The 69,696-nt window shown below is 33.5% G+C and overlaps 1 protein-coding gene and 1 long non-coding RNA gene across 3 annotated transcripts; both read left to right on the top strand.

Moving 5' to 3' along the window:
- Window positions 1-22,390: 22,390 nt before the first annotated feature.
- On the top strand, window positions 22,391-54,990 carry LOC106672069. Its single transcript, XM_024227581.1, has 12 exons — window positions 22,391-22,409; window positions 22,696-22,809; window positions 26,946-27,125; window positions 27,185-27,371; window positions 28,171-28,345; window positions 29,089-29,451; window positions 44,122-44,254; window positions 44,313-44,489; window positions 54,088-54,259; window positions 54,329-54,533; window positions 54,610-54,678; window positions 54,741-54,990. Exons 2-12 carry the CDS (start codon window positions 22,713-22,715, stop codon window positions 54,798-54,800), a joined length of 1,818 nt encoding a protein of 605 aa, XP_024083349.1. The 5' UTR covers window positions 22,391-22,409; window positions 22,696-22,712; the 3' UTR covers window positions 54,801-54,990.
- A 2,356-nt stretch (window positions 54,991-57,346) lies between these two features.
- LOC112127167 lies at window positions 57,347-65,960 on the top strand. Of its 2 annotated transcripts, none has more exons than XR_002910425.1 (3): window positions 57,347-57,386; window positions 65,261-65,376; window positions 65,458-65,960. It is a non-coding gene; the product is annotated as an uncharacterized LOC112127167 (long non-coding RNA). The 2 variants fall into 2 exon arrangements; XR_002910424.1 differs by lacking the exon at window positions 57,347-57,386 and adding an exon at window positions 65,033-65,182.
- Window positions 65,961-69,696: the final 3,736 nt, after the last annotated feature.

Here is a 69,696-nt window from a genome sequence, read left to right as displayed (position 1 = left end):
TTGGAATCTTCGCAAGGAACCAATTAGTCACAATGAAGAGCAAGGTAAACGTGTACTTACCACCAGTCACGAGTCGCCCTCGTCGGAAGAATCGGCCTCCGCGTCGAGCTCGAGCGGGCCTCAGCCAGAAGCAACTTGTTTTGCAAATCGTGATGGTTTTCCAGCCAATCTTCTCGGCCCCCTTTTGTGACCAATATTGGCTACTTGCACGGACTCGTTTAATGAAGAAATAAAATAAAATAAACTTAAAATTAATGGAGACAATCGTAAGAGTCGAGGGAACGAAAGATGTACAGCCTTCTCTCATGCCTTGAGAGCAACAACTGGCTTAACCGAGACCCCCCTCTTTAAGATCAACGGTCACCTTTTAACTGTGATTCAATTAAATTACTTACTGGCGTAAACACAGTTTATTGACTTGTAGTTTAGTGTGGAGGACGATTAAATTTTTTTTCAATTTTTGTTGGATCCACACCCAGCGCAAAACATACAAATAGAATTAGGCCAATTTCTTATTGTTTGCATAAAAATATACGCGTCACCAGGTCTGTGCATTGGTTGAATCAGGTTAGGTTAACGTTAGGGATAGGGACGGGTTAGGTTAGGTAGGGTAAGGAAGGTTAGAGTTAGGTTTTGATTTAGAGGCGGGTTCAGCTTGGTAGGATAAGGCTGAGGCTAGGACTAGGTTAAATTAGCGTAAGTATTGTTAGTAGTAACTTATGTGCTAGATTTGGTTAGGGGCGGGTTACGTAAGCATAGGTAGAGTTGAGTTAGGTTAAGCTAAGAAGGGGAAAGTTGCAATATATCTGTAATTTAATGTTTTTCCGTGAAACGAAGAAAATATATAAGTACGAAACGCAAGTTTGTACTATTATTGTCTATTTAATGTAATGACATATGATTCATATATATTAATTCATTAATTCCAGAAATGTTTATTTTTTAAATTCCTTTTTACGCATTTGTGGTCGTAGATTATTCTTGAAGATTCTATGCAGGGAGTAGAATGGATTTACCTTCACCCGGTTTTTATAAATAGTTCTGAAGGACGTCCTCAATCCTTTAGTGGAGTCGAATATGCTTAGTTTACACGATAAAACCGCGAATGTGCGTTTCTGCCAAAAAACGAAATGCGTAAGACTCAATTAATCATTAATTAACTATAATGGGAAAAATCCTACACTATAGTTTTGGGGAAGATATTGAGTAGATAGGGAATAAAAGCTAAAAAATCGTCGGATTCTTAAAAAAAAGAATTCTGTCGAATTTGATAACTTAAGTTATTTAAAGGTCGTAAACACTTGTATGACTTATATGGTAAGGACCATCGTTGATTCGCTCCTGGCCTGGTCATATTATAGATACCAAGTTAATAAAATAGATTTATTCAAAATACATTTTTAACTTTTTAAAACAATGTACTACAACGAAGTATAACACTTTGCCTCTGAACTTGAGGCTACAAAAAATATAAATGCACTTTTATAATGTAAATTAAATAATTTCGTTAAAATGGTTTATCTACATATTTCAAATAGTGCAAATAAACTTATTATTGTTATTATACGTTCATTAATTTTTCGTGATTAAGCTGTTTGTTGTCCAAGTTGTGTCACGACTCGGCCAAGAACTTATGAAAACTAATGTTCATCACGTCAGTCTGTATTTATAAAAATTCAGCGGCCCATCGGTTTTCATTTAACCACTAATGATATTTTCAGATTAGGTTCAAAAACGTTTTCTTGACAATTAAGCTTGATATGACATAACTATTTGTCTATTTTTTTTTGGTAAAAAAATAACTCCAAGAGGACGTTTTACTTTGTCAATGCAAAATCAGTACACAACATGCCGATTTTTAATTCAGTTATAAAGCTTTTATACGTTTTACGCAATCGTTAAAATCTATTTCATAAAGCCCGCTATTTCTTCCCAACATCTGTACTAATAAAAAACGTAGACCTAGTGTGAGGTGGGATAGGGCAGACAGGCGGATTCTTGTTGAGGAAAAAAGGAGAAGAAACGAGGGTTCGCAACAACAGAGGTCATATAAACCCTCAGGGTGCAGGTGTTTTTTTTTTTGGATGCAGGGCCGATGGATTCGAACCCGGGTCCTTTACCTTACAGTGATGAGCGCGGTGCCAACGCCTAAACCGTTGCGGCCACCGACGCCCCATTTCTCTTATTAAATTTTAAATTATCTATACAAAGAAAGTATTTATGTTAATGTTTTAATTTAAATTTAGTTAATTTAGTTAAAGGTATGTTGTATACGATACAGAAGTAAGTGTTCTGTTGCATAAGAATTGTGAGCAATTGTTATTTTTTTAATTTTTTATTGCAAGCATTAATATTTTTCATAATTTGTTATTAAGAATACATTTAGTTTAGAAGTTAACAATTTCTTTTGGTTCTATTTTGTTCATTGATCTACTAAGGTACGGTCCTCCTATTACAAATTCAATAATCATTGGAATTTACAGGTTCAGTTTTATTAAGAAAAGTAAATGAAAAATTATATCAAGATCAAATTTGCTACCTTTAAGTGATAAGAAAAAATCACATTTTTTAATTGCCTTAAAAGTAATAAGAATGGTTACTAGTGAGGGGTAATTAAGATTGAAAAAATATAAGAATAAGTGTCAATAAAATAAATAAATTACCTTCGGGAATATTTTTTTTGTTGCTGATCAGTTGTTGTTGTTTGATCGGATTCTGTAGAATTATCTTGGTTTAATTTATATCAGCATTTAATTATAAGATCTATTAAAAAATATGTCATAAGACCAATTTGAAAGAAAATAAAAATCTTCGTCAAACTTTGAGGGTCACAATTCCATTTATGAAGTTTAGGAAGCTATAATTAAGTTTTTTTTTTAAATTTAAACGACGAAAAAATTGATCGTATTCTTATGTAAAGCATAAGAAAAGTAAATGAAAAATTATATCAAGATCAAATTTGCTACCTTTAAGTGATAAGAAAAAATCACATTTTTTAATTGCCTTAAAAGTAGTAAGAATGGTTACTAGTGAGGGGTAATTAAGATTGAAAAAATATAAGAATAAGTTTAGGAAGCTATAATGTCAACCTTCGTTTAGTTTATATTATTTCTGTTCGGTGTGAGTTTATAATTTCGTTGAGGGTCCCATTGGGGAATACTTCAATTAAGTTAATTCGGTCTAGTGCTTAGTCTAGTCCATATTGATAGTAAAAAAGTTTTCATGAATAAAAAAAATTGCACGGCTTTTGTATGTAATTATTCCTACATTTCATCATTTTATTCAAACTCTTGCTGCAGTATATTTTTTCATACCGAGCGATAAATTTCAATTTGTTGTTTTAGTGGATTAAAAGAAGGCCGGCGAAAAGTTCAATAATTTTTTTTTTAATTTTCCCAATGAAACCTTTTGAGTAACCTTATCAGTAAACTTTTATACTTATCACGAATTTATTTTGGATGGGATGGACAAAGCAAAAATTGACTTAATAAAAAAAAATTAAATTCTGAAACGTGTTTTCCGATTCCTCCGACGGCCTGCAATGAAACTCCTTTCGAATCGAAATTTTCACTTGATTCGCCTATTGTATAAAAAATTAAACGAAGGTAATACGCCGGATTGCGGAGTGTTGCGAAAGGCCGGAATTGGAGGGGTGATGGAAAAAAAAGTGTACCGTTCCGGGAACGTTTCCGTCGGCCTTAAAAAGCTAAGAATCGTCAAAGGCACTTAAGTCCCTGGGAATTGTCGCATGTGAATGGCCCTTATTTCCCTTTTTCGACGAGCCGATATAGACACTTCTCCTCTGGGTCCGTTTTATTTCGATTCGTCAACGTCCGGTCTTTCCTAGAAGTGAATTGATAAGACGAAAGATTCCGTCCGAATTAATTCATTAGGTCCTATCGCAATATTGTGCAACATTATTATCCATTATTGTAATTATATACCAGTCTTTGTAAATTAAATATTGATATAATCAGCCTATTAGACGTTAAAATAGGCCTCAAACTAAACTGGACTGCCTACTGTATATACCTAATAAAATAATTAAATTCACATATTATATTTTTATTGATATGTCAAGTTATACATGTATTAAGCGAAACATTAATGAAAGCATATCATGCCAGCCCATTCCCATAGCTCTTACTCCGCATTTGTGTAGGGACATGCTCCATCTGTAAAACAAGTTTTTCGTACTCAAAGAAAAGCAGTCAGTGCTATCCCAAAATAAATTAAATTAAAATTTAGATACGACTTCAGACTGATTTTTATTGATTTCAAAATTGTGACTCTCCCCTGTATTTATATTCTTAAGTGCATCACATTTGTGATTAATTCCATTAGAGTTCGTGGTGCGATTGACCAAATAACTTTTTCACGGGCGGGAGGAAGTCAGGATAGTGGTAGAGCAGCGGCGTATTTAGCCGAAGGTCGTGGGTTCGAATCCCGCTCGTGACACTTTTTTATCTCAACCAATACCTTACATAAAAATTTGTTATTAATCTATACAAATACTAGAGAGTGAGAAAGTTGGTTTATACGTGATAGGTAACCTCGAAATCTACTGGTCCGATTTGATGGATTTTTTTTAGACTCGTTCGTTATGATCATAGAAAGGATGTCGACTCAATTTTGTCATGTTAAATTTTCATTCATTTTTCTATCCATCATTTGGAGATCTTGAGATGCGGTCTGGTGTGACGTAGGTTTTAGAAAACGTCTTCTTCATCGTGCCAACGTTTCGATCTTTATTGAGATCATCTTCAGGGCCTGAGATTTATAAACATGTTTAAATTTACAAATACATATAGGATGTGGGAAAAAATGAATTTTAGGCTAGGATTTTTAAACTCAATCAAACTATTTGTACCCATTAAAAGTGTTTGTTTTCTGTGTAGATGTGTCATTCTTATGTGTCGTGTTGAGAGTGCCACGTGCCAGAAAAAAACGGGTAATGGTTCGGCCTGATTATCCTTCCAGGATTATGTAGACGGGGATAATTAGCAACAATCCAAAAATATTACTTACAGAACGAAACAAACATAAACGTAACTTTTTAGAAATGGTTTACATAAACAGGGATAAACATAGTGTCAATTACAGAAAAGACACATGTAAACTCAGTTGCAGCTACGCTAATATCATTAATCAAATTTAATATCGATGACATATATATATCATCACATCACACAAAACATATAATATAACGTATATCATATATTTCTACATACTAGTAATTTGGCTTTCCTTTCCCTAACTATCCCCGTGAATATAATCCTGAAAAGATAGTCAGGCCGAACCATTACCCGTTTCTTCCCATTTTCGGCTCTTTTCACCTCAAAGAAGACGGCTCCTCATATAAGAAATATCTTTCTATCCCGACTTCCTTCCCTACCCCTTCAAAATCCATCGTATATAGACATAAAACATCAATATTTCACTAGCACTCTCAACACGACAGACAAAAATGGCACATCTGCACAGAAAACAAACACTTTGAATGAGTACAAATACTTTGATTGAATTTAAAATTTTTAGCATTGTCCAAATTCATTTTTTCCCACATCCTATATGTATTTGTAAAATTTAAACAATGTTTGTAGATCCCAGGCCCTGAAGATGATCTCAATAAAGGACGAAACGTTGACACGATGAAGAAAACGTTTTTCTTAAACCTACGTCACACCAGACCGCATCTCACGATCTCCAAATAATCGTTTTCTTGAAGTTGTTAAAAAAATTAAGTTAATACTTTTAAGGAGTAAAATATGGATCGACAATAGGTTTTGTTTCTATTTATCTATTCTCTTCATCCTACATCCAAAAATCTTTATCTAATATTTAAAAAAAACCGTTAAAATTTTATATGAAAGGACTTCAGCACGTTGGCAGATTTAAATTGTTTTTATTCTTACGTTTTTTTTACAACTGCATTGATTGTTCTACAAGTAAAACATGTAGTATATAAATATAAACAATAACGTGGATACATGAAGAACCACCATCCAGTGATGGATGCCGTTATTACATCAATATAGTGAGATGGATTCCATCCTAGGCGACCGATGTCAAGTGGTGAGTTTGCCGTGGTATATATAGAATCTAATCAGATCACACGATGTTTGAATGTTGGCAAAAAAGAGGGAAACGTAAACAAGTTGTAAGTTCTGGAGATCAGTCGGTGTCTCGAGGACAGAAGACACGTTGGTAGAAGCACTCGGGTACTGATACGGAGGTCTTGGGTTCCGGCCCGCTCGCCACACTAATTTTTCAACTCAACCAAGCTTTGCATAACAAAAAAAAACAATTAATTTAATAGAACCAACTAAAAATCCTATAATTATATAAAACTATCGGGCACCATCATCTATCAACAAAAAAATTGTTACATATTTACTTTACTGGAGATTCTGGTACACATTAAATTTGATTTTACTGGAGAATTATACGTTTGAACTTTTAATTAGGCAAAAAACGTTTATCGATGCTTTACTAAAACAAATTACCCTGATCAATTGGGTATTATAAAATCTGGGAAATGGCCCATTTGACAGAAATGTGAAAAATGTGGGTTATTCTTTTCTTTCAAATTGGCCTTGTTCCTGGTTTCTAAGTACAAAATTAAAGTATCGGAGGCTGATATCAGTTACAACAAGATAAATCGTCATGTTATACTTCAAAGTAAAAATAATGTTTATCACAGGAATAGAAAAACAAATTAATACAATGAATCTAGCCTAGGATTATGAATATTTTGCAAGTTTTATGGTTATTTATGAGTTTTAATGTATTCCATCGAGGTAATAGGCCAGTTTGGTCATCTTCCTGCACAAAAATGGCAATACTGGTAAGAAATGCGAAACACATTCTAAATATCTGTATTTCCCATTATCATTCTATACAATATCATAAAACTGTGATATGCAGTGTAATCAACCCTGAAATCTATAAAAAAGACGAAATTGACAATATTTTCAACCGTTTAGTTTAAATTAAACTTTTTAATGTAGTGTCAAATTATTATTATTATTATTATTATTATTATTTATAACTAGGATAACACGTAATAACAATGATGAATATTGGTCGGACGTAATTAAAAAAACGTTTTTTAAATTTTTTTTATTGTTGAACCCCATTTCAAACTATATCATTAAGAATAAATGAATCGTAATTATATCTTTTTCTTTTAAACTGTAATGTAAAACCATTCAACCTTTCGGCGCATAAAGATGTTAAAGGCTCTTTTATGCTTTGTAAAAAAGGCTTTCCTTGTGGGGGCATTTTGAAATCCAAGCCGATTATAATGCATCTGCTCTCACGGAAAAGAGCAACTCAACACCGGCAGTCTCATTACTGAATTTAATCCTAGATTTAGCTTCTCATTTCAACTGTTGAAAATTGGGTGAAGTTTTTGAATCATGATTTGCCTTTTATTTCGAAATACCGTGGACTGCCAGGTTTAATAGAAATGATGCCTGGTTTAATGTTTTCTAACTTTATTCAAAGAAATTTATACAGCTATATTGCGACACCCGATTTTCTCTAAAACAAAAGGCTATAGAAAAAGTTTAAAAGGCAATTCCCATGATTTTCCCCAAGGATTCGTCTTTAACAAAATCAAGTATGGAACTTTCAATCATAATCTTTTGTCTAGTTATATTTATAATTTTTTTACGAATTAAATATTTTATACATAGTACTTGGAGTTGTAGTGGAAGCGTTCAATAATTGTAGACATTTCCTTGATGCCAGCTCCTAATGCACTTCAGCTCGTTCCCAGCTGTTTTTATTGCAACTTTAAATTTCAAACATTCCAAATCTGTTGTATTTCAATGACGATAACTCATCAACTGTAAATTTTTGTCATAACTTTGTAATTTTTTTTACCATTCAGCGTAAAAAATCCTTTAAAATGTTGCATCAGAATGTATATGGTTGTATTTGAAATTTTGAAGTAGAACTGGGCCTGAGGTACCTTGTTAATTTTTCTCCAAAAAAGGTAAATGAGAAACTATGCTGAAAAATATTAAACACGTATTTTTTTTTATACCGTCATTGGTTCAAGAGAAATTCAGCCCGGTCATCTAAAAAGAACACCCTGTATTTGGGACACATCGTAATAAGGTGCCGCATGTATCAATTTCTGCACAATGGCCACAAATATTCGTGTGGGCTACATTTTTGGATAAACACTCATTGCAAAAAGCATCAATCGGTTCAATGTGCCTTCCTTGCCTCAAAGAACATGCTAACTCTCCCCAATCAATTCAGCTACCTGAAGAATACTCTTCATCAGCTCCTTTTCAAAACTAATAAATAATTTTAAATGTGTGAACGTGCATTGATTTTTTTTCTAAGTTTAGCATTTTAAAATTTCCGTTACAAATAACATGAAACAATAGTGTCATAGGATGCATATAATCAGTTCTCAGTTTCTGCCGAAGTTAAGGAACTGAATTTTAACCTCATCTACGCATCAGAATGGGTAGTCCTCTAGGAGAATCTTTGGCCCAATCATGTTTTTAATACACTGAAACTATAAATTTCATCTATTCAGCAAATAACTTGGCTGTTGATATGGAATATAAAATATCTTGCTTCTTTTAAAAATGACCTAAACGTCTCGATATAGAGTCTGACCTGAATTAAAATTATAAATAAATAAATTAGTGATTGACGATGTTGGAAAAGATTTCCTTTTTCCGAAAAATAAGTAGGAAATAGACTTTTGCAAATAATGTGAGAAGGGTTCACTTTTTGGAAAAGAGAGTTAAATTTGTATCTTCAAGGGGACGAAGTGCAAGTTCATGGATTGACATGTTCACATATTCAAAATTATGGTATATCGAGGGTTAAAATGAAAAATACGTTATAACGAAAGTTTTAATTTTTAGTGTATTTTACATATATGTACATACATTACATATATGTTTGTAAATTTAGTTTTTTTACATGTACATATACGTTATTTTCATAAAATATAATATGTATTTTTGAAACAATCAATGTTATTTTCAACACTACACACATTTTCAACATGACACATGAATGACACATCTACACGGAAAACAAACACTTTGAGCTCTGAAGATGATTTCAATAAAGATCGAAACGTTGGCACGATAATGAAAATGTTTTTCTAAAACCTACGTCACACCAGACCGCACCTCCCAATTTCCAAATAATCATTTATTTACAATAAACTATTATTTAAACGTGTGATCTTTATTGTTAATTCGTTAGTGCAAATTGTCCCGTGTTTTTATCCGCAAGGAGACGATGTACTCGATTGATCAATTACTTGGCTTCTTTAAGATTGATAAACTGAACTTGTCTTCTGGTTCTTCGTTTTCTTCACCATCCACGTCGTCTGTTCCAATTAAAATCTCATCGACGTTAAGCATTCCAGTTGCCGCCATCGTCAAAATTAACGTAATCATGAAAAGCGACGGGAATTTTTTCACTTTGTGAAAAAATAGGATATCCGAAGGGGGACTGAATTTCATTTTCTGTTTCCATGGCCGATATATCGTCCTTTAGGAAACCACAAGTTCTGAAGCATTTTTATTTTTATTACGGTTTCTGTTTCTTTTTCCATGGTTGGATGGGTAAGTAAGCGTAATGAGTAAGCGATGTGGGTTATTTTAAGTCAGTGGCATCGGATGTCAAAAACAAAATCCTGAAAATCGTACCACTGGACACAATAGACCCTTGGGGTCTTCGTGACATTTTCATAAGAAATCCCCCCACCACCCTGATCATAAGTTTAATCGGTATTTCAATGCTAAAATACGAATTATAAGAAGGTTTGTCTACCTTGAAGGCGGAAAAAATATGTTTCACCGAGGTGACTGAAATACATTGGTTTTACACGATGTCATGAGATTTTTTCAAGGGACCAGCAACTTTCTTACGATATATCTGTATATGGAATGTAGGGATTTAAGTGTAGTTCTACTGACAGACTGTTTTAAGCAGCTATATCGAGTGTACTCGTCAACAGGCTGATGATTCCAAACACATCTCTCGTTTAAAACAGTCTGTGCGTAATAATATTTTTTCCAAAAAGTGAATGGACATGCTCTGCCCTCCTCACAATTTCTATCTGAGAAAGTATGTCCGAACTTCAAAACGGTTTGCACCGTTGAATGAACCGTCAAAAAATGTACATTGATGAGTATTTTTCTATTTAAAATTAAAAAGTTAAGCCTATATATTTAATCACGCTGGAGTGTTAGATCTAAAACGTTGGGTTTATAAAAAATTAACGAAAAATGAAAGTACATTTCTTGGGTTTTTTCAGAAAAACGCCTCCATTAAATGGAGGAAGAGCAGTTAAACTTATCTTGTGTATAAACAAATAATTTACGTCAAAATTCCGTTGTCTATTATATTTGATGCCAAAACGGTTATTTATGGGTATTTACTTGTTACTTTTTTCCCATTATCTGTGTACGCCTTTCGTCTTTGTCCTGAAATGGAAGAATCAGAAACGGATATTGGTCAACACGTGTGAACGCAAATGTTTTTTGGCCTGGCCATTCCCCACATCCCGGACCTACGTCAAACTTTGACGGTTTTACGATCTGCCGGGCGTGACACGACGGACGAGGATCTGAAAACGTTAAGAGGCCGTGTCGAACTCAAAATTCCCCAATGCCAATATTCAAGAGGAAATTAATACAATGAAACTTCTTCGAAAGTAGAAAGCCGTTCAGTCGTAATAGGAATTTTTCTCATTTTGAAATAAACACCCCAGCCCTTTCGGACAGATGTTTCCCCGATGGGATGACAAACCCGCACGTCGGGGATGCCCTTCCCACCCTCAGGCACATCTGTCTTAACATTCCCCCTTCCGCCCTTTCATATCTATCACATTTCTGGTATCGTGACAAACAGTATGTCTAGACCCCAAATGGCCACGTTGAACGCCTGACCGACTTATCACATCCACTGAGTTTGTATATCGCGTTTTGAAAGCCAAAATTAAGTGAAATCTGTTAATGAACCGACACAATTTGCAAGTTAGCGGATATACTTTACAAGGTACCTTTTAAAACCTCATTTCTAGACGTAAAAACAATAGATAAAAAAGAAAAAGTTTTTTCAGGGACATAAAATGCAAATAGTTTTAGTTTTTCTTAAAAACAAATATTCAATATTCAATTCAGTGTGGTACTAGAGCAACTTTTTTGATTTATCCTACATCGAAATCTAATGTATTAATGATGCAATTATTTTGAACATCCAAAAAGTTTAATTAGTTTCCAATTGACGTAAAAAACAGGGTTAAAAATCTAAATCTAGTAATAAACAGTTTTGTAATCCTTTATTATTAAATTTTAAGACAATTTGAATAATTATTATTTCTTCACGGTTGATGCAATTTTCTATTTATTTTTGTAGAAAAAATGTAATGTTCAACTGCTATGTTCATATTTTAATGTTTTTTTCCTCCTGAACACCATAAACAGCTCACATCTTTATCGAGTGAATCATCCCCTGGAGAATAAAAAAAATAAAAATAATAACGACCCAGCTCTGGCCGTTATGTAAGTGCAAATAACGATAAAAAAGACATTTTCTGAAAGTGTTCGCATTTCTTTTTGTTACGGTTTTTGTGTGTTCTCCATCTACGAATATTCAGATTTTATGGCGAATTTTGTATGAACAATTTTATGCAAGTGTTCCTTCCATGGGTATGAATATATGCCTAAATATGAGAGGCTTAAAAGTCCAAAGCACATTTTTATGTTATAAAATCAGCTTTCAGTTTTGTAATTATATCAAAAATCACCAATGAGGCCAATTTTAAGAGAACATACGCATTCTTTCCTTTTCATCTCTATTTCAAATTCGTTTCGTTTTCCTTCTTTTTTTTTCCTTTTTCCAGCTTTCGAGGATTATAACCTTTCAGGACTTTGAAATTCACACTTTCTGTCTTTATATTTATTTATCACTGTCCTCTCTCTCACTCACTCACTCTCTCTCTCTCTCTCTCTCTCTCTCTCTCTCTCTCTTTCACACACACACACACACACACACACACACCAGAGTTTTGTGTATAATCCGTTTTGTTAGATACACATTTATTGACAAAATAAAAAATCCTAAATATCCTTTACTCGACTTTCTTCTGTAAAACAGATATAATGACAATCCTTTAATACAGATTTATGCACCTTTATCCTACAAAGAACGAACAGATTTTTTAAATAAAATAATTATATAATTTATTATCAAATTTAATTTATGATATAATCAAATAATATCAAACATTTCCTTTTTTTTAAATTACAATGATCAAGAACCAGATCGTACTGTTGAAAAAATTGGATGTGACGTGGCAGCAAAGGGTTTATTTTTTTCAACAGATTGTCTACAAAAAAAAAAGAGTTGTATGGTAGTAGAATGTAAATGAAGTAGTCACGAGTCTGGTGTGAAGTTTGCAATACTTCACGCACCGGGAACGCAAAGATCTGCTTGATTTTCTTTCCTCTCCAGGGTTACTCGATACTTTCCATTTTTTGGGGGGGGGGAGAAACATAGGCATTTATTTTAATCCATTTTTTGGAATGAAAAAGGGAATGCAAGGTAAGCTCTTAATAGAAATTTAGTTAGGCAATTGAATCTACAGTATGAATACAGGCGTTTAAATATTTATTGTTTTTTTGTTTTTGTTTTTTCATAAATGTTGTATATACATTTCTATTCTCAATCCGAATCCAATTCCTTCTATGATCGAAACTGTTGCTGATCCTAGCTCAGAATATTTCACAAAAGGTTCATCCTTCCTTTATTGCATTCAATCCGTTTTTTCATTGTTTTTTCATTGCATGCAAAACTGAAAAATATAGTCAAAATTTAAATTGAGATTGTGGCCGCATTTATCGCTTTTCAAAGGTAAATCGAGAACATTTGTTTACCCCTTCGAATATAGATAACAGTTGACTATCGAAGATTTTTCAAACAATTCGAAAAGAAAATCCTTATCTTGAATCCTTATCAATTCGGTCGAAGATAAGCCAAACTGATTCTTATCTCGAAATACGATACATTGACCCGTTGACCTTTTTCCCTCATTGCCGTCAATGGTCAATCATTCGTTTCAATAATCAGATATGGGGGATTTCCAGGAGTGCGATACCGACCCAGGTAGCAGCTGCAGCTGCACAAAAGCTCGCCCGCACGTGCCCCCGTCTTCCGAACGTAGTGGGGTAAATCTGGGACCCTTTGCAGACAAATCTAAGGGCCCTTGAAAGGGTGCTGAACTGCCCTCAGTCTTTCACAGACTTCGTGCCTTTCAAAACCACGGAATTGTACAACAAATCTGCCGCAGCTTCTGCCGCTTTTAGTAGTAAGTCAAATTAAGTATCAAGATTTAAAATTTTACATTTAACAATTGCATCATAAGATCAAGTTATTGAGAATTACTTACAAACCTAATTTGCGTTTTCTCTTTTTAATGATATTTTTTTGGTATATTTCAAAACTTAAAGGTCAAAAGTATGATTTTATATGCTAATCGTTGATTTATCGGAATAATATTAAATGTATACATTTAAAGGGTCATTTCATCTCTTCCCAACAACGATACTCAGGCTGAAATTTTTGAATGTTTTGTTGTTGATTGAACTTAACTTATTCACCTCTTGGATGGGCTGAATCGATCGTTACTCATCACTTTTGGGTCCGCATGGCGTTGATGATATTACCAGTAGCGTGTGATTAGGCTTAACATAATAAGCTTGCGATAAGCGTTTCTAAGGTTCTAGGTATAAATGAAAAATTGATAAGATTTTATAAAATGTTTAACATATATTTACTAACATTAAATTTTATTTATTTGCAGAACTTATTTTAATCAAGAAGTTTGATTCGGTAAAAAAACATCTTCGATAAAATCCGATCGATGGGATGGCATAAATTGTTTTAAAATTGAATTCAATTTACAATTAGGGTTTTGAGCTATAATTCGCCTCACAAAAGAGAATAAAAATTAATATTAAAAAAAATTGATAATAGGGTTTTAATGGTGAGTGAAATGTCACTAAATCTCTTGTTAATGTCTGCTTTCTGAAGGAGGATTCAATAAATTCAAAAATCGGTCGTCCTTTCGTTCAGAAACTCATTAAAACTTTTGTACAGTCGCCCACTCCTTCTGAAAAGGTCAAATGTCGTAGATTGATAAGAAAATTAATTAAATTCAATCCAAACGGCCTTCATAGACCGCAAAACACATGATAAAGAGGTTTTCCCAAAACATTCACATGGTTGAACACAAATCCGTAGTTATATGGAAAAATAGTGAATTATGATTGTGACAAAATCAAAGGGAATCATTTCTAAATAACAAAAACGTGACGTCTTCTCAATTAAATTTTATTATCTCTTATCAGCATAATCGTTTTGATTCTGTAATGTGTATTACTATTCGGTTAATTTGCACTTAATTCGCTTTAATTATCAACCCGTTTTATCCGCATTTTACAGGTCATACAAAAAATAATCAATCAATCAAATCAATTTCAACATTTTATCGTTATAGAACAAAGACATGAAAGCTTTTCATTTTCACTAGAAATTAAATTATTGCCTTATTGAATTCTGAAAATTTTTCTTGTGTATCATTTTTAATTAATGATTATTTGGAGATTTTGGGGTGCGGTTTGGTGTGACGTAGGTTTTAGAAAAACATTTTCTTTATCGTGCCAACGTTTCGAACTTTATTGAGATCATCTTCAGGGCTCAAAGTGTTCTGTGTAGACGTGTCATTCTTGAGTGTGCCTGTGACTGGATGAGAATAAACGCCACACATTTTTAATTAATATAACACCGCATTTTTCTTTAAACTCATGCTTCTTAAAATTGATTTTTAGATTGTTATTTTTTTTAATTTTTTTTTTTTTTTTTAACGAGGGTTCGCAACAGCAGAGGTCGTATAAACCCTCAGGGTGCTGGTGTTTTTGAAAAAAAGCCCATTTATGTAAGTATGCAGGGCCGATGGATTCGAACCCGGGACCTTTACCTTACAGTGATGAACGCCGTGTCAAAGACCGACCTTGCGGCCACCGACGCCCCCTTTATATTGTTGTTATTTAACTTGTTTTTGTTAAATATTATAAATAGATAGAAAATTATTCTTTTGAAACAAAAATTACAACATATCAGATCGTTTTGATTTTTTTAAACTGAGCGAGGAAGTTAATTATAATTTCTGCCATCTTGTTTCTAGACTTATCATTATATGTTTTGATAGCTGAATTTCAAAGCTGTTTCTTGAAAAACGTTGTTTCTCTCGGTTAAGTTGTTTTCTTTTGTGTTCTTGTAAAGATGGAGATTCGCAATTTTTCGGTATATGTTACATTTCCTTTTATTTTCAAAAATGTAAAAATGTATAGCAACGAAGAAAGTTGTGTATGTATGAGGAAGAGGTGCTAACAGAGCGCCAATGCCAAAAATGGTGTTTAATTTCGTTGTGGAAATTCTGAACCTCGTGATACATCGCGTTGTGGATGGCCTATTGAAGCCAATGAAGATAAAATAAAGGACTAGTTGAAGCACACCAGCGTGGAACACACGGGAAATTGCAACGAGATTAAATTTTTCAACATCCGAAACGTTTAGGTTTCATTTTAAAACTGGAATTGGAATGCAGTGGGGCGGACAAAAAATTGGTTTTCAATCAATATCTGCGATTCGCTTCTTAAACGTCAGGAAAATGATCACCATGACTGGATATGAAAAATCGATTGTTAACAACGGTAAAAGCAAGAGATAATTGAGTTTAAAAGATAAGCTCGTTCAAAGCTCATAAAAAGCCTTTATCCGTGTTTGGTAGAATTTTATTTTTAATTTCTGCTTCCAAACTATATTGCCGCCAATGATCGCAGCCAACAAAAACGCTATAAATAATCAATCGAAAAGGAGTTGTGTTTCACCAGAATAAAGTTTGCTCACCTGTCAAAAACTTCTGCAAAATGGATTCGAGGTGTTACCCCCCACCCTGTTTTTCAAAACCAACGGATTGTTACCTTTCCGTTTGGATGAAAAAATATTTAATTCAAATTATATCGTTACAACTCATATGGTTCATTTTCTGCGGGGAAAATTTAGAATTTATGAAATTTTTTTTAAGTGGCTTGGTCAATACGACCTACAGCCATCGGACGTGCATACAGAGCTCGGGGCCCAGCCCACGAAATGCTGTGTTCCCACCGTCACCGTCCCCTAAGAAATACTTTCATGCTTCTACATTTTAGTTTTTGTGTTCTTCCTTTTTTCGGGTCCATTAGGAGAATGTAGAAAAAAATTGCTCTAAACGATCTGGTGCCTCCGTAGACGGCCCCACCAACGGCTCGTTACCACCATTTTTTAAAAGATGAAAATAATAACAAGAAGAATAATGACCCCAATAATAACAGTAATATTAAAATAATAATAATTATAACAGCAATACAAAAGGGTGCGTCGGTAGCCACAACGGTTTAGGCGTTGAGACGGCGCTCATCATTGTAAAGTTAAAGGTCCCGGGTTCGAATCCAGCGGCCCTGCATTCAAACCCGACATACATACTTACAAATGGCCTTTTTTTTCAAAAACACCGTCACCCCGGGGGTTGATATAACCTGCGCTGTTGCAATCCCTCGTAAAAAAAAATTACTGATTGATTTAGTCACCATACTTTCTGTTTGAACATTAAAACTAAAATAAATTAAATTTTAGTTGGTATTTTGTAATAGGATAAATAACACAAATCCAGAATGAGATTCGTGTTCTTCTTCCATTTTTGATATGTTCTGTTGTATTCCAACGTCAATTAGACTGCAGCAATTTGTGATTTGTGAATGGGCAACTTCAGCAATTACTGCTGCACCCGCCAGCCTCCCTCCCACCCCACCTAAAAAAAAAAAACACGTAAAATGTCTTAAATCAATTGAAATACATATTATGATATCAAAAATGTTATCTAACATATGTTTGGAGTCTCGAAAGATCTTAATATACTGCTAAGACCCCTCCAACTATACTAAAATTATTTATAGCCAATACCTTCGGATGCGAGACAGGAAAAATGATTTTCACTTTGACGTCCTTCCTTCATTCACTTTACTAAATCGATTCATACCGAGTAAATAATAACGCGGCCACTATCTTAGTTAACCTAATTGGTTTGACAGGGTACTCGATATTTCAAACTTAACCACTCACGCAAATAAATACCTTCACACAATCGAGTTTTGATATTACGCCAGTGACTACACCACTGTTACATTAAAAAACTTAGAGAAATTCTACTACTTTTGTGTATTTGTGAATACTCGATATTCCATTACAAACACATCTGAATATACTACAATGTTCATTCCTTCAGTGCCTTTATGTGTTCACTGTGTTGACAGGTCCGAACTCGATATTCCACACAGACCCCGTTCATGGACACTTAACCACTCACGCAAATAAATACATTCACACAAGTGGGTAGTCACCAGGGTTTTTGATATTACGCCAATGAATACCACCTTCACAATGCAAATATGCAAAAGTGAAAATAACCTAGGCTATTTTGGTGTTTTTGTTTACGCGTTCACGCTAATAAATACACCCACTCAAATTGAGGAGATTATTTTAACCTACGTATAATCATATTTCATTATTAGTTAAAATAACATCAATAACAACAACAATACTAATAACATTAAGGAAAATCAAAACGAAGAAACAAATTTTTTAAAATTTTTTGTTGATTAACATTTTATCGTTAAATTTCAGTTTTGTCTTATAGTAGGAATTTAAAAATAAACTTATGCGCGCACTCATTTTCAGATGCCAACAATGTTTCAAAGATGAAGCTTCGCGACTTCGCGAAAAGGTCGCTGAAAAAATGGCCCCAAAATTGATTATTGAAAATTATCATTATTTTCCCAACATAAACCGTTTCGAATTACACGACAAAAAACGAATTCCAATATTCGATTGTTCGGAAAATGTCCAATTTTTCCCGAAATATGCACTTTTAAACTAATCATTGCGTTTATTGTTTTACACTTGTTGTGAATTGTTTTTACCATTCTTACCACAAATTCAAATGATTAGTGAGAATGCCAGCTTATAGATAAATGTAGTTTTCCGTTTACAACAACTTATGCTCAACAATTTTCTCTAGCGTCAAACATGGGCACAGAAGCGTAGCGTCGAATGTATGTAATGTAGGGATAAACGCTGTTCTTTATCTGCCGTAATTTAGTTGGCCATTATTCTATTTTATTTTCCTATCAACGGGGATTTATGAAACATTTGTACATAAAATTTCAGTTCAACGTAAATATCATATCTGGTCGATTATAAGACAAAAACGTGTTTTTCAACAATTTTTCCTTGTTTCCAACTTGCTCTCTCTTTCCTCAATACATCTGATCATTGACACATTTAGGCGAAATTAGATTGTTTCATTTTGACAAAAAAAACGAAAAATTCGCTCCAAGAATCGTACTAATGCAAGTTCAATAATTTCATTCTCAAATGTATCTTTGATCTCATATTAGTCTATTTCAAACATTTATGATTTTTCAGTTATTCTGAAAAGCTATTTATGTTTTTTTTTTTAAATAAATTTTTCCCTTTGAAAGACAAACAAAGCTTCAAGGCTCCCTTTTGCCGAGTGGGACGCGTACTATCGTTTGCATACATTGTCCAAATGATAACGCTTGTTCAAGGACTGGTCGTGCATGCCTAATATGATAAAAATCATCGAGGTGATGGTAAGATTTTAATCTATGCTGATACGGTTTTGAAATGGTAAACAAAACCTTTTTGTTTAAATAGAAGGGGAAAAATAACGAGTAAAAACAAAAATGTAAATGTAGTAAGTTTTACGATTTTTGAAGTATAATAATAAAAAATAATAAATAAATAAACAACCTGGAAAATTTACTCTTTACATCTTTTTCGTACATTTCAAATTTATTCAAATACAACTTCAAAAGTAATATAGAACTTAAAGATTGAAAAATGTCTAGATATAATATCAATGCTTGCAAACATACTATTGCTGACAAAGGGGGGACTGGAGAAAAAAACAAAAAGGAAAAAGATAAATAAATATTTTGTTTAAACATATAACAAGATTTACAACATATCACCACGAGAAAACTGATACAAGCCAAAAAATTCTAAAAAACGATTTTTCCCCGTACATTTCCGAAAATGGCACATCAGGAAAAATGGCTGCTCCGGATATTAGAGTTAATTATAATATATTAAGTTATTATAATAATTTACTGTTATATCATCTTTTTAATATAATACTCCTGCGTGTCAAGGGGTCACAACTTTGAAACTTCGAGCGAAGCAATGTACAATATATATATACACAATGTATCAAATCATCATGTATCAATGCATCATCACTATTTATAATAAAATAATTGTAAAAATGACTTTCACATCACGTGAACAAACTGATTCTAAATTCGTTGACAACCAACAAGAAGCAAACTGCCGGCGATAATGGTAATGAAGTCTGTCATCCCTTTGGATTTAGGACAAATTGTCATGGATATTGGATCGTTTCGTTAAACTGATAACAGGCAATGAAAAGAAACCAAATGACCTACAGTGCTGATAGTTCTGGCTCGTTAGATTTTACTAACAAATCTGAGAAGCAGGAATGCTCAGCTTCAAATCTGAAGGTCAAAGATGTTACAGAAAATGGACATATTGTAAATATACTGAATTATCACAATTATACTTGATGCGAAAAAATAAGATTGCATGTCCTTAACTGAATCTAACAGCTTTCGTAGTTCATATGCTGCTTTTTCTCTTAATTGTGAAAGCAAAGTAGTACTAATTTTAGAATTATTTTAGTTTTGAATGTTAGAAGTATCGGCTACTTTTTACTCATGAATACTCTGGATCATGGTTTTGAAGAAAAGAGCAAATTCAATTGTTATTTTCGTTTTCGACCTATTACAGGTCATTATCAGGGCCTATATTAATTTCACATTATGAAAAACAATAGAAAAATTGTTAAATTATTGTACAAATATTTTTTCGTTACGGATATTTATGCTTGTTTTTTACGTTTAACAAGCAAACTAACTTAAATTATCGTGAGCCAATAGATTCAAGAAACGTGTCACAGCCAAAAAGAGGTAGTTTTGTAAGGGTAGTACAGCTGGACTATTAAAGTTTTGTATTCTCGGTTAGGTCTCGACAAAGGAAAGGCAGTATTGATGAATCATGACAGATTTATTGCAAACAACCGTAATGGCGTCTAGTTAATACATAAATAAAAAAGTAAACTTTCATTTGTCTCTCCTGTAAAATTTTCTTTTGTTGAGTCACTTTTCTTGCGCGTGTGCGATATTTATAATTTAAAGTTATGACAAGGCTCTTTGATTAAATTTCATTAAAAAAATACAATATAGGAAAATATCTTCAATTAATTAAAGTTTTTAGTTGAGATAAAAAAGTCAGTGTCAGGAGCAGGATTCGAACCCACGACCTTCGGCTAGATACGCCGCTGCTCTACCATTTGATCTATCGTGACCTCGACCCACTCGGAGTTTAATAGGAAAATATAATCAGTTGATACAAAATCAGGTACAATATGGTAATTATGAAATTAAATTATGCCATTTAAATTTATAAAGTTATAAATAACGCATGGGATATTTTTAATTTGAGCAGATAGAATATAACAAGGGTTTCAATTAAAATTAAAATTTTTAAATAATAGACCAAATCATAAAGAAATAGTGAGAGAGAGAGAGTGAATGCGTGATGGATGGGAAAATAGGGAAAGAGAGAGAGAGTGAGAGAGAGAGAGAGAGAGAGAGAGAGAGAGAGAGAGAGAGAGAGAGAGAGTGTACGGTTTAATGATAATTTTTACATTAACAACTGCTACCAACATCTTGTTTTTAAACAAATCTCTAAAAATACAAATGTGATATTCTTAATTTTAGATCATGTGAGCAATTTAAAAAGTAGCAATTATGAAAATTTAAAAAAAATCTTTCCTTTCAATTGTATACACATAATATTTTTTGTAGTTTGTTCTGACAAAAATTATTTTTTTAAATAAATTCCAACACAAGATTAATTAAAACTAAGGCATTTGTTTTCAATAGCGTGAAAAATAGGAGAAATTTTTGCTTGTTAGACAGGGTTTCTATTTAAAACTACATCCCTTAATTTCAACAAAGTGCCGGCGAAGTTCATACTGTTAGGAGTTTTGAAATTAAAAACACTTCTCTAATCTACTAACGATGTGTTCAATGTCTATTAGTCTGTCGTTTAATTTAACTATTTGGCCAATAAACAATTCAGCAAAGATAAAGATTCTGATCAAACTAAAATTTCTTTTTTCAAACAATAACCGTCCTCTGTGTCAAGAAATTTTGTTATTTGTTACCAACTGTGTTATTTAAAAAGTCTGCCATCTTTCTAATTAAATAATTACAAAAGCTAATTTTTACATGGTATAGTTTGAACCTGAGCATCAGTGCATAAAAATCATATTATGTTTTAAACCTGAAAGCTTACTTTTTACTATTTACAGCAGTATCGCTGATACAATTTATTTTAACGAATTTAGTGATCATTAGTGATAAATAATCTATAATACACTATAATATGCGTCTTTTATTTTCTTTCAAGAATAATAAAGAGCTTATTGAACATGACTCTCGGTCGGGTTCTATCTGTTTTGGGATTAGCCTATGCAGCTACCTCGGGATATCGGTAATCCATCGAATCGCTTATCTCCCAGACGAGACGAAAATAAAAACAAGGACCTGAGCCGAATTTACACAGAAGATAGGCCATCCTTGGGGCCCCGGGTAACGAAAACTGTGGAATTAACGAGATCCCCTCTCCAGGTGACCTGAAATGTAAACCGCCGGACCCAGTCCTGAGGCTAATGACTCTCTAAATGCCCGCCTCCCGTCGATTCCTGATTCAGCAGAGGCTGAATTTTCGATTTCGCCTGAGAACTCGGTAACGCCCAAATTGAATTTATCCAACATTTCGCGACATTCGACCCGGATAATCCGTTAGTAAGTAAAGTTTGAATAATCTAGAACAAGATTTTTTTTGTCTCTGATGATATATTTTACAGATATTATCAAATTGTTGCTAAAATGAATTTGTCTTTTTAAAATATATACATTATCACAGTCGTACATGCTCCTGAGATTTCAAAATGCAAAGAAACCTTAGTTTAAATCTTCGATCCTAAGATCATGTCCAAAATTGTTTATCAGTCTGATGTAAATGAAGCGATGAATAAAGTTGATCTTACTAAGTTGAAACATTACAGATCTTTTCTGAAGATTGTGTGAAGTAGGAATGAAAAGCAAACCATAGAGAATAAACGGACCCACCAAAGGGATCCGTTAAACGTATGTCATGTTATTAAAATTGCCTTTGTTTGACCTAATAAATACTCAATATTACTTATATTTATTATTATATACAATTATATTTAAATTTCATTTATTGTACATTATATATTTTTATTAGATAATTAGAAAGCAAATTTACAAAGGGTTACTGAGTGAAAAACAAAACTAGGTTTCGTGATGGAGGGTTCGACGAATCTCCATCACGGCCGTATATATCAAGATGATAAAAAACCGTTTAGTCGGTTTTTCTCAGATTACACTCACATTCATCCGTTGTGTGCAGGGTTCCGTTGGGAAGGCATGAGGATGAAAAGCCTGAGGGAAATCGGACTCGATTCAATGAAGGAAAGGATCTCCTGGTCGAAACTGCCGGAAGTAATTGACAGCAAAATTACCGGTAAGCACGATATTTTGGTTATTTCAAACATACTACCATACTACATATAGGGCGGTAGTTTAATGTGTAGGTCCTGTCATGAATAGAATTAATAACAACTTCTTAATCCATGGAATTGCAAAACACTAAACTGGAAAGTAATGATTTAATATGGAAAAAGGGAATTGTGCCAGAAAAATATCATTTTGGAAAATACTACATAATTGAGTATATGTTTTGTGTACGCGCTTGTTCATTGCCTATGCTTTGTTTTTGGGTTGTATGTTTATAATTTATGCCCTAAGTACATTAAACGTTTATGGGAACATTTGTTTCTTTGGAAACAGGATTTCTGATTATTTAATAGATAGATAATTTTCCATTATTTGGTTATAAAATTATGTTTGATAAAAATGTGTATTTATTGTAATTCTTTTCTCTATTTTAACATTAATAATTAAGCCAAAAACAACAATATAAGCGTCCGCGATCAGTGAGTGAGAAAAAGAGAAAGAAAAATGGGAGAGAGAGAGAGAGAGAGAGTGAGTGAGATAGATAGGCAGATAAGAAAAGGAAATAAATAGTAAGCTAAATAAACGAGAATTACTGAGAGGGTGAGTAAGAATGTTAAGAACGAAAAAACAGTGAGATGAAGATAAATAGGCAGATAGATAAATATAGATATATAAATGTAAACGTATTTAAAAAATACAACAACTAATAACAAAATACTGGGAGCAAATGAGTAAGAGAGAGAGAGAGAGAGAGAGAGAGAGAGAGAGAGAGAGAGGGAGAGAGAGAGAGAGAGAGAAGAGAGTAGAGTGGAGTGAGTAGTGAGAGAGGGAGAGAGAGAGACAGAGAGAGAGAGAGAGAAACTGGTGAGAGTGAAAAAAGTGAGAACGACAAAAGGAAATAAATAGTACAACAACTTAGATAGAAATACTGAAAGATAGTGATAGTGTAAGTTAAGTAAAAATAATGAAAGAAAGAGAGAGAGAGAGAGCGAGGGAGGGGGAGAGGGAGGAAGAGTGAGAGGGGGAGAGAGAAAGAGACAGAGAAAGAAAGAAAATGAGTTAGAAACGGAAAGAAATGGAGAACTAAGTTCATATATGTCTACCTGTTTATTATTTGTAATAAATAGTTAGAGCAAATAAGAAATACCAACTGAGAAAAATAGTGAGTGGAGGCGTAAAAGTATAAACAGTAGAACAAATAAGAAAAATACTGAGAGAGTATTTCTGTGTGCGCGAAAATAAAAAGTATATTTAGAGCAAATAAGGTGTGCATACTGAGAGAGAGTGAAAAGGTGCGGAAGAGAGAAATATGTAGAACTATAGAATGGAGGATGGGGAAAGAAAGAGGAGAGAGAGTATGTGTAAGGAGAGAGAGAAAGAGAGAGGAATAGAGAGAGTACATAATCTGTTTTTCCATCTGCATAATATTCGTATATCTGTGCTTTTATTTTTAAATTTTTAAATTTTTCTTCCATTTCTTCAACAAATCCATTGAGAATTTTAAAACAAACCTACTTCCTTTATTTTTAGAACATAATCATTAAAAAACCTGCTATAGATAATTCAGGCCGGAGAATAGAAAATCTACCGGCTTTGAAGGGAAGAGTAATTACATATTAATTTACTGCTTACCTTGCAAAATCCCCAGGCTTAGAAAAGAAAAGCACACTTTTTCAGTTTACATACAAAATTGTACAATATGAAAAATATTGTTATATACAGAGAAAACTCTACATTGTATCCAAATTTTAAACGTTGAGAAAATAACTTTATAAATATCTACTGGAAATCATTTTTCGAAATATTGCATTGAAAATCAAAAATGTTTATTAACCGTAGGATATGTCAATCTGAAAGCCTCCGTGAAATATTGTTTTTTAAACGATAATTTATACTATATATACAATTTGTCAGCCTTGTCACCACCAAGATTTGAGGTCACGTAGGAAAATATCACCAATCTAGGCCACTTTATCTTGATAGCTGCATTTGTTCGACATTTTACTTAAATAAATGGGCCAGTTTACAGTGGGTTGGCAGCTCTGGCACGATAATCGTGCCATGAAGATTATGAGTTTCCATTTTTGATCGTTCACTAAAGTCCTGGAGCCTTTAGTACAAATAAGTTCCGAATTTGCTTTTCTTTATAAACTCGTTTTCCAGCTTGTCAATTCTCACTTGAGGTTTATCTTTCTCCTCTAGAAAATCTCCAGAAAGGTTTGCTCCACAGTTTTGTCCTGTCAAATTGTCGTTAACTGATAACTAAAAATTCCCCAGTTTAGATATAAGGCTGTAGATTGCTTGTTTTAAGTGTCTGGAATTTATTAGACCTGGGATAATTTCTTTAATAGCGGATCTGCTAGCTCTCAAAAGAACATTGCTGTTTTTTATTTATTAATGCATTAGTTTTGTTATTTTAAGATTAATATGTTTACAATGCAAAATCTGAAGGCTATCTGATTGTTACTTGCTTTCTCAGCATGTTGGTGTTTTTAAGTACACAGTAACTTTAAGCTTACTGCTGCACTTGCGTATTTCTCTTTGTTGTGATATATATCGTTATCCTAAGCTGTGGTGCTTCAGATTCACTAATCTACAGTTCATTCAGAAATTTGGATCCAATTTTCAACCTAACTCCAAGTAACAAAGTAAGTACTTAAAGGTACCTTGATGATTACGTAATTTCATTAAATGAATGTTATGAAAATCATTTCTGCTAACTATTTCCGCGTTCAAAAATGATTAATAGTTTTTTGTAATAGTTTTTCTCTATGATTGTTCTATTTATAAAATCCACTTCTCTTCTTCTATGAATGGATTTCGACGCTCTGAAAGCAAAAGCAAATAGAAATTCGATCTCTTAATTGATCTATCGATTCGCCGACGTACCCTAGATTCTGTAAAAAGGGAGTGCTTTTCTTCTCTTAATAATAAAACAGGCCTATTCAGTATAAATATAGCTCGCTTTCCTCTTTCTTGTTTGTTGTAATGATTGAAGAAATATAATTATTGTATAATTAGTGAGAAGTATAATTAACTATTTTGGCCTTTTTTTATGAAAATCCAATATTGCATTTATAGTCAATAAAATCGATTTCATAATTTAACTACCTTAACCGTAGTATTATCCTATAATATAATTTATAATTTCTATTAGATGAAATGGATAGAGATATAAATTTCATAGTACAAAAGAAAAACATATACATTTTCATAACTTTAGTAAATCCTGTTTAAGGGCTGCCAGTATTACAATGAGAAAAAATGGGTTGAGATGTAAACTAGTGATAGTAAAAATAGTAATACTAATAGACTAAACAAACCTGAAATCGAAGTATTTTCCTTTTTAAATAGTAGGTACTAATTTTTGTTACTGTTATATATAACAATACAATAATAATACATATACTCAAAGAGTAAATACTTTGTTTAGAAAATATTTGTGGATTTACATCATTTGATGAGGGACTAAATAGAAACCACTTAGAGCCTACATACAAAAAATAATTCTACATAAACGTTAATTTTGGTTGAAGCTCCTTTTTATCGGGCATCTCGTATAATATTTAATTTATTTTATTTGCTCATTTCCACCTCTACCGAAAAACCTCCTTAAGGTTCGGAAAAGGTAAAGGTATGGCACAAGTAAAATTTGGTATTTAAGGTAGTGTTCCAATTTTTCTTTCAAAAACTGTACGAATTATTTTTTTACGGTTTAAATAATTAGAAATAAGTTTCAAAGTCCTGATGATGGGAATATACTCCTCTAAAGCTTGACGAAAAAATTTTCTTTGTTTTAAATTTCTTAGGAACTATAGGAAAACATCAGAACAAAGAAACATAGCCATTCAGTATTTTCACTAAAAAAAAATTTTAAAATGTAAGTTTTTATTAGATATTTGCAGCATTTAAAGGTAAGGTAGTTCGGTGACTGTCAAATAACAGTACTGAGAAGATTACCAAGCGAAAGTAGTTCAGTAGATCTTGAAAAGAGCCTTCGAGTACAAAAGAATTACCTTGAAACTATTCCGTCAATTGAGTTCCTTTTCAGGGACAATTGTAGTGTCCCAGTGCAACTAATCGGTCATAAGAGCATTTAAATCTATTTTTACACTTGTTCAAATTTGATTTGCCTTCTTTTAGATTCAATGAGCATTAAAAACGTGATGCTCTGCGATGTCAAATTCTCCATCATGATACAAGAAGTCGTTTTCAACAAAGAGCTCTGCGAACTGCATTCGATGGCCAGGGAGTCGGTCAATCTTCAATCGGATCCACTCCCTTTGTATAACAGAAGGCATCTGGTCATGATAATAAAAAGACGTAAGGCGATCTCAATAATTATAACTAAATAATACTTTTACTGATTTTTTTGTTAACAGTTCGCAGGTATTCTGACCAATTGCTCTCCGATTTGGAAAGAGGGTGGCAGGGTGCAGGATCCGTTTTTTTCGACCCTGACAAAGTCTTCGATGTCTTGGATGTTAACTTGAACGCGAGCTTTTCTCTCGCCAACATAGCTTACATGGAAATGTTAGACGAATTTAGAAAACTCTTGAAAAGAACAGTGTAAGTAATTTTTTGCCGTCTCTCTCTCTCTCTCTCTCTCTCTCTCTCTCTCTCTCTCTCTCACTCTCTCTCATACACACACACCCTTACCCTTCTCTCTCTTCTTTTTTTCAAGATGGGTCAAAACGGAAGACAGAAGGCTATGACTGTTTTCTCCCTCTTTCGCTTTGTCTATCTATCAGCCTATCTCTTTCTCGCTCTTGCTCTCTTTCCACACACTCTCTTTCTTTCAATCCCTGTTTCTTTCGCTCTCCATCTGCCTCTTTTTCTCTCACTCTCTCACTCTCTTTCTCTTCATCTCCCCCACCCATTGCCAAAGACTTTATATTTAGTTCTAACCTGTTTACCTGTTTTTCTATCCATCTAACAGTCTTTTTTCTCTATCTGTACTTTCTCTCACTCAGTAAAACTACAAAGCGAGAGAAGGAAATATTGATTGAGGACCAGACCAACATCTAGTTGCAAATAGTGGTGTGAACAATGACCATTGTTCGTTCGTAATCAGGCTAAAACACGCTTACATTTGTAGCTATAGTCACAATTTCAAACATTTGATATCAGATATTACTTAACCAAGGTTTTTCTTTATTGATTTGTTTTCGACGTGTTTTTGAAAGAGAACGATAATACATTTTGTGTAACGACTAAATATAGACGTTGTCTGATCATAATCTGTGATTTTCATCGTGCAAAATTATTATTAATTTTCAAATGAAATTTAAAAATTAGTGAATTATTGATTTAAATGTCTTAGTCTGTAGTCAACATTTAGCGATTTCATTGAATTTTTGATTTACAGGTCGATCCACCACGATATCACGCATGTTTACAGCGCTGTGACCAGTTGCGAAAAAGCTCTGGGTCCGCTCCAGAGGCTTGCCAGCCTTAGAAATTCCCTCAGGAGAATCGTGGATGAAGAAGACGACGCGAAGACGGCAGAAAGAGCAAGCCTGACCTTAGACAACGTATCTGGGGTATTGATTTTCCCATAAAATACCAACATTTTTGCAGCTTAGAAAAGCAAAATTTTATCTGTCGTTGGCTATAAAACTATTCTTCGAATTTATTAGAATTCGGTCGTAACGTGAATCAAAAATGTCGATAGATGTAAATAAAAGTAAAAAAAATGAAATTTTTCGATGTAAAAATATGTCTGCGCTATTTGTAATACATTCAATGCATAGTAATGTCGAATAAAGTTTTTCACAAGACGCTTCTTTACATTCTGATTAAAATCAGACAAAGAAAATAAACCGAGCGTAATAATTTTTATCACTTTTAACTACGTACTGGGTTTGAAAAAAAAGGAACTAATTTCACTTTTGTAGTCTGATCTGTTATGAATTTATGCAGCACAGTGATCAAGGGCAAGGGTGAAAATGTATTATATATGTATGGCGAGACGCGGGTTTACATTTACCTGGGCTACCCTTCTTTCACCCTGCTTTATCCGCAACGTATTCATGATGGGTAGGTCTACGTTGCATAGTTTATGTTCGAATCGCATGAAATTGTTCGTGCGTAATGCTAGAAAACTTTTTACGCTTTCGCGACTATCTTCTTAGAATATTTGTTAATGATTTGAATAATGCAGTCATCTCTTGTAAATATCAGTCGTTTCGAATGAAAAACAATAGAGGAACATTTATAAAATACAAATACACCACAAGATATAAATGAAAAACCTTTAATACTGATATGTTTATAAAATTTTCAGATATTGGATAGATGTTATGAAGTTCTGACATCGCTCCATGGACCCAATTATGTCGCCGATCTTGACAATATTCTCGATTTTTCATTAAAACTCACTTCACTGCAGAGGAAGGGCAAATCGGATAAGAACCTTTTCGTGCCGTCTGTGGACGCCCTCAAGGAGTCTCTCATGGGTACATTCTCGTCCACGAAAAGCTCTCTGAACCTGATGGATTTTTCGCCGATGAAAAAAGCAATCGACGCCCTACATGAATATGAACTCGTACCGCTTTATGACTTAACACCTCCGCCATATAGGGATAACAAACTTATCTGCGATTTTTGGGATAAAAGCCGTCTTTACCAGCTCATCTATCCTCGAGAGGTGGGTTGAAAATTTGTTTTACCATATCATGAAATATGTTTTTATAAATGTAATTCAAAGATGAAATTCCACTTCTTAATCTGAACTTTCAAAACGGCAAATTCATTTTTTCCATTTTCATTCTTTCTTCCTCTTCTCTCTGACGCTCTCCCCCATTCACTCCCTCTTTCTCGCCCCTCTCCTTTTTCACTCTTTCCCTCTTTACTCGTTTTTTGTAATTGTTTTCAGTTTTTTGCAAGAGTTATACGATATCGTCCCTCTCTGTCTCTCTCTCGCTCTTTCTTTCTCTCTCTCACTCTCTCTCTTTGTATTTCTTTATCTCTCACACACTCTCTCTTTCTCTATCTATCCATTTCTCTCTCTCTCTCTTTCTCTCTCTCTCTCTCTCTCTCTCTTTTCCTTTTGTCTCTCCTTCTCTTATGTCAATCTCTTTCTCTTCTTGCTCTAGCTCTTTCTCTATCTATCTCTTTATTTATCTATCCATTGACCTATCTATATCCCTCACTTTTATCTCCCTTTCTCCCCTTCTCCCTATCTCAATTTCGCTCTTTCTCTTGTTTTGTGGAAAGGTTTTTAAGGTTTTTTCGTTAATTGTAAGCGAGATCATGTTCGTGATAAAAATTGCAATTCTCTTAATTTTTCTCTCCCAAGCACTATCTATTTCTCTCTCTCAATCTCTCTCTATCTATCTTACTGTCTCTATCTCTATCTATGTGTCTGCTTGTCTATCTATGTTTCTCTTTTGTTCTATATTATTTTGATCCAAATTATTTTAACTTTAAGGTTTAACAGTAATGAATCTTTTTTTATTATTGTTTTTAAATCGTTTAATCGTTATTAATTTTGGTGAGGCTAATTTTCAAGTTTTTCATCGCAAAACTCTTGTAATTCAGCTTTTCTCCATTCGTCGATTAAATAAATTTCCATTGTCAAAAATTGATGGCGCGTTGTCCAAGGAAGATGACGTGCTCAGTATAAAGTACAACTTCATCCTCTCAATCAAATAAAAAGGAGGCAAATGGTTTAGTTTGTATTCATTAATGCAAACCGGTTTCTTTGTAAGATGCAGCTGTAAAGAGTTGATTTAAAAATAGGTTAATAGAATCGTTTTATTCTGGGAAGGCTATTGATTGAGAAAAAAAGTTTATATATTCAACAAAACCTTACATTTAAAACTGGTTAATGATTCCGGCTTTCTGTCAATTCTATTTCGGGGATTATTTCATTTAAAGTTTGAAGTCGAGATTTTCCAGAAAATATTTTTTCACTTACCCTCTCACCCGTTAACTTTTACGTTTACATTTAACTTTTGCACATTTTAATATAGTAAAACTAAAATCGTTTGGGAAAATGTTTTAGCTGACCATAACCAATCTTATTGATCAACGGTCACATTTGATTGGTCTAAATTTGTAAGGAATGTTTTGAACTTAGTAATTGTGACAGCTGTAGTTTGGCGAAAGAAAAGCTTCTTTATCTGCTGAGTAATCAAACCTTTAAAGTCCCTTTCTATACTTCAAAACGCTTTGTATTTTCACGATGCTATTGCCCCTTGAATATTTTCCATTCGTGGAAGTGGAAAGATGCGAACGATTCGGGAATTCATCTAACTTTTTCTTTCTCCACCTGCTGATAGGTTGGGGAACAATTTCAGTTTGAGAGGGAGAAATATGTACGTGAAAATGTATATGAATATGTTATGGTATTAAACTCCGTTTTTTCTTGAAAAATGTTTATTTTCAGTTATACTTTTAAATTAGAAGTATAGAAAAATCTTTTTCTTTCATTATAAAAACCGATTTTGTAAGATATAAATCTGCTTTTAATTATTTGAAATTTGGCTTAATCTTTGAAATGATAAAATTGAATCCACTCTTACATTTGTTTTTATGTAGTGTTTGTTGAACTTTGTTCCAATAAGTTATATTGTGTACTAATTTAAGTAGAATCTAATTAGGCCAATGTATGTATGTACGAATCCTGCAATAATTTTCCCTTCTTTGAGGTTTGTCTGAAGCGAAATAATAGAGAAGAATTACAAATCGACGCAATAAATTCAAAACTGTGAGTAAAGAATCTACATTAGTAAACAATAATCTAACAAATATTGAAACATTACTCGACTATTTTGATAGGACCAAGGACAATAGATCTAGACTCTCTCGGCAAAGAACACTATTTGGTACTATACAAAACATATAGTGAAAGGTAGTTTAATAAAATATACCAGGAATACCTAAATAGAAAGTGATGAAATGAATTGCGAATAAATAATAAAAATGAGCAGTACATATATTTAAATTTATTAGTTATCGTTATAGCAAAATATATTTGTAATGCTTAATGAACTATAATTTATGTTAATTTAGAAAGTAGAAGTTAACAACTTAAACTTAGACTAAATTTCAAAAAAGTGTAAGTGAAATTGTAGTGATTTCCTTGGTATTTGAACGAGCTTTTTCTAGCTTTAATCTGAAACAATATTTTTATGCACATTTTAATATTTAAACACATTCTTAATTAATCCATTCTTTCGCCTGTCAGTTGAGTTGTCTACTTTTGTCAATAATTTTTTTAATTGGTTTTGGTTGAAATGAAGGCCGAAGGGCGTGGGTTCGAATCCATCGACACTAACTTTTTCATTTCAACCAAGACCTTTCATAAAACGAAAAATTAATTGAAAGTTTTTATTATTTATGAATTGTTATATAAATAAATCTGCTGTCTTTATATTGTTTCATAATCTCTCGGATAAGGGATCGTTTAGGAGAAAATTTGTGGAATCTGCTGATTCATGTTCGTACGATAAAATTTGGAAAACGAAGCTCTTTGAAAGAGATATCAATCAATATTTTCGTAGGAAGATTAGACCTTTGAATTTTCATATTGTACAAAAAAAAAATACTCTTATATAATTTTCTTTATAATTTTGTATTAAAAACCAGAGATAAAGCCCATTTGAAAGAAAACACTTCAGCTATCAAAGAATAATTTTACACCCTTGAGAATTTGAAACTATTATTAATTAGTAAATATATTAACAAGTATGAACATCTATTTCCAAAATTGAAGAAGTGGACCACTTCTACTTTGACGTGTCTGTAAGCTTTTGATAGTAGTCTAAAATATAAATAGCTTCCTTTAATGTTTCCATTTTGAAGGCACGATGGACTTCATTTCTGACGTACCAGAGTGCATTGAGCATTCCTCTATTCTGAACTGTTGGTTTGATTTGAAGATTGATCTCGCAGGAGCAACAATTGGATGTCTGAAGTGCACATCGACTTGAAGACCGGTTAATAAAGTGAATGCCTACTTTCATTGCTAAAGTTAAAAGTCTAGGATGTGGGGTTTATGTTTCCTAAGCACTGAAGCCTCCTGAGTTGTTGCACTTTCCTAGTTACTTGGTTCTCTCTGTCGAGTCGATCATTCTTCTAAGGAGTATGAGGTCTCTGACTGTCGTTGCTACAATTTCTTTCACTGGATTTCATCGTCATCGTCTCATGACAAAGGAGTGCTTCAGCCCATTAACTAACACATTTTCGGAATTCGTGGGTGAACTTTTCACTACTTTTTTTGACGTGTGTTTTCCATCGCAAGCTTGCATCTAGTTATATAACAAGGTATTTTGCTTTGTTAGCGTATGGAATTTCAAGGATGGTAAATTGGCATGTATTGACGTTTCCGGTTAGTGAAGTCCAAATGATTTTTCTTTACTCGGCTTTATTCTTTTTTTTTTTATCCAATTATAAGTTCGGGAAATGGAATTGAATGGAATTGACGAGTCGATAAAGCATTGCTTCCTCCAACTAAAATAATTGCCGTACCATCAGCTAACGTTACCGTAACATCTTCTTCATTTACATCGTTTGGTATATTGCTAGTGAAAGGCAGGTATGGGCGGGCTTAATACACTGCCTTGTGAAATTCTAACATTAATCGATCCGAACAGGCCTCTGTTTGCTTACTTCGTAAATACCGGTCAACAGTGTAGGATTCGATGAGTTTTGAGAAGTTGGCTGGAATGTAGTGTCTTTTTCATATACAAGAAATTAATAGTCCTACTTTTTTAAATTAGATACACATAAATAGGTTTGAAACAAAATCAGTTTATCGCTAATAATATTTGAGCTGAGTTGTGTTCGGAGAGAAAATTGATTTGTGACATTGAATCGTTTTTAACTTCATTCGTTTTTGTTTAAATCACGCTTCAGATTTAGATCGGTTGGATAGAGAATCTGGGTTTTGGTCTGTCATTGGAGAAATTTTTATCAAATTCCAATCTTTTGGCCTATGTTAGGCCTTCCTCAGTGCTAAGATAAATGCCATGCCAGTTCATTAAAGTTTATACCGCAGGTCTTTCAATGACGAAACGCTTCTAATAGACCAACAAAGCAAAGTCCGACCAAATTGATCGGTAACAACCAAATTACCGGATAATCACCACACAGACCGCACACAGTAATATCGCAATACTATAACAACTAACAAAGATAAAAATAACGTTTTTTTGTGCCAAAATATAAAAAGGTTAAAACGCTCAACTATAATAATTGTAAATTAAGTTAATAATTATGTATAACAACATTCTTCAGAAAATAAATAACCACGCTTGAGTTTGACGCAAGACATTCCATAAGGTTTTTAGTTGAGATAAAAATGTCAGTGTCGCGAACAGGATTCGAACCACGAACTTCGGCTAGATACGCCGCTACTCTACCACCTGAGCTATCGTAACTTCGATCCACTCGGACTTTAATAGGAAAATATAATCAGTTATAGTACAAGCAAATTACAAATAATTGAGGTTTTTAGTTGAGATAAAAAAGTCAATGGCACGAGCGGGATTCGAACCCACGATCTTCGGCTAGATACGCCGCTGCTCTACCACTTGAGCTATCGTGACTTCGATCCACACGGACACTAACCTCCCATCTCAACCCAACCTTTTGAATTTTCCCTCCTTTTCGACGTTTTTCAAATGTCGTGTAATCAATTTGATTCTCGGCGACAATGAAATGGCCACGGAGAGCTTTAGTGAAGGTATACTTCATTTTAATTTATTAAATTCACTCGCTTTCGTGGTCCGCTTGACCAATTAATATCTTTCAATTAATTTTATCTCAACTAAAAACCTTTGACCACGAAAACTAGTGAACATTCCCTAACTTTGAGAAATTAAAAGTTGTATTTAAAAAAATAATACCCTTACTTTAAAAGAACATAATAAATTTATTAAATCCATTATGTTTTAGTGGTCTAATTGACCAAATTACTTCTTTCAATTAATTTTTCTTTTTATGTAAGGTTTTGGCTAAAATGAAAAAGATAGTGTTACGAGCGGGATTTGAACCCACGACCTTCGGCTCAATATATCGCTGCTTTAACCACTTGACGTATCGTGACATCGATCCACTTCGACACCAACTCCCGATCTCAACGTACAACATTTCGAATTTTCTCTCCTTTCTGCCATTTTTTGAAATGCTCGTTCAGGATTCGATTCTCGGCGACATATGAGCTGTTAGTGAAGTCATACTTCTTTTACTTACGAAATCAGTAATGTTTTAGTGGTCTAATTGACCAAATTACTTCTTTCCATGAATTAATATTTTTATGTAATGTTTTGGCCAACTTCTCAAAACTGATCGAATCCTACGTTGTTGACCGGTATTTACGTATAAAGCAAACAGAGGCCTTTTCGGATCGATTCATAAAAAGATTAATTAATTGAAATATGATTTATGTTGAACTGATCACTGGGTCAGCCTGCTTTTCAAATTTAAACTAAAAACATGCTCTCCAACAACTAACACCGGCCATAAAATTTCGTTTTGACATAACAAGAACAAATAATTTATAAATGAGAGACCTTCAACAACTTGAAAATGATTTTGCTCATGATTAAAAAAATGAAAACGTCACCAAAAATCATTTTTAAATGTTTCATAATATTTATGTTATTTATTTCCTTATTTCCAATAAAAATACAGTTATAATTGAAAAATATACGCATTATCTTTGCCGTTTCACAAAAGGGTCATAAACTCGTAATATTTAACCGAAGGGTCGTTATCTCAGCGGATAAATCACTACAATGGTCATTCATAATTTGGAAATACTCGTTGAATTAGAAACCAGGCCACTGTGACGTGTATAAAAAGGGAAAAACTGTGGTTACAGATTAATTCTACTGCCTCTTATATCGGCCAGTGCAATTAATCATGTATCTTATTCTGACGACTACGCTCGTTTCATGACAAATTTCCTCTCCTAGCCACAGTATCGACAATGCGCCAGACAGAGAAGCCAGACTCCTTTTTCGTCTATCTTGCGAAGGTAATACTATAAATGTAATTTAAATTTAAAATGTATTTTCAAAGAAACCACCCCTTTACAATCATCCACGCCTTGATTTTAACAGTCTTGGTTCAACGTTGAAACAATTTTATTTACCAAAAATCCTACTCTAATAAATAACTCTATCACAATGTTGTTCTGCATTGCTTAATCATTATTAATTATTAACCATTCTTAATGATTTAAATTTAATTGAGCTAATTAATTTTTTATTGGCATTTTAGTTCCCAATCTATAAATAAAACGCCTAATTTTATTAACTACAGACCAATTTCGATTTTCTTTCTTTCCTTTTTTTTTTACTTTTAATACCGGAAGTAAATTTTCTTTTTTAAACAAATAATGGCTTTTTTCTTATTGTTTAAATTGAATAGGTTGATGAAATGTGGTTTATAAATAGGTCAAGCGTATTACAAGAGTTTATGACCCATGTAGCATTTTATTGGCGTCTAAAACTATCGTCACTCCGTTATCAAAAAAATCATTAAAAGTTAATTAGCTCTGCTTAATAGATAATTGTTTTTGTCAGAAAGCTCAGAGAATAGGAGATTCTACGTTATCTCTTTCAAATCATCACTTAAGTACCTCACCCAGTGCCATTTCATTCATTGTGAAATGGCCTGATCCTATAATTAAGTATTTTAATGCTATAAGGAAATTACTGACTTTTGTTTCCATTACTCCTTCTATATTAAATGATTATTTTACATATTATTATGAACATTTTTATAGCTTCAGGGATGAAACGTAAAGTAAGTTACAAAATTATTTAAAACAATAGTTTTCCTAGACTTTTTAATTCCTCACTGTAAGGTTTTATGCGAGTCAACTTGCCATAGTTAATGTGATGATCCTTACATAAAATATATATTTGGCTTATTTAAAAATAAAAAACTTAAACCTTTAAATGTAATAGGCACACGCTATTTGGAAAGTAATTACGACATTACATATACTCATGTTTTTTAAGATTTAGACAAATCAACTAATACAGCACCAAATTTAATGGATAAATATTTTATAACAAGAACATTTTTCTTTTAATAAAAAAAATTCACGCGATAGTCAAGCATAAACTTTAATGAACATAACTTTTGCCTTTCTCTTTCTCTCTCTCTCTCTCTTCCTCTCTCTCTCACTCTCTCTCTCTCTCACTCTCTCTCTCTCTCTCTCTCTCACTATCTATTTATCCCTCTCTTCTGGTGGTCGTTCAATCCAACATTATCAACAAAAATTATCATAAAATATATTTTATGAATACTCAAAAAATAGTATATTTGTTAAAATGTTACGTCAGTTGAATCAAATCCACATTAAGTTGTAGGTAAAATAAAATATATTGTTATTATCATCATCATCATCATCGGGGGAGAGAGAAAGTGAGTGGAAAGGAGAAAGATGTAGATAGATAGACTGATAGATAGAAAGAAATAAAAAGCTAAAAATGAAACAGAGATACAGAGTTGTCTTCCATTTTGATCCAATTGGAAATGAGGGATAGAAAGAGAGAAAGAGAGAGAGAGAGAGAGAGAGAGAGAGAGAGAGAGAGAGAGAGAGGGAGAGATAGAGAGAGTGAGTGAGAGGGAGATAAAGTAATTTTGGAGAGAGGGAAGGAGAGAGAATGAGTGAGTGTGAGGGCGAGAGATATAAACCGGTAGAGTGAGAGATAGAAAGATAGACATAGTGAAAAAGTGGAACAAGGAGAGCTGAGGGTGAGAGAGAGGGAGATATAGAGTGAGAAGGAGAAAGATTTAGGGCAATATGCTGATAGATTGAAAGAAAGAGAGAGAGTGAGAGACCGAGAGATAATACATATATTTAGGACGTTTTGAAGAAAAATATTGCTTTTACACGAAAATATTACCACACAACAGCTTCCACATTTACCAATTGGGGATAATCATTGTCCAGATTTTGCTGTACGCGTTCCCATATAATGAGAAAAGCAACTCAACTGCTAAGTAATTAATTATAATTTTATACTATAAAATTCTCGAATACACTGCTGAAATCATCTCTTATTGTGATTCTTAATGCGAGCGATGTAATTCGCGAAATTGATACCGACTGACTGGAAATCCAACGGAACCACGGTGACGTCGAGACCATTGTTGTGGTAAATAATAGTTTCACGACATATAGACAAAACTGAAATAAAATGAATATCGATTTTAGGAATCTATGCGACCAAAACATTATCGTTTTTATTATTCTATGAAAATAACGTATTTTATGCAACTTTCGTGTTACTCCAAATATCGATCTTTTATTACAAAAATTATTACGTATCTAAAATAAAATTGTGTTCCGAATAACTCGGAATGCAAAAATCCGCCCAGCGGCATCCTGTTCGGGACAGCACCTGTTCAAATACAACAATGTTTATTCTGTGTGATAATAACATGAAAAATGTCCCACTTTACAAAAAACAAAATCATTCTTTTATTTTAAAAAAGTGTATTTAACGACGTTAGTTGTTTTTATTTATAAACAAATCTGTAAGAATTTGATAATCGCCTTCTTTCGAGTTGAACTCAACCGGCATGCAATATTTTCATTTACATACGAACGCCATTTTTCGATTAATCAACCATTTGAGTGTTTTTTGCCTAGGTGAATTTAGAGTGGCGTGGAATATATTAAAAAAATCATAATTTAAGTCGAGATTTAATCCAAAGCAATATCCAGCAAACATTGCACAACTTGTCAAAAAATACTGTGTAAAAGAGACAAAAATTGTATTATATTTTTAATTACACGTTGTGATACATTTCTTCGGAATTCACTCGAAAATATTTCATTTGCATCATTTCACGTTGAACTTCTAGACCTCGCAAGATTCAAATCATTTCAACCGGGCTAGTTATTTTATCGGACAAATGAGTCATATCATTTGTTCATAGGGGAACATGATAAAATTAAGGCTTACAAATTTAGATAAAAATTAACATGTACTAATAGTTAAATAAGATGCTTCCGTTGATGAATGTTGTTAATATAAAAAAATAATTTAAGGTGAAAATCGATCGTTACAGAACTTACAGAATTTACAACAATTCCTCCGATTGCAGTCTTTAATTGATTTGTGTTATTCCTTGCTGTTATATTTGTATTGCTTATTTTAATATACATCCAAAGAAAAAGCCGTACACTTTTATTTTTTGTTTATTTTTCGTAATAACTAGATATAAAGATGATTAGTTCACTTAAAACGTAAATACAACAACAATAACTCGTCGTTTACCTTTATAAACTTTTACACCCTGTAGATTAATAATAAAGAAAATCAGTTCAATTTCGTCATTTGCTTTGGCCAATGACGGACACATTATCATCAACGATAGTCTACAGCGATTTAGGCTTACCGGATGTCGAAAAGGTAGTGGTCGACCGCGATGTAAAGACGCTTTTACAGCACTACGGAAACGTCATTTAATGGTTTTGTAGATAATCAACTCTATAGTGTAAGGGTCAGATCAAAAACAGTCAAAAGAAGATTTCGTGATAATAGACTAATCTCTAGATATCCATCTACTACTGGAGAGGCATCGAGAAGAAGAAAAAAACCTATTCCCAAATCATCGTCTAGCTTGTTCACTTGAACAAGGGTAGCTGTTCCCTTCACAAATGAGTGCTGGTTTGGTTTGTGACTATTAGACTGGGCCGAGTGTGTAGATGACGTGGAGACGCTTTGCTTCATGCCCCATTCGTGGGCCATAGCCTTTTCAAAGACAGTCAGTTATGGTATGGGGAGAAATTAAAGTTACGTGTCCATATACTAAGGTGCATTGGGGAAGTTCTTCTGGAAGTTGATGTCCCATTTGCTCCATTTATTGGGGACAACTTCAGGTTAATGCATGATTATATTTGACCGCATGTAGCTAGAGTTGGTGGATGGAGATTACCACAATGAATCGGTCAACACGTTCTCCTGACCCGAATCCTATAGTGCATGATAGAGCCATGGGCTAGACTCCAACTTACTTTTCACTTGATGTCTAGAAGACTTCGTTGGTCTTTGGTCGTTGGAGGTAATACGAGTTATCAAAAGCAAAACTAGTAATAGATTTTTAGTTAAATTTTAATCTACCAGTAAATGATTTTGTTGTGTTTGGTGGACTTTCTTTCAAACAATCATAATTAAATAATTTTTATTGAAATTCATAAATTTTGCAACATGTTTAATTTCGTTTAAATTAAAAAAAGTATGTTTCATTATACGTATCAAATAATATATAGTTATTATAAAGTTAGTATTATACTCTTATAAAAATACATATCATATTTCAAAATAAACAAAAATATAGGAGTGTCTAGTTTTTTGTGTCTTTGAATGTATAAAAGCACACTCTAAATTATTGAATACGTTCAGGAATAATTAAAGTTCACTCTACCATCGATACATGGGTTCGAAGTTCAATCTATTTAAGGTCAGAACCTTTGTGTTTACTCACGATATTTATTTATTTTTTTGGATATGTAAACTATGTTATTCATCTCGAGCCCTCTATTTCTGTACTTCCTTTTCCGTCTTTCTTGCGTTTTAATCCGACTGATTTCCTTTCTTGGTATGACAATAACCGGCTCTCTCTTTTCTTTATCCTATTGTCACCATCTGTTTACCTGTCAATTGTGGGTACAATATCAAACAAAAATACACATAAAACAGAAACAAGATAAAGCGTGATACTATTCCCACTACTTTAGAAGTACTCGATATTGTGAGTAATTGGGAACAAGACTTCCTCCATTCGCTCTAATAAACGCATTCACACATCAGATATCTCGGATATTCCTTAGGATAATTAGCTCCTCCATTCGCGCTAAAAAATTACATTCACACACTAGAAATCTTTCTCACTAACACCGAATGCTCGATGTTCCTCGGGGTAGTTGGGGATAAGCTCCTCCATTCCTGCTAATAAATTATATTAAAACACCAAGCATCGTTCACGCTACCTCAGTGTACGTGATATACCTCGGGGTAATTAAAGATGCTCCTCTCCATTCGCGCCAATGAATTATATTCACATTACTCCAGATTACTTGATTTTCCTCAAGGTTTGTGGGAAGTAGTCTTACTATTCAAAATGACCTCCACACACCATAATTCTTTCGCACTGTCCCAGCGTATTCGATATTCCATCAGGTTATTGGTGATAACCCCTCTATTCGTGCTAATAAATTATTTTCTAACACCAGACTTCATTCACGCGTACTTCATATACCTCGGGTTGGGAATGATCCCCTCCATTCGCGCTAATAAATTATATAATTATTTATAATAAATTATATAAATTATCCACTGCACCCAGATTACTTGATATTACTCAAGGTTTGTGGAAAAAAGTCTCACCATTCACGCTAATAAATTACCTCCACGCACCTCGGGGTAATTGGATATTACTAACGGTTTTATTGTTTGTCTATTGACCTATATCAGATCAAATGGTTACAAAAATAGGCCAATGCATGTACATAATTATCATTAATAAATATATTTAACCATCATTATTAACAAAAATGTTTTTGTTTTGTTACTATAAATTAAATCAGCACCGAACTTAAAATCATGTAATTTTTTTCTCAGTTTAGGAATTTCATTACTTTTTCTTTCGTAAACTTTCTTTTTAAGCAAATACTTGAACCAAATAAGTTTCCTGATTAAAAGCCGGATAAGTTTTACGCGAACTTGGCCAATCATCATATCATCGATTTTATGCTTTGCCACTTGAATAATTGTTATCTGTCACTGTACAAAGAAAAAATGTTCAAGGGAAAATAGTTAAAACGGAATAAATTACAGAGAGTTCCAAGTCATGAATATTGACGTTACTTAACCAGGCGGAATTCGGTTTAAAACGGCTATGATCCGAATAAAAGTCAGATCATGAATAAAATCTTCCGATCTTTCCTCCGTTAAATAAACAATGTCCTCCCCTGCCTCCCCACCAGTACGGCCTTTTATTGAGATGCCGTGAAAAGGTTCAAGGCTGAAATAAATATATTATGACGTCGTCGGCACGTATTGCATCGATGGTTTCAGTCATCGCGTTACCATCCTGGGGACAACATCTTGACTCAGTTCAGTGACGATCCGCGGATGTAAATCCAAAGACACTTCAAATATGGTCACTTCTGACAAACACCCGGCCTATTCTTCTTATTCACCAACAGCAATCCGAAACACATCACCCTCCTAATACCGGTACGGTGAGGCCAACGTGCTCAGAGACATCTTTACTGATAAAAATCAATATTCGGTAAGTAGTGTTTTAGTTAAAAATTTATGCGTTTCATTCATAAAATAAGTATTTTATTTTTTAAAAATCTCTTTTGGGTAAAGAAAGGCAGAACATTTTACCGATAAGAAATGATAAAGAACTTCATTTCCCGTTACCGATACTGATCAATAGTAGATAGAGCAAACAAAATATTCCGCACTTATATATAAAAAAAAGAAAAAAAATCGATTGCATATGAGGTCAGGAAATTCCGTTTAGAAATACAAACATGTGAAATATTATAAATATGACTGTCTAAAATAATGATAATATTTGGTCGTTTTACGGGACAACTTAAAAAGAATGAGTTTAAAGGTTTTTGTTTTATTTTTTAACAAGGGTTAGCAACATCAGAGCTCGTATCAACCCTCGCGTTGCTGTGTGTTTGAAAACAAAAAACTTATTTGTAAATATGCCAGTGGATTCGAACCAGGGACCCTTTCCTTGCAGTGAGCGCCGTGTCAACGCCTTAACCGTTGCGGCCACTGACCCCTCTGAGTTGAAAAGTGTAATCGTTTGTATTAACCAGGAAATAATTTAACGTTGGAGACATGTTTTTATGAACGTTTATTAAATATTCAATATTTTGTTATTCATAAAAAATAATATTTTTTTGAATTGGGTTTGAAATATAGCGGTAAAAATATTCCTTCGTTAATAAAGTTGAATCTCTACGTGAAATATCCTGTTTCAGATATTAGAAATATCTTTAAAATAATATTAATGTGAAAATAATGCTTACTCAACTATTATTCTATTTAACGTTACGATAAAGTACATTTTATGTCATCTACAGGCAATTAAAGTTTAATCTAATATTTTTTTACAATGAGTATTTATAAATTTAAACATATTTAAGGAAAAATATTTAATAATGACAATAGCGTTACATGAGTGCCAACTAGAAGATTAGGACTAATTAATTAGTTGTCCCGTTAATTAATCGTTAATTAGGTCTAATGTTCTAGTTGCTACTAACACTATTGCCAGTATTAAATATTACTCTTTAAACATCACGTATAAATTTATAAAATTTAATGTAAAAAAAAATAGACTAGCGTTGAGTCATTAAAAGTACTTTATTATTTAAACATAGGCCCTGATGATGACGTAATATTCGTTGAATGTTTGGTAAGACAATAGTATAGACATCAGTTGACCTCCTTCCGATTCTGTTCAACTTAATTATTAATTGTAGGTTGGTCTAAACATTATCAACAATGATTTTCAACTTAATCGACTTTTTTAAATTAATTAAGTTGAATGGTAAGTTTTAAAAAGACATTCAATATTATTGAACGTAACCCTGTATGCTCAGTGTAAATATTCTATAGTTAGACAATATTACAAAAGCCAAATTTGAGATATTTACAGACCACTTGCAATGAGTACAATTTAAAATTCCAAATTACACTTTAACAAAAAGGTTTTATTAAAAAAAAAAAGTTTAAACTTCTCGATTCATTTGTTCTTGTAGTACTTTTGATGAATGTTGTAATTAACTTTTTCCAATAATATTTAATAACTTGGTTTATTTACTAAAGTTGAATTTATAAAAATCATGTTGACACAATTACGAACAACATTTCAATCAAACTTTTCTTTATTACTGCTAAAAAGTAAGGTACAGTTTTAAATTCACCAAACATAAATAAAAATGTCTCTTTTTTAAGAGGTAAAGTACTTCATGAAAAGGTGAAGTTTGAATACTTGTAAAAACCTGGCAAATTTAAACTCCCAAAATTCGGTATTTCCATCCACTTATATATTAAATTTTATAGAACTTTGAATTTTCTTATGATACAGTCAAACGTCAACCTACTATAATTTTATATGAGGAAATAGTCAATTTAAAATTTAAAAAATATGTTTAAAACGTGACGCTTCCAAATGTAGAAGTAGTTATTTCAAACAAGCAGAGATAATTTATGAAAAAAAACCCTGGAGGGAGTTAAACCATGATAATAGTCGTTTGTCCAACTCTTACAACCCTTGCACAGTGTACAGCGTGATATTTTGATTTCAGAACGTGATGGGTAGGTTTTGGGCCGCTTTCGAAGAGGAAGAGCACGTCTACGAAGAAATAGGACTTGTCTCCGAACCCTACACGTGGACCTGTTGGGCCGACATACCTTCAGTTATCGATTGTGGCATTTTAAGTGAGTAATTCAACCATTTAACACAGTAATGCAAATATTTTAAACTGATTTTTTTTAGAAATATTAAACAGTCAAGAAAAAGCACTTCTAGAATCGAAATTCGAAATAATAACGTCGGAGGTATCATATTTGAAATCGCTGACTGTCGCACTGACGCTATTTTATAACTCATCAGAATTGGCGGAAAGTCTGTCTGAGACTGAAATGAAAACGTTATTCGCCAATCTTTCCGAAGGTTTGTAAATTGTCCAATTATCAATCAGACTAATTATTTTTTACACATTATTGTTAACATCAATTTATCACATAAATAACACCATATATGTATATTATATAAAACCTAACAATTACTTATTATTTTCTTCTGTAAGCGACTTTATGATTTAACTTTACAATTTACTGTATACAGAAATTCATTATTCTTTCTTCGTGTTGGTATTAGTTTATCTATAGACTAGAATAGAATAAAATATGATTTTAATTATATCTCGTTAGGAATCATTAAAATCTTGTTTTATCCATATTTTTTATTTTGTATTTTGAGGTTCATTATTAGTTTTTAGACAATACATAATAAAATTTGAAAACAGATGAAGAAGAAATTAAATGTAGCAAATTACAAATTCATCGTTAAGAAAACAGATTATAAATAAGTATATAGATTTTCTTTTCTCAGGTACTTATAAAGACGCGCAAAACTTAAGTTTTATAATGTTTATTTAAGATGTTAAAAAACTTAGCTTATGACCAAGAAATAAAATTCAAGTTATTAACACCCGTCTATACTTGTACAATTTGGAGAGGTCTTCACTACTAAAAATATTAAAACATTTTCCTACTTGCAATTTGACCTCCGGAAAATATCTCACTCTTATTCTTTTAATATGAAGCATTTTGCTATGAATTGATATATAACTTCCTTTTTATTCATATTTCACATCAAACGTTTTTGCCTATCATCTGATCTACCATATAGGAAGTTTTGTGCGAGTAGATCTCCTCTAACTCTCATAATAAGACTTATGGAATACAACTTACTATTTACATCTGTTTAATCGTGAAATGTAAATATTAATTCTTCTTAGCCCTGATCAACTCATTAAATATCTTATTCTTAAATTTCTGCATTAATGAAATTATTTGAAAAAAAATCATAATAATGAGAAAACAAAGAATCTTCACAAACCTGTCTTAGTTCCACGAGGGTGCGTCTCTTAATTATATATGTAAATATTGGTCGTTGTTATCTGGATACCAGGACACAAATGTCTGGAGGGTAACGAGAAGGTGGACGAGGTGGTTTAGGACCTATGTAGCTAAAACTGCGATAAAGAACACGATTAACCGAATGTGGCAGCGTCGGTGGAATGGAATCTCTCACATATAAAAGCACTGCCCTTAGCGGATCTGGCGCGGAGAAGAAGGTTGCCTAACGTATCGTGCCAACGTTTCGATCTTTATTGAAATCATCTTCAGGGCACAAAGTGTTTGTTTTATGTGTAGATGTGTCATTATTGGGTGTTGTGTTGAGAGTGCCATCCTCGATTACGGAGAGACCGTGCAAAGTTTATATACTTTGTACTTACTTTTGGGTCAAAGCCCGATATTGGCACCATATGTCGAGCCACATATGCCACTCATTGTGATAATTTTTCTTGACCAAGGCAGCGATCATTTGAGTCCCCTGATACGATTATTGGAGGAAACAAGGTTTATTATACTATATAAATGATTATTTGGAGATCGATGCGTTCTGGTGTGATGTAGGTTTTAGAAAAACATTTTTTTATCGTGCCAACGTTTCGATCTTTATTGAGACCATCTTCAGGGCCCAAAGTGTTTGTTTTATGTGTAGATGTGTCATTATTGGGTGTTGTGTTGAGAGTGCTAATACGACACCCAATAATGACACATCTACACAGAAAACAAACACTTTGAGGACTGAAGATGATCTCAATTAGGATCGAAACGTTGGCACGATAAAAAAATGTTTTTCTAAAACCTACGGCACACCAGAACGCATCTCACGATCTCCAAATAATCATTGACTAACGGTCACTGAATACCACACACTGTATAATGTACTGATAGTGTTCGTACCCCAGTCAAAGAAAGTCAATTTCTTTTTATTAGCGTGAATGTGTCGTGTGAAAGGGTCGTTGGTGGAATATTGAGACAATAACTCCCAATTTGAATGATTATTTACATTATAGATAAAAAGGATGTTGGATGAATTTCGAATCACAACCCTAGCTAAATGATTGGTATGCTAGTAAGAAGTGTGCATTAAGAATGAGTAAATGGGTTTGGATTTATAGACTGATTACGTCTGGGGATGAAATGACCTAGCTGTTGATAGCTCCTGGAGGGTGAACGGATAAGGCTGAAGTCTGCCCCACACTGCCACTGCTGGGTGGTTCTCGAGAAGTGATACCTCTCTACTCGCGTGTTTGACAAATATACTTTTTAAAAGTTTAAATTTTTATTCACAATGGCAATGTATGTTCTACATTAGCTAAGCCAGAGTTTAGAAACACAATTCAGAAATTCTATTGGTGCGAAAATTCCAGTGGCGATGATGGGAATCGAACCCGAATGACGCGGTTCCCGATTAACTCTTAAGCCTAGTACACATGTGTACTCTTTGTTGCTCGTCACTGTTGTGGTTCTGATCAAAACTGTCCCCTTGCCTTGCAATAAAGTTGGGCTGTCCCGATGCAAAGTTCCTTATTCAAATCGAAGTACAGTTTGAAAATGGTAAAACTGCTTGTGTTGATGGTGATGTTTCGAATTCGCACAATCGGAAGACGTAAATTGTGTTGGGCGCGCTATCTTCAGAACAATCGACCAAGCAAGACATCCCGCCGAAATGAGTATGTGAGCTTTTTGTTCTACATCAGTCAGTGAAACTTTTCAACTAACTGAACAAAGCAGCTCGCTGCCTGTTCTTGTAGTCACTTGAACAAACGTCCCAGAAGAAATGAATCGATGAGGTCTTCGATCAATTTTAAAGTCAACTTAGCGAATCACCTAATGATGGAAAATCAAATGTTAACATCACTACTAATTGAAGAAAAATTTTGTTGTTGCTCTCAACTCAGATGTCTAAGAACCGAGGCGGGACTGTTTCACACATAAACTGCAATATTGCTCAACCACAGAATCTCATTTCAGATGAAACTCAATGATATGATATTTGACAACTGCAATAAACGTCTCCTTCAATATTGCGGGGCTGTTCGGGCACACAGGGGCTAACCCGATACATCTAGCAGATCCAGAAAATTGAAAATCAACAAAGAGTCGTTACGGGCAGAGAAGCTCCCAGGTAACCAGAAATATTCGTGCGGGTTTACAGTTGCTATTGTTTTAATATCAATAATCAACATTTCTTTATCCATAGGAGGATTAGGTATTTACATCAATAATACGAGAGGTTTATGCGACAGTTCATAAAAAGAAGTGTCTTGTACAAACTCTTTAAAAATTACAAAATATTTTCTTTATCGTGTCTTCAAAAGCTGGAATTCGTACATGCATACGGTATGGATTTTAGCCAAGTACTATGGCGACCAAGGCAGCTCTTAAAATTTGAAACGAAGTGGCAATGAAACAATAAATAAGCGCACTGCCCAAAAGTGGATCAAAAAGTTTGCTTCCGGGATTGTGGAAATCGAAGATGAACCACGGTCTGTAAACTTTGTTTTTAATCACGACGAATTGAGGAAAGTTAAACATGATTCGCGTCAAAATGTCAGGTGCCATTTTTTTGCCAAGTTTGCCAGTGTTCAACGTTAACTATGAAACCATTCACTGTTGCTTACCTCGAAACTTGGGAAGACACGAAAGCTGCTCAAAAAAGTTCCTCGTAAGGTCAATTTATGACTGGTAACAGGATGTATGCACTGAACATTTGCCTTTCTATGCTTTGACGACACATAGAAGAGACATTTTTGACCGGATTGTTAAATGCGATCTTGTACAATGACATAAGGAGGTTCTACCATATACCCTGCCCCATTGAGGAAAAAACAGAATATTCACCAACAAAAGGTGATGCTTTGAGCTTGGTGGACTACTTTTTAAAACTTTTTGCAGTTTGAAAACAGATCTGAGAAACGACTAAATGATTCGCCCGCACATCACCTTCCTTATATTGGGTTGTCCGGAAAATAATGCAGGATTTTGGTATTAAACAAAAAAAAAGAAACTAGTTACTTTAAAGCAATGTTCTTTAATCAAAATAATNAATGAGTAATCCTGTAAACGTAAACAGAATATTTTATATAGATTTTTTTTAATGAAAACTTAAAATCCTGCATTATTTTCCGGACAACCCAATATTACATACCATTCTTTACCGCTTACATATCGTTTACATAACCTGTTTCTTCTTCTTTCCACCAACTCTTTTTTCTGGGGTTACACATCTTTCCAAAAGAACAAAAATCCTAGATCATCATTAATATAAATAAAACGTCAAAAACTTGACAAATGTTTTTTTAAAATCATTGTATTGATATTGGAAAATAGATAGAAAAACAAGTGTAATTGAAAAAAAAATTTCTCATATTAAACTCAAATTATATAACATTATTTTGTTTTGTTTAAGTTAATTATTATCATAAGTTTATATATTCACTGTGTATTATTTTACAGTTTACTAGCTTTGGCCACGGATCCAATTTCATGAGAATTTTTTCAAAACTTGATTTACTGTCTGATTTTATCGTATTTTTTAAGGAATAATAACGTGTGTGGTGATTAGTGACCGTTAATCGATATTTATTTAGAAATCGTGAGATGCGGTCTGGTGTGATGTAGGTTTCAGAAAAACATTTTCTTTATCGTGCCAACGCTTCGATCCTTATTGAGCCCTGAAGATGATCTCAATAAGGATCGAAGCGTTGGCACGATAAAGAAAATGTTTTTCTGAAACCTACATCACACCAGATCGCACCTCACGATTTCTAAATAAATAGCAATAATAACCTTTAGGTTTAGTCGAATATCTAAAATAAAATTTCAAATTCAAAATATTTTTAATGACTTTGATTTTAAATTTTTCTCACTTTGGTGTATTTTTAACTATTCAGCTGGAGGCTATTTAAAATTGTACACATTGAACAATTATTATTGTCAACTTTGACTTTGAATTTGTTTAACATGGCCTTTTCCACTTAGGTCCATCGTGAATTCGTCTGTAGTTGTACATCCAGAACCCATGGGACCTGTTATTGGCCTTAAAGGTGTTTACTTTCATCCTATACGTTGTTTTGTAGATTTAGTTTTAAGAATATCGTTTGAATTGCTTAAAATAATATGACAGTTAGGTTCTCAGGCGACTATTGCATTTATTGCATTGTGTTACTGAGATATTAAAATTATCCTCTTGAAATTATAATTTGCTAAATGTTCCGTCGTATTCGGGAAAGGTATTCAAAGATTTTCCGATAGGCTTTCCTTAATTCTTTTGTGATAAATTATTTGATTACTTAATTGTTACAATTAAAAAAAATTATTACTCTTAACAAAGCCGACACGCAATCAGATTCAGCTAAATATAAACCAGCTCTGCTCCAAGTTGAACTTTCTGTAAATCAATATTATAAAAACATTTATTAGGTTTTGTGGTCCGCTTGACCAAATAAATTATTTTCAATTAATTATTCTTTAATTAAGGTTTCGATTGAGTTAAAAAAGGAGGGAAAATTCAAAAGGATGAGGTTGAGATGGGAAGTTAGTGTCCGAGTGGATCGATGTCAGGATAGCCCAAGTAGTATTTAGTCAAAGGTCGTGGGTTCGAATCTCGCTTGTGACACTGATTTTTTTATCTCAACCAAAACCTTAATTAAAGATTAATTAATTATAAAAAGATTTGTGTATTTAGTGAACGTTAATTAGTGATTATTTAGAGATCGTGAGCTGTTGTCTGGGGTGACGTCGATTTAGAAAAACATTTTCTTTAACGTGTCAACGTTTCGATCTTTATCGAGATCATCTTCAGTGCTCAAAGTGTGTTTTGGGTAAATTTGCAACAGTGGTTGTGTTGAGAGTATTTCAAATCTAAATAAATAAAATTTAAATAATACCAGACCACATCTCACGATCTCTAAATAATCAAAATAAAAACAATTAGCTCGTTAGTACAATTGACTTAAAAATTATTACATATTACATCATTAAAATATTCTGCGAAGCGCTTTAAAGGAAAAGTATATTATCAATGGATACAATACAACACAGTCATAGCAGAAAATTAATTATCCAACCACTCTCATCGTCACTTATCGATTAGCAGCTTTATCTCAATACATAAAACGTCTTTCTAACAGTTCATCTATGTCAATACGGAGGGAGATTGTTAAAATACGCTGAATTCCTTAGATAACAAGTTACGAAACATTAACCTCGCCTTTTGAAAATGATATTATTGTCTACAGTAAAATTTATATAAATTTTTCCTTAATGAAACAGTTGGAAATAAATAATTTTAAATTGTATAAGCAAGAATAATTTAATCTTAATTCTGCGGTTCAAAAGGTTCACAAACTGGAATAATCATCTGTTTTACCTTGCATATATTTTCGTTTCATTGTTGGGTTTTTTGTGCGTAATATTATTAGTCAAATTATATTTTAAATAAATATGGTTATTAGTTTTTACGCTGGAGGTTTACTTTGCATTAATTTATTAAATTGTGGTAACTTTTTTGTGGATGCTGAAAAGAACATTTTCTACATATTTATTTAGAAATAGTGAGATGCGGTCTGGTGTGATGTAGGTTTCAGAAAAACATTTTCTTTATCGTGCCAATGTTTCGATCTTTATTGAGATCATCTTCAAGGCCTGGGATTTACAAACATTGTTTAAATGTAACAAATACATGTAGGATGTGGAAAAAAGTGAATTTATACGATGCAAAATATATTTTTTATATTCAATCAAAGTATTTCTACTCACTCAAAGTGTTAGACTTGTGTGTAGTTGTGTCATTCTTGCGTGTAGTGTTGTGAGTGCCAGTGAGATTTTGCTATTTTGTGTTTATATACGTAGGATTTTGAAGGGGTGGGGAAGGATGTCGGTATAGAAAAGACATTTTTGTATAAGGCGTCGGCTTCTTTGAGGTGAAAGGTATGGTTCGGCCAGGTTATCCTTTCAGAATTATATAGAAAGGGATAAATAGGAAAAGGAAAGCTAAATTGTTGAAAAATTAGACTATGTGAAAAATATTTGATGTGTGGAATGTAATGTGATGATATATGTATGTTATCTATATTGAATTTGATTAATGATATTGGCTTAGCTGCGACTGAGTTTACATGTATCTGTTCTGTAATTGATGCTGTGTTTATCTCTGTTGATATAAACCATTTCTAAGAAATTACATTTATATTTGTTTTGTTCTGTATGTAATATTTTTGGATTTTTGAAGTCGAAATTGTGTTGATGTTCAAAATGGTGGATTTTGCTTGGGTTTTTGCCATCATAGATATGTTGCTTTACTCTCTTGTCCAGATATTGGGATGTAAGACCGATGTAAGTTGCCGGACAGTTTAAACAGTTGATCTTGTAGATTACGTCAGATTTATTTGTTATTGGTGTGGGATCTTTAACTTTGGAAAAAAGTGTTTGAATTGTTTTATAATTTTTAAAAGCTATTTTGAAGTTATCGGACAAGAGAAATGTGTTTAATTAAACTGGTGGTCGTCACTTTCATGTAGCCCAAAGTTCCTAACCTTATTATTTATCCTTTCAACGTTCTTTTTCAAGGTTGTATACTGGTACCTTTCACTATATTCAGAGATGACCTTCACCTATATTGCATAACTGTTGTATTCGCAGATGACGTCGCTATCCTTTTTCCTACCCTGATCTGAACTTCCGCTCTTTCCAACAACATCTCCACAGCCTTGGAAAAGCAACGTCAACCTAAACCAATCTCACGATAAAGTTTTAACCCTAATTTAAAAAAAACATTCCATCAGTCTTCCTCAACAGTATTACTACCCTAGGCAAACCGCACTTGTCTAAGCTGTGAAACACATTTTAAAAACTTTACACTGCACTATCTGCATCTGTGACTATGGACTAAACCTCTACACGACAGCAAAGAACTCGACCTATATCATATTCAGTCCTATCCAAACCCCTTTGTTTAATATTAAAAGCCCTCTTCTAGGTCAAGAGCCATATAATTTACATCGACCTAGACAATCCCTAGATATGGCCAAAACCCGATACCTTAAACTATTTACAATTATCTCCTCGCCCAAATCTATTAATATTCTATCCCATCTTAGACTTCCGGTACGAACCACTGGACAAATAGGACAAATTCATGGTCATGCTACTCACGCCATGAAATCACATTCAGCAACCCCTTCGTAGCTAAGTGGTTAGCGACCTTGTGATCATTGACTCGGCCTTCGTAGATTTCATTCGTACTGACGCCTCTAGAATTTTCTATCTATCAATTCTATCTATACCACAAAACAATCATCATAATGTACTGAGGCTTGGTTAAAAAATATATTTTCTTCTCAAATTTTATATAATCCAACTTTTTGTAGTGATGTTTTTAAAAAATTATATGAACTAAAAATAGTTCCTTAATTGACTTGTAGTTTGATCGTTTACTATCAATTTGGTCTTCCTATTCTCATTAGTTTTATCTGTCAAACGTATTTTTGCTTTTCCTCACCGTCAGTTCTGGTGTCTAGTGTACTCTGACAGGCGGTGCGTGACATCAAGGATATAAGCAGGAAGGGGCAATCACACAGATCCACCATTGAAATTCGCCTGGCAGATCAACCTGACAAAAGTGGGCAAACCAAATCCGAAACGATCAGACTACAGCTGCAGAATCCCGCAGTTCTCTTGAAGAAGTCAAGTTACTCAGACATGAGGGGGTGTTAACCATGTTAACTCTGTTAGATCCTGTTAGATCGGGAAAAATGATGACATAGGCTTGTAAGAATCGGCTAGTTAACATTGCTCGATCTAACAGGCCAGGGCCAATGTTAGATGTTAGGACGAAAATGTAGTCACATTGCTATCCGTTAGGGCGTAACCAACATGGCAGCCATGAATTTCGCAGCTGTTTTTGTTTATACGTATTTTTATTATTAAATACGCATTAATTAAATCATACCAATACATTTCTTTTGTTAATTTCTGACGTGTACTTATACTCGCATTCACAATAGATACGTCCCCTATTCTATAAAGTTGGAGTCTGTTAGACGTTATGATGCAAGTTAGGTAGGTCGGCAAGATGAAGCGTGTCATTTGTTAATACTTTTCGAGGGAATAGGCATTTTGAATGAAAGAGTTGATTAATTTTCCTTTTTATTAACTTCTGGCATCTTACAATTTAACACAAAAGAAAACCAAAACAAACAACAACAGGCCTTCAAGGACTTTATTTTCAGTTTTACCATTCGCCACGCGCAGCATTGCGGAAAAATTAACATTTAACATACTAACAAAAGGGGGCGTTCAGGATCTTACTGGACATTTCTCTATTTGAGTTAACACGAGTTAACGTCTTACAAACATGGTGGATTCCTATGGTGGAAACGGTATGCAATTTCATTTGTTCTTTTTTGAACTTAAGAAATATTTTTATCCTATTTTATATGTTCAAGACGAATCTAATAGGAGAATTAAATTTGAACAATAGCTCAGAACAATTCACTCTTTATTGAGTTTTTACGTGAACTAGCTTGTAAAATTTAATTGTTATTAGTTTATTTAAAACTTTTCAATTTTAGTTATTTTCTGTTTGACCTACTTGTTTTGATTTTAATTTTCTCTTTTTGAAACAAAAGTTCGGGACTGCTCAGTCGCTTTGCTGTACGATTTGGCAGGGCATTTTAAAGAAGACATACTTCTCAGGGACATCTCCAACACGGTGAGGAACCAGGCGGCGGTCAACTTAACACCCTACATAACGTACTGTTCCGCCCAGCCCAAAGCGGCAGCCACCCTCTCGAGATTATTGTAAGTCCGACTTAATACTTCACGTCAGCTTTTTTAAACGGCTCGTCTCACCGAAACCGTTCCCCACAGGAAGACCAACGCCAAGTTCCGGACGGCCTGCAGAAAGGTTGAGTCGTACAAAGAAGCGCAGGGCTGCTCGTTGCAGTCCTTCCTGTCCCTGCCGTCCCAGAGGATCACAAGGCTTCCGGTGATGTTCCAAGCCGTCCTAACCAGGCTGTCGCCCGGGTCTAGAGAATACACAAACACAAAACTCGTCATTGCCGTACTGCAAAAGGTTGGTTTTCCCTTTCAATTCAGGCCATGTTTGAAGAAATGAATGCCCTAACAAAAATACCAATTTCTTTTTGTAGCTTGCTAGAGCCTGTAATGAAAGTGTAGAAAAATCAGATATAAAAGAGACCGATGAAATTAACGTAAAGGTAAGGATTTTTATAATTATAAACCATTATGAAAAATTGTCTATTTAATTTTATCCTTCCAGGTGACTGGTGTCAAGAAGAAACTAAGTCCTTTAAGACTCACTGGCTTTTTTTCCGTTTAGCCGGTAGTATTTTCCTGGGAACGACTGTGATATGTAAATATCGAATTTTGAACGATAAAATACGACTTTTTTCGGCCTAAGAAACTGTTGGACAATGTGATTTTGTACTGCGAAAGATTTTTTTATTGCTTTTATTGAATGTTTTATGAATTTGGCAGTTTTCTTTTCATGAAATAAATGGAGATTTGTATATTTTGTTTATTTCATCCTTTATCATCACATCCTTTAAAAAGGCGTTTCTCCTCTTCATTTCTCTTGAAAAGTTTCATTCTTCAGGTTAGAGTGGATGAGACGATAAAAAAATAAATTTAGAAATTCTTCAGATTTGCAAAATAATTTTATTTCACATGATGCTAATGAAAAAAATATAAAGTATCATTTTCTCGTAAGAATAATTAATAGAAAAATACAATTAAACTTAAATACTGGTAAAATTATGTGACATCTACAAGTTTTTTATCTTGGAAACTTTTGAAAACTGTGAAAAATCTCTTATTTGTTTCATCGCGCACGTACGTGCATGGAATGTGAGATACAACGCAATCATTCCCCCCGATAACAGGTGTTACAGGTGTGCAAGTGGAAATATATATGAAAGTCATAACCATCGCGCTAAGGTCGTCGAAAGAAAAAAATACAGACTCCCTAAGCGCGATTCAGCAACTCAGGAGAAAAGCATCCCAGTTTCATTAATCAGAAAAATACCTGGACAACTTAAAAGAATTGATGTGGGAAAAAGTATTCCTGGTATGTTGGTATAACCGGGAGGAAACAAGCAGATAAGAGTACGTCAGGCCCACTTCTACTTCAAAATTTCAAATACGATCCTATACATCCTGACATACCAAGGATTCTTTTACGCTGAAAGCAATGTTGCAGTTGGATTTTGAATTGGTCAAAAGTGACAAAGTTACGGTAAAAGTTTGAAAAACGCATTTCGTTTTCGTTTTTAATTCCAATAATTTGATTCTACACTGATAAGTATAATTATTCCGAAATCGTGAGATGCGGTCTGGTGTGATGTAGATTTCAGAGAAACATTTTCTTTATATCTTCAGGGCTCAAAGTGTTTGTCTTCTGTGCAATTGTGCCATTCTTGCGTTTCGTGTTGAAAGTGCCACAACACGACACGCAAGAATGACCCAATTACACAGAAGACAAACACTTTGAGCCCTGAAGATGATCTCAATAAAAATCAAACGTTGGCACGATAAAGCAAATGTTTCTCTGAAACCTACATCACACCAGACCGCATCTCACGATTTCGGAATAATTATCGATTAACGGTCTCTAACCATCACACAACACTGATAAGTATTAATTGCCTTTATTGTTTACAATCTGACATTGTTTGTCCAATTCATATTAGGATAGCAAATCTTATTCCTGGAAGTAAATATATTTTACAATACTACCTATTTGTTACATTAAGTATTCCCTTCAAAATGAACCGAAGAGCACATTTTTCCGATCAACAGCGATTTGACATGTACGACTGCTTTAATGATGTACTGGTATCGAGTTGCACTCGAGAAATTTCCTGGCTACTGCAGAGTAAACCACAAGACGTTTATTCGTATTGCTCGCACTATGAGGAGGTACGGATCAGTTGGTGCTTCATCAGCAAAAAACCGGCTGCGCAATTTCCACGGAGAGCTGAACATTTTATAGTATAAATGTGTGGTGAGTAGTGACCGTTAGTCGATAATTATTCAGAAATCGTGAGATGTGGTCTGGTGTGATGTAGGTTTCTGAAAAATATTCTCTTTATCGTGCCAACGTTTCGATCTTTATTGACATCATCTTCAGGGCCTGGGATTTAAAAACATTGTTTAAATTTAACAAATAAATGTAGGATGTGGAAAAAAGTGAATTTATACAATGTAAAATATATTTTTCATATTCAATCAAAGTATTTATACTCACTCAAAGTGTTAGTCTTCTGTGTAATTGTGCCATTCTTGCGTGTCTTGTTGGGGGTGCCAGGCTCTGAAGATGATCTCAATAAAGATCGAAACGTTGGCACGATAAAGAAAATGTTTTTCTGAAACCTACATCACACCAGACCGCATCTCACGATTTCTGAATAATTATTTTATTGTATGTTCGCGAAAATCTAAATTCCTCTCTCTGAAATGTTGGAAGGGTTTTAAGTTTTTAAAAAATTAAAATTAGCGTCGAGAGGACTTCGGGACTCTAATTATGGGCGTCTAACGACCTTGCACAAATGTCGATTTAGGAGGCTGAAAAAAATATTTTTCCATACATCATATGTATGATGAATCCAAGTTCACCTCTAGTGGCATACTAAACAATTGGAATTGTCGACCGTGGGCATAGGGAAATCCGAGATTTTCGTAGCCTTGTCATCATCAGGTTGTTCGAAGTATCATTGTTTAGTGTGGACTTCTCGGATATAAATTAATTAGGCCTTATTTCTACGAAGATAATTTAAATTGTGCTCAGTTCCTTAATTTTTTTGAGGGAGGTTTTACCAGCAGTATTTCAACAGATGATGTTCCTCTGCAAGAACGAGTAAGAATGATTCTCCAGCTGGATGGAAGCCCCGCACACAATTCTTTGCAGGTGAGACGTTATTTGAGTCGTCACTTCCGGGATAGGAATCTATCCTCTTCGGTCACCCGATTTAAATCCACTTGACTATTTTCTGTGGGGTCATTTAAAAAAACAACATCATAACTCATCTGCCTCAGTTGAATAACTGCGGCAAAGGATAGAAAATGCTTGTCAATCCAACTCCCCCCACTCTATCGCTCTGAGCACGAGTGAAGAGTGGTTAAAAAAATCTTTGTGTCTTTACGCAAGGCAGCCAGTTCGAACATGAAATGTGGTTAATAAATAGCAAACCAAATTACTGTGTTTTTTAAACTTTTTGCCATAACTTTGTCACTTTTGGCCAATTTGAATTGCAGCTTGCACCATTTGCAGCTTAAAAAATCCTTTAAAATGAAGTGTCTGGATGTATAGGGTCATATTTGAAATTTTGAAGGTGAACTGATTTGATGGATGGGTGTGTACCCAGTGGTACCCTGCATATTTTTTCTCCAGTTTCAAACTACACTAAAAACATTAAACAGGTTTTTTAATAGCATCATTGGCTCAAAAGAAATTCAGACCGGCCATCTAAAAAGGACAGATATATTTAAAACGCAACAAACTATATTTTATTGTAGTTTCGGTAAACCCAGTGAGTTTGCAAAATCTGTGCAGTTAGGGGCAGCAAGTAGCACATGGTGGAGTACCAACCCTGCCATCCACATTAGCACTTGATAGGAAATAAGCTAGTGTCGAGTAGCACTCTTGGATCACAAATATTTTGTACTTAACACAACTAATTTGATTAGCACAATTTGCGATAATGTTATTCTTTATAATATAATGGAATTCTTTGACACTATAGACTCATTTGTTCTGAATATATATTAAAAATCGAAAAAATATCAAATATTGTTAAAATTAATTTTTATCATTTCATGTATTCACAAAAGAATTAACTGATTCGTAACTTTATTAATTGAAATTGCTCTAAGTTTGCAAACTATTTCAGGAATACCGATAAGTTTGTACACTGGCCTTGTGAAGTCCCTCACTCCGTTTATCCTACCATAACTTGGCTCGCGTATAATCTATTTAAGCTCGTAAACTCTTGTGGATTCACATTAAATAAAGCGTAAACGGAAAGACCGCGGGGTCGAATTTTGACGTAGGTGAAAACTAAGGACAAGGATTTTTGCTTTTTGAAAAATGGAAAAGGTACACATTTCTGAAAGGGGCACTCGTGAACACCTTTTTCACCTTTTTAAAAACCCCGGTGGAGACAATTTAGCAAGGGTAACCACCTCTAACGATCAACTGGCCAGGCTCATTATCGTCCAGACTTTTAATTTTATTTAAGCGGACGTTGTAACCAAGTAACATTACACGTTACTAATTAGATCACAATGCGGCATAGGGGTCTTTTTTGTACTCTGGACATTTTACAATTTACAAAAGAAAAATATCACCCTAATCCTTTAATCCGGGGTTAATGCGATTACTGCAGGATTAATTATTTGCATGGTCAATATTGTAATTTAATATATACCCTCAACTTTAAATAAACTTAACTTTATCCAGTTAAACAATGGGCAGACATACTCTTTTAAATGCTGACCCTAAAGTTTAAACCTCATGGGAGTTCAGTTAAACCGTTATGCGGGGTGGGTCGCTAGTATCTAACCAGAGCCAAGAGATGGCTGCTTTCCAGTCGGAGGGGACTACGGACTGCTAGGTCATTTCAGCCCCGCAACGCATGCAAAATGTAATCTATCTTAAAACTAGCTAACTTCTATAATACAGTCGCACAAATAAATACATTTTCACTTATATATGTGGCATTCATTTTGAATGGTCGGTAGAGTACTCGATATGCCTCTATAGACTTACCCACAATAGTAACAAGATAATCTAAATTACGGAAGATGGAGTACTTTTATAAATATTCTATAATCTGCCCTAAATATACACACTACTGGAGGGGCGATGGTAATGCTATATTTCACCATTACCTCTCTCCATAAATACACTCATTTAAACAAAACACATAACCACAAAACGCATACAACAGATCTATGTATTTACAAAAAAATTCACGTCTTCCGGAAAGCTGAACCCCGAAACTCGCTACTGTGCCTGAGAACAATTCTTAAATTTGGCAGTACGCCTACACTCTCCATGTAAAGACCCAAGACATGACAAGCTTCTATTAGTTCGGATTCATCAACCAACTTGTCTCGCCAGTGTGCTTATTGCGTAATTTTTTTCATATCGATTTATTTTACTGTTTTTATATGTTGCCACTTAACAAACTGGTGGAAGCCAAACCACATTAAACATTAATGCCCATTTCATGGATAGATTTCCGTTTATACAAAATACAATATTATACAAAAGATAAATCGTTGGGAAATTTAAGTACAGTATTAAGAAATACACTTTACAACAATAAAACCATTTATATGTATAAACCATTTAATATGTCATAGGCTTTAATTTTACATTCGTTTCATTTACAATACAACCATTCGATTTAGAAAATCAATCAATGATTAAACATTTTTGATGTCAGTCACGAACTATTTCAATGAATCGAATAAGCAATGAATGGCACGAAAGTATGGATGTTAACAACCCTCACAGGATCATCGAACCAATCCGATATGTTCAACTGCCAAAAATAGAAGAGTTGGTTTTTTTGTTCTATTTAAAAAACCTCTTCTCCTGGTATTTAAAGCCGAAATTGTGAAGTTTTCAAGTCACGGTATCAAAGTCTCACTCGACTCAACGCCTATGCTATTGACGGAGCTTGCAAATTGTAACGGTAGTAATTATGCAATGATTTTTTTTGATGATTATTTTATTTATGATTATTTAATGAATATTTTTGGACAAAAAGTAGATTTTAAACAATTTCAAAGGTATTCAGCCAAGAAATAAATACAAATAAAAAGCTCATATCACTTGCTTTTAATCAATTTTATATTGCATTTGATGATGATGATGAAAGGAGACTAGGAATATGGGTTTATATCCCTAAGCAGTTTATATCCAATGCCAGTTACCAGTCCTCTGAATTCACTGTATGAGTGAGTTTGCCAATTTTGGTGAGGGCAGTTTTAACTTAAGCTTAATGTGTCTAGTACCACTAGAAAATACCCACTTCTCCTATTTTTGGATCCATTCTGTGATGGAGGATTCTATGTTTGTTTTCGTTGGCTCCTCGGACCTACAGCGATAATGTTCGGACACATGCCTAATAAATTGCTCAAAAATGAATAAAGATTTATTTTTTATTTATTATAATTTGAATTAATTATCGAGGAATACATCCCTCATTAGCAAATATTTCCGGATGACAATGCCAGCAGACGTCAAACATGCAGAGTTGTTCATCAGTGTTTGGAAAACTTGGGGATTTCTCATTTGTCTTTTTCCCCATCGTCTCCAAACCTCAATTCTATTGAGCATATGTGGGATGCGTTGCAGAGAAGGATTTTCGATCACCATCCGAAGCCAATTGAGCTGCAACAACAATTGAATGCAACAGCCATGGAGTAAAATCCCTTATGAAATCCTTATGAAATTGTTTAAAATATTATCGTGTCCAATAAATAAAATTATAGAATTATAGAAATAGTCTTAATTAAATTTGCCTTCAGCAAGAAAAAAAAATTCTAATAAAAGTTAATGCAATTTATAATAAAAATAGTATAAAAATTCTAGGGATAGTAAATAATTCACTTGGGCAGTTTATTTTCCCACCTAGTAAATGAAAAAAGTTTCATAAAAGTCTGTCAAACACACCCTTGTTTGCTGTACGACTTTAGTCAATTCTAGTTATTTATACGAAATGAAACAGTAAAACTATAAAAATACTACTTTATTCTGTTTTCTTGTTTGATCTAGGACAAGTATTTATTCAACATTTATAGAATAAATTTTAATAATGCGAAACTGAAATCTGTTTTATGTGTATTGGCAGTTAAATTAAAGATGAATCTATTTTAAAAACGGTTTTTTAGCTGATGTTTACTTGCCCCAGAAAAAAATTGAACCAAAATCAAGCTTCACTAGAAAACCTAGAAATCCGAGTTGCATTTCATCAATTTTAGAGATTGTCTCTAACTAGTGTCAATCTTTTTAATTATCATACATTATCATTTGTAAGATTGTACATAATTAATATTTATTCAGAAATCGTGAGATGCGGCCTGGTGTGATGTAGGTTTCAGAAAAACATTTTCTTTATCGTGCCAACGTTTTGACCTTTATTGAGATCATCTTCAGGGCCTGGGATTTACAAACATTGTTTACATATAAGAAATACATGTAGGATGTGGAGAAAAGTGAATTTATACACTGCAAAATATACTGTCTCTCCACATCCTACATGTATTTGTTAAATGTAAACAATGTTTGTAAATCCCAGGCCCTGAAGATGATCTCAATAAAGATCGAAACGTTGGCACGATAAAGAAAATGTTTTTCTGAAACCTACATCACACCAGACCGCATCTCACGATTTCTGAATAATTATCGATTAACGGTCACTAATATCACCACACATAATTCATTTTCTATTATGCTTCCAAAACTTGTTCATGTTGGTAAATAATTCTATTTCGAAAAAAACACAAAAAAAAAACACAGAAAACATAGATTTTGTAAGATAAAACTGGGGATGTCAAAGCAGAACTATTTGAATTGTTAAAACATTTTTAATAAATATTAATATAAATAGAATAAAAAGACAAATATATAAACAATTTTAACAGCTTGACGTGGTAGATATCACATAAAATATGTTTAACAATAAATACGTTCTTGATCCATTTGGTCAGTCTAGCGTAGCAAGATATATTTTCACACGCCCCATTGAAGGTCTAAGAGTTGTTTCTCGCGATAACCAATTTCTTGTGGATAACGTCTGTCTAATTAATTGTACCGAGAGATCTGTTTGTTTTCTTACAGTATTAAAAAATAACAAATTAATAACTATTTATTATATTGAGTTTAAAAGGGTTGAATTTATTATTTATCGGTTGAGATGAAAATAAATAGCTGTTACAAAATATTTTCAACAAGCTTTGGTTATTTTATTTATTTCTTGCCCAAATATTTTGTATAAATTGTAAGAAATTCATTCAATTGTTAAAAGGGTTGTACAGTTGTGGATTCCAGAAAACAATTAGAACCAATTCGGGTGGAATTGCAGGTGCGGTAACACTAGGGTGCAACCAGCGTTTGTTGCTCGTTTACAAAACTGAAAAAACAACCAGCTCAAGGCTGGTTGGATTTATTATCCGCTTATCGAATCGGTAGTTTACGAATGGTTGCATTTTTGGATCGATATTTTTTAGGAAAGGTTTGAGGCCATTATGATATTTTTCTGTATACAGTGTACTGTCATACCATTCCTTGCACGTTCATTAAAGTATTCTCTAATTTAAAAAGATGTACTTACAAAAAAGCTGAATCTGCCGCAAAAAATCAATTCATAGTGGTAATAAAAATAATAGATATATTCTCGTTAAAATTTCATGGTTTCTTTAACAAAATACTTATTATTATTTAAGGCAAAAAGCAACGAGAAATAATTAGAATTACAGGTCATAAGAAACATGGAATACAACGGTAAATGTTAATTAAGCCATTATAACGAGAAATAAACGACAAAAAGCAACATTAAGGTTGCAAATAAAATGGTTTAATTGAATAAAAAGCAAGGCTTGAACACAGCCTCGTAAATATTATTTATTAACTTCCTTTCACAATATTTTATTTATTTTACAATTAATTAAGTTTTTTGTTGAGATGAAAAAAAGTTAATGGCACGAGAGGGATTCGAACCCATGACCTTCGGCTAGATACGCCGAAGCTCTACCAGGTTGAGATGAGGAGTTGATGTCCGAGTGGATGGAGGTCACGACAGCTCAGGTGGTAGAGCAGCGGCGTATCTAGCCGAAGGTCGTGGTTTTTTTTTTTTTTTTTTTTTTTTTTTTTTTTTTTGCGTTATGAACCATGCATATTAGCCATATGACAATTCGTATATGTGTGTTCAAATTTGGGGGGGGTTATTGGGAAAAAAGGGCCAGGGGCAACGGTGGGAATCGAACCCACGACCGCGGCGTGAGAGTCTCTCATGCTAACCACTCGGCTACCGCTGTCCCCAAGGTCGTGGGTTCGAATCCCTCTCGTGCCATTAGCTTTTTTTCATCTCAACAAAAAAACCTTAATTAATTGTAAAGTATTAATTGGTCAAGCGGACCACGAAATTAGAGAATTTTATTTATTATTTAACTAAAGACAAATAAAAGATGCTAATATTAATTAACATAAGAAATAAACACGCACGCGCGCTCTTCTTTATAGACTTTATATACGGAGGGTATGTAACCAAATTTTATAGCTTATTAAATCAATTATATTTAGGGGTCTATTGGCCAAATTACTTGTTTCAATTAATTAATCTTTTTATGTAAGGTTTTGGCTGAAATGAAAAAGTCAGTGCTACGAGCGGGATTCAAACCCCTACCTTCGGATAAATACGCCGCTGCTCTACCACTTGAGCTATGAAAATATCGAGTATTCTAAGAGATTGAATGTTACAACCATACCGTGTTTGTGGTGATATTATGAATTGTACATTTTGTATCTATTCTTTAGTCGACAACCTGAGGTAAAATGAGAGGTTAGCATTCTAGAATATCGACTTACAATTAGTTTTCATGTAACAGCAGATAGTCCTTAACAGATCGAGGCTCTCGAATGGCTGCTTGCTGAAAAATATGACAGACAAAAAGACCAGAAAAAGAAGTAACAACCAGTGGGCGATGATCTCAGCTGTATGTTAAGTTAAACTTCCCACCTTCTTCTCGTTATTATTAATGAGATTAATGAAGAAAAGTTGTAGGTTGTGATGGGGACTTGGTGTCCGAGTGGATCGACGTCACGATATAGTGGTTAGAGCAGCGGCGTATTTAGCCGAAGGTCGTGGGTTCGAATCCCGCTCGTGACACTAGGGTTTTCATTTCAATCAAAACCTTACGTAAAAAAATTAATTGAAAGACGTTATTTGGTCAATTTACCACTAAATATAATGGATTATTATTAATTTTTAAGGCTAAAGTCTAAAGTCTAGCTATTATTTTAAAGGCTAAAGTCATTTCATGCCCTCACCTTTAACATACATTCACAACTTCAATCTTAACATTTACCACGTAATCTAATCTATCCTATTGCCATCCAAAGCTTTAATATAAGCCTTTAAAATAATTAATTTGAAAAGCCAAATATATGTAAAAAAACATTTTAAATTATAAAANCTAATGCTACATAACAACAATAATTAAAACAAAAACACAATAACACTTTTTTATTTATGTATTTTATTTATTATTTATTTTTTTAGAGAAGCTATCTTTCGTTATTTGAATCGCGATTTTGGGCATTGTAGTTTATTATCCCACAATTTGATTTTTTCTTTTATTTCATTTTTCCGCTCCTGCAGCCTCAAAGTTAAGAAAGTTAAGAGATTAAGAGTTAAGAAATATTGCACGTAGAAGTATCATTCAAACACTGTTAGACATTCAAGGTATAAGAATTTGACGAAAGGCCTAAACCTGATTATAAATTCCAATAAATTTAGGAAAGTTGAAACGTGCACTCCGGAACAAACACTGGGGACCTAGTAACTCCTTTAAATCCGTCGACACATTGAGCCTTTGCCGAAAGGGTTACAAAATGCGACTATCGACCAAAACATGTTTTACCGCCAGAATGACACGTTCTCCACTTCGAATACAGCGAAGACAAGTTGGAAGGTGTTGCCTATTATGACATTGTTATTTTTAATATTATTATTTTTGTAACTTATGTTAACCTTTTTGTTGTATTTACAGTTTTTCAGAAAGCGTGGAGACTTGCCCTGATGGTGTATCACCCAGGTAATTTATTATTTGAGCGAAAGAGAATTTTCTTTGTCCGAACAAAAACGATAGATTGGTCGGAAACGTAGGTAAACAATAGTGCATATTTTTCAATATATAAACACTATGTTTCAAAGTGAATACTTGCTAATGTAGTTTCTCATTTGCAGTGACTTGTAAATGCTGGTCGCCTTAATAATCGCCTGTCACGCTGATGATGCGTCAGAAATTGAACAACCCACTAGACAGGGATCTCTTAGATGATTGATGACGGAGAATAAAAAAGTGGTTTTGACAAGCAAAAACGAACTCTCACCAGAAACCAAGATCAGAATGGCTCTTTTCTAAACACTACAGTACATTAGTAGATAGGCCGCGATTGAAGTCTGCTTTAAAATCTTTTAGAGATTTAAGCTTAAATGGATTTAGAAAACCCTCAATAGGGGTTTGGAGGAAAGGCAAACCCGGAACTATTTAAGCTTTAGAATCATCAAAAGAAAGATATTGTGAAGTTGTAAAGAAGTTTATTGCGCTTTATTACATATTTCTTAAATAAATAAGAATTTTGATTATAGGCTTATATAGGATCATTCGTAAAATTACCGAGCTTGTACTGCATTATTCATAATTTTATGGGTTGTTACTAGTCATTTATATTTTGAATTTTTTGAATTAAATAAAGAGCGTGTAAATGAAAGCCAAATTTTATCAAGTGACAAATTTGTTTGTAAAAGTAATGCCTTTGGAAAAATTATGCGGCCGAAAAATTTCCATTCCTCCTCATTTAAACCAAAGTGTTCTAAATTTCTCAAACAAGTGAAAAGCAGTTTGAGAACCCTCTGTCGAATTAAGCGTTGTGGAAGAGTTTTAAGTTTTAAACCTCGAAGCTTCCAGACAGTAGGCTTTGAAATATGAGGCCGAGCATGTCGTAAAGCTAAATTGGCCCTTTCCGACTTGCAAAAGGTTTTGTATATTTGTTTCTTTTTTTATATAGAAAACACCTAACTTGGAAGGAAAGGGTGGGTTTTAATTTAGGTGGCTGTTAACAAGCTTCGTTCCTGGCAGGGTTCTATCTGTAAAGTTGAATTCTCTTCAATGTAATTTAGAAAACCTCTTTGCAAGGTTATACTGGAATTACTGCAGAATGCTTCTACCTTTATTGTCTTTACTTCCTAAGAAATGGCACACTTTATTTATTTTTGGCTTGTGAAAGTAAACTAACAAAGACAATGTAGTCAGTGTGTAGAACAAATAAACTTATTTAATTTATTTCTAGTTAAAGCCCACATAACAATCGTTTTCCAGAGTCACTGGAGATTTTAGTCTAAGGGACATAAAAGGTCTATTGTGGCGTTGACCCTTTTTTATTCCCATACTGCAGAAAAAAACTTTTTAGGTTGTTGGGCACTTTCTGGAGTTTTTCTTTGCTGATTTCTTTAGGTATCACCTTTCTGGGAGTACCGTTTACGGGATAATGTTTCGCAGTTACAAAGGACATGTTCCTATATCAGTTTTTCTAATTTTTTAAAGGGGTAATTGAATATAAAAAGGCTTTGCCAGAAGTAGAACCTCATTTTGCACAAGCCACAAGCCGACATGTACCACTATTCTTCCTCTTCCTGGCAATATCTGCACAAGCTTATTTCTGCTGCCCTAAGTATGTATATATTCCTCAGGAGTCGGCAGTGTCCAGTAAGCAGTCCAGCCATAATTCTAGTCCTAGCATGTCCTAGATTTATTAGTCTTTTTTTCTGCGATGATCCTTTGATGAAATTTTTTGGATACTTCCTATTAACCGAGGATTTTTCCTTTGTCTGATGGTTCCACTTTTTAACAGTTTGGCATGGCGTAAAAAGGTTTGTCTTCTTCGGACTTACCATAGCAAGTTTATCGGCTTCTTGTGACCTGTTTGCCCTGGTACTTATGTAATTTTCTTGTTATTCCCAACGACTAACAGAGGATGCCATTCTGAGGGATCGTGATGAACTATTGTAGTAAAGTGGAGGGAAATAGGAGAATTGTTTTCTGGAGATTATTTCCTCTCCTTGATTAAATCGAGTGTGTAAATATCTGTAAATGTATATGTTTCCTACATTTACGCGTTGCAATTTTAAATTGACGCAACTAATACATTTTTTTCACTATTTGATATGACCCTTTATGCCTACACTTTGACCCTAGCTACTATCTACGTCCCTTTTCCCTATATCCAAGCAGGCAAAACAAAAGATTTCAACATGTGAAGACCATCGTCTCTGTAAATTAAACCCATTTCATCGTCTCCTGTATTCCCAGAAGAGTTAGTGGAAATGAGAACGTGTATCATTTTCTGGCGAAATGTTCCATCCTTCGCAACAACTGTATTAATTTCCCAGGACTGACGGTTTGAGACGTGATAAAGTTTTATTTTACGGCCAGTCACGGGTTCGCTGTTTTTACCTGGGCTATAAATCAAAATGAAACTATTAAAATAGTTTTATTAGTTAATGAAGAATTACTGTTAGACATATTAACATAAAACTATTTATTGTTATAAGACTTACTGTGCTTATTTTTCGATGGAAATATAATAATATACAATATATAAAAATATATAAAATATATTATATTAATATATAAAAATCAAAACAATTTGAAATAATACATAACAAAAACTTTAATAAATTTTCCGTTGATTATGTTAATCAAACGTTATTTAGGGATTACTAAACAACATTGTCACATAGAAATTTACCAATAACGTTTTAACTAACATAAAATCACAATTGCTCTCATGCGGATAGGCCACAGCAGGCTGACAAATAGACTTCTCCTCGCCAAAGACAGGCCATAGAGTTGCTATTTATCAGGGTCATTAGTATGTTTAACGTATAACAGAGGGGAAGGGATTTCTACAGATCGTAAACAACTTTTACGGAACAGTAGTGAATATTATAAGCAATTGATTCGACATCGAAAGCAGATAAGCTTTTATGGCCGCACATAGGGAGCCCTTTCGTACTTACTTCAAATAATTTGAGTGAATATATTTATTAGCGTGAACATTGTAATATTTGTGGTTGTGTCTGTGATAGAATATCGAGTATTCGCAAACACACTAATGTAGTCTAGGTTATTTAGTTTTGGACATATTTGTAATGTGACGAGGAGTAAATGGTGCAACTTGCGTGAGTGTTAAATGTGCATGGACTATGTGGAATATCGAGTACTCACAGATACGTCGGAGTAATTATGTTAACTTAAGATAATAAAATGCATGATTTTTACTATGTGTGAATGTATTTATTGGTATGAATAAAATGTGGGCGTCAATGTGAAATTCCCCTCGCAGGGCTCCCTATTTTTAGGCTTTAAATAATTTTAGAGTGACCGTAGCTGTGAGTCTCAACGGTATATCGAGAACTCTTGAGAACCGCCAAACAAAGGTTAGATAATATTTTTAATAAAATAAATGTCTATTTTAATTAAATCGTCCCGTTTAAAAGGGTTAAATATCAAAGATAGGAGTAATAAAAAATATGAGATACGCAAAACATGGGGGTTGGGGCTGGAAATAGACCTAGTTACTAACCGGCCGGGAAAAGATTGTAGCTAACATATTAAGCTATATTAAAAAATGATTACTTTATTTATGTTTAATTACGAATTACAATAAAGGCTGAATAAAAACTTAGTCAATATTTATTCTATAATTTCTTTCTTTTTTTTTGGTGATACATAATGTTTTGAGCTTACAGTTAAACTAGTGTTTCTTTGCTTAATTCAAACATTTTCTCATCAAAACAATTATTTGTTTAATAAGTGAAGCAAAGGATGAAAGGATGGTCTAATAGAAACAAATCGTTTTATTAATAAGCTTTTAGTGGTTTGATCCTTAATCAGAAACTTCTATTTATTTAGCTTTACTTTTCATACAATTAACGATATTTAGTAGAATTTTTCTCCATCTTTTGTAAACTTCTTTGTCAAACTTCTCTTTTCGTTTCAAACTGTACACGATTTGATCTTATTTATTAAGAAGACTGGTATCCTAAAATAAAATTCTAATCTGAATTAGCAGCTTATTCTACTTACAACATTGACAAACCCAGTAATTTACTGGTGGATCTTCCTTCAGCCAACATTTTATCCAGTACCACCCAACACTTCTATGTTTATTTCAATATTTTTCCATTTTAGCATTCTAATTCATACATAAATATAGATTTATTTTATTCCGATCCTGTTCCATATTATTTTTTCCTAACATTCCTCCTAATTAATTTTTCATGCCAAATTGTTACATATTTCAAAAAAATAAATTTTTAATGTTCATTATTAAAAGGACACCCGGTGAATAAAGAAAAGAAAACTTTCTATGAAACTCTAAGGAAAGAGGGTGATAATTATAAAGCCCAAAGTTAATGGAA

The sequence above is a fragment of the Cimex lectularius genome, unplaced genomic scaffold (genome assembly GCF_000648675.2).
Source record: "Cimex lectularius strain Harlan isolate CLEC.00 unplaced genomic scaffold, Clec_2.1 scaffold132, whole genome shotgun sequence".
Classification (NCBI taxonomy): domain Eukaryota; kingdom Metazoa; phylum Arthropoda; class Insecta; order Hemiptera; family Cimicidae; genus Cimex; species Cimex lectularius.
The sequence above is the reverse complement of the archived record's forward strand: the minus strand, read 5'-3'. Positions and strand labels throughout refer to the sequence as shown.

Coding starts and splice junctions, on each gene's coding strand:
- LOC106672069 (XM_024227581.1), top strand. CDS start 22,713: ATGAGGATGAAAAGCCTGAGGGAAATCGGACTCGATTCAATGAAGGAA. Junction 44,255..44,312: donor TATCGATTGTGGCATTTTAA/GTGAGTAATTCA, acceptor GATTTTTTTTAG/AAATATTAAACAGTCAAGAA. Junction 54,534..54,609: donor TCATTGCCGTACTGCAAAAG/GTTGGTTTTCCC, acceptor TTCTTTTTGTAG/CTTGCTAGAGCCTGTAATGA.